Raw genomic sequence first — 72,089 nt, forward strand, 5'->3', positions numbered from 1 at the left:
TATAATACAGTGCAGGTGCTGTACAGTATATAATACAGTGCAGTTCGTATGCAGTATATAATACAGCACAGTCACAGTACAGTATATAATACAGTTCAGTTGGTGTACATAGTATATAATACAGTGTGTACAGTATATAATACATTGCAGTCGGTATACAGTCTATAATACAGTGCAGTTGGTGTACAGTATATAATACAGTGCAGGTGGTGTACACAGTATATAATGCAGTGCAGGTGGTGTACACAGTGTATAATAAATGTGTACAGTATATATTACATTTCAGTAGGTGTACAGTATTTAATACAGTGCAGCCAGTGTACAGTATTATATACTGTATACACTGTATTATTTATTGTGTACACTGACTGAACTGTTGTCATGGTTATGCAATAGAGTTTGTCTGCTTACCTCTCTCCATGTGTTCATTTCTAGAGACCAGCCGACCCTCACCTGACTGCTTTTATAATCCATCCTCTGGCATGGCTCCACCCTAGCTCCTATCAGAGAACACTATATTAACCTGTGCACTGCTAGCCAACCCTGCTGATCAACCTTTGTGTGTTAGCTTCCTGTTATCTGCCGTGTGCTCTTCTATTGTTTTACCGTTACCGACTTTGGCGTGTGCTTGACTATCCCTGTTTGCCTGTGATCCTGACCTTTTGGCGTGTCCCCGACTTTTCCTGTCTGCTTGTGGCCCCGACCTTGGCTTTGTCCCTCACCATCCTTATCCTCCTGTTTGCCTACTGTGGGTGTGAGCTGAGGGACCCTGGGGGTCGCGACCTGGAGCCAGTTGCAGCCAAGTCCATCCTCACCACTTGAGGCTCTGGTGAACACCCGCTGGCTCTTAGACTCTGCGCCCCAGGGAATCTTACGCTCTAACCCCAGTGGGATCCATCTTGGTGTTCTGGCGGCCCTGCCTTCCTATCACCTTGACCCCCGTCCGCAGCAGTCAGCCGTAGGGTCCACAACCTTGCGGTACACTCCTAATCCCTACGGGGTGCATCTGTCACCTGGTATCAAGGTGACCTGACAACTGTATTATATACTGTACATCACCTGCACTGTATTATATACTGTATACCAACTGAACTGTATTATACACTGTACACTGACTGCACTGTATTATATACTTACACTGACTGCAATGTCCCTGACAAAATGGGAAATGCTATATCCCTGATGAAATGGGAAAGGCTATGTCCCTGACGAAGTGGGCAAGGCTATGTCCATGATGAAATGTTTTGGCTTTGTGTACAGTTTTCCAACAAATTTTATAGTATAATAAACTTGTATCTGGATAGTAATATCACACTATGACACTTCAATTTTAGATCCACTTACAGCAATAAAACCTGAGAGGGGTTATAACAACTTTCCACTCCATCTAAAACAAAGCTCTGGGTCTTATACTAAATTGAGAACCGGGAGGCCTGGTTCCCAATAACCTGATCTCTGGGATAGACTCATTGACTTATATAGTGATCAATCACTGTACAGCTTGCCCCTGTGCTATTTTCTTCTCCTGGATAGAGAAAAATAAACTATTTTTTTTTCTTCTTGCTAGGAGAGAAAATTGTAAACAAAGAAAAATGGTTGTAAAAAAAATAAAAATAATAACAAAATATAGATAAAAAAGCTAGATCAGGGTTTTGATGCCAGGTCAGTGTGAGGATTAGCATTAAGGTTGAGGTTAAGGTGAAAATTCATAGCTAGGGCCAAATTCTAGGGTCAAAGGTCAAGGTCAGTGTATTTTAGAAATCTTTTTTATTTAGTATCAATGTCAGTTATTGTCAATGGGGTTGATTTACTAAAACCGAAAAGTGCAATTCTGGTGCAGTTCTGCATAGAAACCAATCAGCTTCCAAAATTTTTATTTTGTTAAAACTTGAATTAAGCAAACTGAAGTTAGAAGCTGATTGACTACCATACATAGCTGCACCAGATTTTGCACTCTTCAGTTTTAGTAAATCAACTCCAGTGTTTTTTTCGGAGGTTTAAAAAATATCAAAATGTGCACTTTTGTTTCTGGTCCTTACTATTGTTTCAAACAACAAATAACATACATATACTGTATGTTGTATGAATTTATTTTTGGTAAAATCAAGAAATATACAACTACATTTAAAAAAAAAAGTTTTTTTGTTTTTTTTTTTATACTATTTTGTGCCAGTTTTCCATTAATAATAATAATATTAAAAGTAGAATATCTCCATGTCCATTTACCACCAAATGAAAGCCCAGATTATACTGAAAATAAGGAAAACGAGGTATGATTTACCTAGACTAACGAAAATTTTAATGCACAGTTTTACTAACACATAACACGTGTCAAAGTTGCAAAACTGTGTTCAGTGATTGCCCCCTTCCTGACCAGAGCATGTTTTGCGATTCGGCACTCCGTCGCTTTAATTTTGAAAAAAAAAGCAATTTTTTAACTTTTTGCTATAATAAATATCCCAAAAAATGTATAAAAAACATTTTTTTCCCTCAGTTTAGGCCGATGCGTATTCTTCTACATATTTTTGGTAAAAAAATCGCAATAAGCATTTATTGATTGGTTTTCGCAAAAGTTATAGCGTCTACAAAATAGGGAATAGTTTTATGGCATTTTTATTAATAATTTTTTTCTACTAGTAATGGCATCGATTTTTATTGTGAATGCAACATTATGGCAGACAGATCGGACACTTTTGGTGCTATTTTGGGAACATTTACATTTATACAGCGATCAGTGCGCTGATTACTGTGTAAATTTGACTGGCGGTGAAGGGGTTAACACTAGGTGGCGCTGTAGGGGTTAAGTGTGTCCTAGGGAGTGATTCTAACTGTGGGGGGGTGAGCTATGTGTGACAGGACACTGATCACCACTCCCGATTACAGGGTCAGTGTCACTAGGCAGAACAGGGAAATGCTTGTTTACATCAGCATTTCCCCGTTCTTCCTCTCCGTGAGATGACAGCGGTTATCCCTGCGGACATCGAATCCGCGGGACCAGCGGTCGGACTCACGGAGCTGGTGGCGGGCTGGCAGGCACGCGAGCGGGTGAATTATCCTGACCTTGCGAGATCACGTACAGCTACGTGATTTCGCTCAGCGGAACCAACCTGGTGCAGTATAACTGTGGCGGCTGGTCCGCAAGCGGATAAGTAACAATATACTTCTCAATGCAGTTCTCAATTCATTTTCTACCACTATGGGGCACTGCAGGGGAAAGGCTCCAGTTTAGTTTGCTTGGGTGCTTCCTCTTGTACGTCCCACAGTTGGGTGATTGTTAGGATACAGTAGATGATAGTTTCTGTCCTCTCAGGCCTTAATTGACAGGTAAGAGGGTAAATGTGTCTGACTGTGCCTGATGTGTCTGAATTTGTTTATTTTTATCATCTTTAAATTATTCCTATTAATGTCCTCCACCATCACAGCATATTTACCTATAGTCTGGTCAGTAAATTGTTTTTCCTTTTCCTCGTCTCAGTAAAATGTTGAGACCAACATCTAGAGTTTGAAAACATTTCCACGGGGCAATTTCTGCTAAGAGCAAAGCTGAAATTCTCCAGCAGCATCTTCATGTAAGGAAATGTTACAAACAACGGCCTCCCAAAGATACATAATCCCTTCATTTATAGAGTAAATGACACCTGAAAATCGAGAGAACATTTATCAAGCTCTTGCAAAAGCAATATACTGTATGCTTCTGAATCAGCATTGTCAATCACTGAAAATGCATATTGGCAGGAAGCTTTTAAATTATTATGAGGGGGGGTACCTGTTCTCATGTATAGTTGAAATATTCTTATCATATACAGTCCTTGCTATTCCATTTGTAATACAAAAAAAAAATTGTAAAAAGCAAGTTTAGTTAATTTACTGAATAAGCTGTTATATATTTTTTTTCAAGCATAATACTTTTATATACACTGCATTTGACCTTCCAAGTGTAAGAAAATTACCTTCAATTTGTGAAACTACTCCGCACTGATTTTTTTTTTTCAATTTTTCCAAAATTTCCATTTATCTGGAAAAAAATGTTTTTTTTCCCCATGGCTTAAAAATTTATGGAAATTTTACATCTGTAGCTGGAAGGGACCAGAAGGATGAACTTCAGGGTATTTACGGACCAAACTTTGAACAGGCTGGTGCTGTGACTTTAAACCAGATAGAGCTATAATACTGAAGCCTGTTAATAGATTGCCTGACTATTCTCTCGTCTTCTGCCACCTTTATTGTTGACCTGGACTGTCTTACTACCATCTTCTTGTTGGCTGCTAAGACCCCTGCCTGAACTCGATTATGTTCTCATCTCCAGCCAAGTATACAGCCTACTCATTGCTGACCTGGAATGCCTGACTACACTCTTCCTGGTGCTTTTAAAGACCCCTACTGATCACAACTGTGCTCTGGTCTACTGTCTCCACACCATAGCCCTCCTGTACCTGCTACCCCCTAGTATAGCAATTCCAGAGGATGGAACCTGGTGCCAGTTGCAGCAAAGATTTTCAAGAACCGCTAGGGCTTCCTGCCTATCTTCACCATTGAGAGTTCTTATAAAGATCAAGTGGTACTTAGTTTCCACTCCCTGGGAGAGCCCCTGCACCCTGCCATGGGGTATTGTAACAGCAGCTGTTTAAAGTTTTGACTAGTGTCAAAGCTTTTCGCATATTCCTACTAGAAAGTGAGGGAACCGAAGGGCACGACCCAACTCTTGATTATCAGGCATAGTAAAGCACCCTGGAATTTGAGGGAACTTATTGTAGCCATGCCCCCATAGGGGTTGCTGAATATTGTGGTTCACCTGTTGCCCTGCCCAGCCCGGCATTCATCTCTCAGGCACTCAGAGACATAGAACAGTCCATAAGCTTTGTTTTAAAGCCAATGGGACCCGAACGTGAAAAATCAAAAGTGCCCATTTTGTAGGCTTATATGCAAGTAATTGAGCATGCAATAGTTATAGGGGTTCTGGGTCCTGCCTTGGGGGACATGTATCAATAAAAAAAAAAGTTTGTGAAAACATAATTTTTAAATGAGCAGTGATTTTTTTTATTTTTAAAGTGAAAGCCTAAGAATGAAAAATTCCTTCCAATATAGGCCTAAGAACGAAAAATTCCTTCCAATATAGTGTCTGGGGTGTCCCCTTAGTCTACCTGTAAAGTGGCAGATCTGTACCATGTCTAGAACCTGCTGCAGCAATAATTGCATTTATAAAACTTACAAAAAAAAGACATTTTCCCTGCAGGCTGCCTTTATTTTGCTCAGCAACAGCTAGGGAGCCAGTGTGTATGATAAAGCCACAATTTAGTGAGCTGGGAACAAGATTAGAGATTTTTTGGATACATTCTGGTGTCACTTTGACTTTGTATAGAAGTAACAGGTACATAAAAATTGGTCTTTGGGTGTCGGGGGCACCTTCCCACCATAACACTACTCTTAATGAAAGCAAGAATTGACCTTGCTGTAAAAATTGCAATGATATGCACCTGTCAATAGGTGCAGAAAAATTACTCTTTGGGTGTTGGGGGCGCCTTCCCACCATAACCCTATAGATGTGCTCTTAGTGAAGGCACAAAAAATTGCAATGATATGCATATGGTTAGTGTTTTTGCCACATGTGATGTGCCTGAGACACAGTTTGCAGATAGCAACAGTGCGATCTGCTGCAGATGGGCTGAAAAAGGCCCAGACAGCTGAGCTTGTAGGAGTGGGCCGGGAGATAATAGCTGCAGAATGTGATGGAATAGGGTGGCTGCTCTCTACTCTTTCTTGATAACAGCCTCCTTGGGGTTGTGCTGCTTCACCTTCAGTTTCCTCCTATGCTCTATGTGGCAACCAATGTCACATCAGTGACCTCATCATCATCATTATCATCTCCATTTTCTCCATCTTCATCATTACCACGGGAGACAACTTGGCAATACGCTGCGGCTTGGGGAACATGAATGCCAATTTGCCTACCAGTGTTCCTGTCATCCTCAACCTTAGAACCAACATCTAAATCCAGTAATGGCTGAGCATCATCAAGGAGCAACTGGCTGATGCTGTGGTCCAATAATTCAGCTGACTCCTCAATGGCCGATGTTGGGGCTATGGCAGGAATAGAAGTGGACAAGGAGACAGGTTTATCCACTCTGGCAACTGCAGGGGGCTGCACACTTGTCTTTGCTTGCTTGACAGAGGAGGAGGAAGGTTTAGTAAGCCAGTCCACCCCCTCCTCTGCATGCTGTGGCTGAATAGCATGGGCAAACTCACTAAACAGAGGAATAATGCCCTGCCTGAGGACTGACCACCACGTCCACCTTTGCCCGTGGACACATTTGTTGCTGGCCCTCTTACAGTGCCAAGGGAACATCTGCCTCTCCTTGTTGACCTCACAGACATTATTGGGAGGGAGGGGGTGTTGCTTATATGCAAATGTAAGGAAGAAGTTGAAATCTGTACGTAGATGCACTTTAGTTTATGTAAAGAGGTGTTTGGTGCACTTTAATTTGAGTACTCACACTACACAGACACACTCCAGGGATACACTACAATAAACTGCAATATAATTCACCAAACGTACAGTGACACACACTATATGGCGTTAAACTGGCAGTAACGCACACAGAACTATATGGCATTAAATTGGCAGTAACGCACGCAAAACTATATGGCATTAAACTGACAGTAACGCAAACAGAAGTAAATAGCATTAAACTGGCAGTAATGCACACAGAACTATATGGTGTTAAACTATCAGTAACGCACGCAAAACTATATGGCGTTAAACTGCCAGTAACGCACACAGAACTATATTGAGTTAAATTGTCAGTAACGCACGCAAATCGATATGGCGTTAAACTGGCAGTAACGCACACAGAACTATAGGGCGTTAAACTGGCAGTAAAACACAAAACTATATGGGGTTAAACTAGCAGTAACGCACTCAGAAGTAAATGGCATTAAACTGGCAGCAACGCAATCAAATAGACGGTTTTCAACCATCACTACACTGACGCGATCTGAACTGTCCCTACTCCAGCTATACACTAATGTAAAGATTAATGACACGGACTCACTACACTACACTGAAATTATCTGAGCTGTCCCTACTCTACACTAATGTATGTATGAATGACACGGTCTCACTACACTACAGTGAAACTATCTGAGCTCTCCCTACTTCAGCTGCACACTATGCAAAGCTGACTGATGATCCTCCTCTCTACACACACACTATCCCTAGACTGACACTAATCAAATGTTCTACACTGACAATTGAAGCAAAATAGCAGAGTATAGCACACTAACTAATAACACTGAACAGAGCCCTGTTCTATCTCCATGCCAAAATCACACTGAAAATGGCTGCTATTGAAAGAATACTTTTATAATGTAGGGCAGGAATGAGCCATGATTGGATAAAGTCACAATGACAGTGTCCAGTCATGACTCTGACAGTGCTCTGTGCCCTGATTGTCTGAAGCTTTCACTACTTCAGCCAATCAGGGCTTGCAATGCACTGTTCAGCGCTGCAATGTATTGTGGTCAGGGTGGGGGGCTGAACAGACAGTCAAACGACCCGTTTGTTCGGCTGTTCATCGAATGTCCAAACAGCGAAAGTTTGGCCCGAACCTATGCTTGGGCCGAACCGTTCGCCTATCCCTACTCCCCAGTCCTTCCGACTGTGCTTCACTCACCAGCCCTCCTGGCTGCCATCAGTTGTCCTGGAGTCTCTTAGCAGTGTTCTCTCCCTCTGTCCTCTCCTTGCTCTCTCATGTGTCTCTCTCCCAGGATTTCTTCTCTCCTCCTGGATGCACCCGAGCCCAGGCCCAAGCTCCCTATGGGCCATGACAGCCTCCAAACTCTCTCACTCCAGCTCTCCCCACCCAACAACTCCTCCCCAGCTGGGCTGGCCTAGGTATTTAGAGAGGCCTGCCCCCTGCCAATCCAGGTTGGGGATAGGTCAGGGCGGTCCAAAACACTCCAGACAGCTCCACTTCTCCTCTCCTCCTCTCTTTCCAGATCTTTCTAACAGACTCTGGAAAGAAGGAGGTCCCAGCGACGCTGCCTGTGATTCAACAGCTGCTACCCTGAGCCACTCCCAGCCTAGATCAAAATAAACAGGCCTGGCTGGCAGCCAAGCCTGTCTAAATTTACCTACCCTCCAAAAAATCCTAACTCTAGCACCTACATACCTAGAGGTGCTACATTAAGAAGTATTATCTCTCAAGACGCACCCGCTCATCCACACTTCCCTGCTAGCTTTCAAGAAAGCGGTAGCCTCTCATCAGATCACCTCCCATTTGGGCCCATTGACACCTCTGAGGGGGAACCCAGACTTCCTACCCGGAGAATCGACAACATTTCTTTCACGGGAATGGCCACATGATGATGTTCTAGCACAGCACTTCTTTCATAAAGGACGACTTCAATCCTATGACGCCCTTAAATCCATGTCTCGCACAGAGGAGTTTCCTTTCTGGACCTACAGACAATTGATGCATTTCTTCACTTCCAAGAACCACACCGACATTTGGACAAGACGACTTACTCCATTCGAATCCCTCCCTGCCCAGACCACACCACAAAGACACCTCATATCCCTACTCTACTCTATCCTACAAGACAAAACACGCTCCTCACAGACAGAGTCCTCAAGAGCATCATGGGGTAGAGACCTGCATATACCATTTACAGAGGAAGACTGGAGTGCCATCGCCACGTATTCACACAAAGGGTCAATGAACGTTGCCATTCAAGAAAATGGCTACAAGATAATTACAAAATGGTACAGGACCCCATCCCGCCTACATAAATTCTCTCCCTCAGTCCCAAACGTTTGTTGAAGATGTAACAATGAAGAGGGCTCTATGCTCCACATATGGTGGGATTGCGCCAAGCTCCAACCATTCTGGAAAGAGGTACATTCCATAATAGCACAAGTCACCACTTACACACTAGATTTCAATGCTGGCCAGTATCTCCTCCACCACACCTCTCTGCCCAGGCGAACATATCACAAGTCCCTGGCCATGCACATGGTTAATGCAGCAAGATTATGCATCCCTGCGCTTTGGCGCTCCACCCAGATCCCTACTATCAGAGATTGGCTGACAATAGTCGCTAAAATTGAGGAGATAGAAGAGCTGATTTCTATTTCTCAGGACCGCACGCAGAAATTCTCCGCCACGTGGGCCTGCTGGACGCACTTTAAGTCCACTGTCAGATACAAGTCTTGCTTTCCACATGAATCACCCAAGTTGAACCCTGGTATAGCCTGTGTGATGAGTTGGGGCTGGGGAGAGGAGCGACCCCCCCTTATCCCCTCAATTCCCCCCCTGATTCTTCACCAACCCCCCCCATAGCCCTACTTTGGCCCCTCTTGGCCCTCCCTTCCCCTCTGTATCCCCCCCCCCTCCACCTTCACCTTTTCTTTACTCCTTCTTTATACCCCTCATAAGTATACCCTATCCCATTGGCACACTACCCAACACCGAGGCCCCCCACCTCCGTGTAACAAAGATACTGGGAGGCATTTAATGTTTTTACTCCTTAATACTCCTGTGGGCAAGTCCCTTGACCCTTTCCAGACCATGAGAGGACCTGCTGAGGGTGGTCCCGATGATCATTGCTTACTATACACTTACTGCTACTGACCCAAATCCTCTTAAGACTACATAACTGTTGGTAATACATATACTAGTTTTCTCTGTTTACTGACTACTTAGGCTCAGTACATTCTGTATTCTATTTGTTCTTGCCTAATTAGTCGCGTATAACTGTATGTATACTCTATCAATGCACCACAAAGTCATGGAAGCTGCTTTTGTCTACCCATGTACTATGACGTGTATCTGTTTATGTTATGTAAGAATAAAAACTTTTTTGAGGAAAAAAAAAAAAAAAGAAGTATTATCTCTTTTTTTTCACACCAAATTTTTTTTACAAACCTGTAAATCCTCCTCTTTTTTTGTCTTTTTTATTTCCTTTTTAAATGTACTTTTGTCTTTTGTATTCAATTTTCAGCATTGATGTTTCTCAAGATATATATATTTTTTTTTTTTTCAAATATACTACAGTCTTTCATATTATTTTCTAGAAGCTAAGTTTTTCTTTAGAGTCATGTTTCTATAATACACATTTGACCATAATCTCTTTCTTTTATCAGCAGCTTGTTATTTTGTGTGGGATGTTGCTTATATTTTCTAATGTGCATTCTATATCTTTTAGAATATTTTATTTGTTTAGTAACACATGAAATTTTGATGATTTCTTTACTGTTTCTGCCTAATGCCTTGTACACACGGTCGGAGAATCTGTCGGAATGAGTCTTATCGGACCGTGTCGTCGGATAATCTGACTGTGTGTGGTATGCATCGGACTGATTCCGTCCGAATCTCCGTCCGACCCAATTTTCCATGTTGGAAATATTTCCCGACCAACTGGGCCGGACGGACCTAATCCGATCATGTGTAGAGCATTTTCATCGGACCAAGTGCCACGCATGCTCAGATCAAATTCCTACATCAAAGCTATTGGCTACTAGCCTGAATGTAGTCCCATCGTAACGAAATTATGTCATCACGTTCTGAAAGATCGGATTTTTCGCCAACTTGGCCCGACCGTGTGTATGCAACAGTTTCGGACACAATCCGTCGGACTAAATCCGACGGGCAAAATCCGATGGATTTGGTTGGCAAAATCTCCGACCGTGTGTACGTGGGCTTACACATCCACCCTCCACTATATCCCAATTAACCCTAGCTTTTTGCCACTCTATTGCTTAAATATCATGCTTACATTTTCTATCATCAATCCACCTCCTCCCAAATCCTAGTTTGAAAAACATTTTACATTTTACAATGCGTCTGTTATGATTATTATCTTATGTGCTCCAATTTAGTTTCACTTGGTTACCAAAGCCCTGTTTTTTTTACTTCTGGTCTAAGCACCAAAAATACCGCTTTAAATAAGCTCTGCTCTATCTATCGCCACTCCAACACACTGCAAAAGCTTCCTATGTGAAGGAACAGCTGCTTTTTGTGTCCATTCAGACATGGAGCCGTGGCTTGGCCCCATCCTTTCTTTCTCTCCTCATGGGCTCACTGACTTTGATTGAGAGCAGCAGGAACCAATGGTGCCCCGCTGCTGTCTCAGCCAATGAGGAGGGAGAGTCCTGGACAGCCGAGACTCTTGTGCAACATCGCTGGATCGAGATGGGGCTCAGGTAAGTATTAGGGGGGCTGAGGGGGGAGCTGCTCACAAAAGCTTTTTTATCTTAATGCATAGAAAGCATTAACATAAAAAAACACTTTAATGGTTATAAAAGTGCTCTACTTGAACAGAGGAAATGCAGTTGGTCAAGTCTTAGCTCAGAGCCCAAGAAAGTCACATCGCAAACAAAAAAGTAAACTAAATTAGACAGAAATACTTAGAAAAGTTTCACATTTATCTCCACATTTTTAACGATCACCCTTCTATGCTTTTTTCCCCCTAACTTTGTCACTGTCAGATAAAAGTATCAGATTGCCATCTACTGATCCACTAGTAATTAAAAATGGATGATATGTGGTCGAATCCAGATCGATTGAGAATGTAAATATATGGCATCAACATCCCTTAGGTATATAGTAGGAAAAGGAGAGAAGAGTTTTGTGACTTTATAGGTGCAATCTATATACAATCGTGAGACAACAGTTAAAAGGAAAAAAACTGTTATTTTTACACATAGATTAAAAAAAAGTAATAATTTTTAGTGTATAAAAACATGAGATACAGTGCAATAGTGTCTGTCCATTAGACATACAGGACACTATTTTCTGATGTAATTTGGACATTTTCATGCCTTTCAACATGTTTCACCAAAAGGCGTCTTCAAGAAATGGTATGATATCATAGCTACTGAACAGATAAAGAAGCACATGTCAAAGATAATTGTTCACAAAGCTTGATTGCATACAAGTTATAACCATGTTTATCATAAAATAGCAAACATCACAAATGCATCCCCCCATACGGACAAAAGGTTCCCCCCTATAGCCGCTTCCTACCTCAATTGATGAAGAGGTGAAGCCACTAAGCAGCAAAGTAAAAGCAAAGGAGTCCAAACATGATGGCCCAGCATGTCCAGTCAGTCACATATTAATGGTCCGTATGAGCCAAAAGTTCCCCAAAGAGGGATATATGGTGATAAAGCATGTATTCAAGAAAGAAGAGACACCTATGCATCAATAAAACACATTATAGTAAACCCTCACTTTTAGGGGAAAATCCTCTACAAACAAAAAATAAGAGGCAAAACTCATCATTGTAGAGGCTAGCTTACTTCCTTTTAGCTCACAACTGAACATGTAGGGAGCCTGGATATCTACTAGATGGTGTCAAATGCTTAATACTTCACATTAAAATTCACTGAAAACAAACAGTGAAAAAGATTTTAACAAATACAAAATGATTACAAAAATAATTTTCACTGTTCAGTAGCCATTTCCAGAAGAAGCCTTTTGGCGAAACATCAAAACGGCCAAAAACATCAGAAAATAGTGTCCTGTATGTCTAATGGACACTATTGTACTGTATGTTATGTTTTTATATACAAAAAATGATTACCTTTTTTTATCTATGTGTATAAATAAACATTTGTTTCCTTTTACTGATGTTGTCTAACGGATGTGTATAGATTGTGCCGATGAAGTCCCAAAACTCTTCTCTCTTTTTCCTAGTAATTAAAAATGCTGCTTAAAAAAACAATTTGTATAGTCTCCTCACTATAAAAATATATTTGCAGAGCACCAGAAACATAAACTGTATGGCCATGGATGGATGGTTCTAAACATGCTGCAGGCCTCCTATGCTGATACTAGGCAATAAAATGGACATCCCTCTTCATGGTACTAACCTAGTTCTTTCACGCCATAAATACTACCAAAAGAACAACAATGGCATGGCAATTTGCCATGATTCCAAAATTCCAGGGTTGAGATCAGATTCTTGGTGTAGAACGATTTAGTAGCATGCTAGCAGCTGCACTCTAAACAAGATAGAGAGCCGCTTGATGGTTTTCAAGGACCCAGCATGGGGCAGTAAGCAAAGCAGAACCCTGTTCTATTTATTAATTATATGTAAACCCAGTCACTAAAACCTAATTTAGTTTAAAGTGGTATTAAACCCAAGTGTAATATATTGCAGATTACCAAGCCTTAGATGTGGTGGCTGAATTCATTTTTGTTTCTTATGCCGCGTACACACGACCAGACTTTTCAAGGGAACTAGGTCCGACAGTCTTTCCGACTGACGTTTGGTGGAGTTCCGACGGACTTTCTGAATGAAAGGACTTGGCCACACACAATCACACCAAAGTCTGACGGATTTGAACGTGATGACGTATGACTGGACTAGAATAAGGAAGTTCATAGCCAGTAGCCAATAGCTGCCCTAGCGTCAGTTTTTGTCCGTCGGACTAGCATACACACGAACGGATTTCTCGGTCCTGCGGAGTTTCAGTGGAAAAATGTAAAACATGTTCTATTTCTAAAGTCCGCCAGATTTTTGGTAAGCAAAGGTCCCATGGAGCCCACACAAGATCGAGTTGTCCGACGGACTCGTTCCGTCGGACCTTTGCTGTCAAAAAGTCAGGTCGTGTGTACGTGGCATAAGTCTTTCTTATGCCGCGTACACACAATCGGATTTTCCAATGGGAAATGTTGGATGTGAGCTTGTTGTTGGAAAGTGCGACCGGGTGTATGCTCCATCGGACATTTGCTGTCAGACTTTCTGCCCACAAATGTATGATAGCAGGTTCTCAAATTTTTGGCCAACAAAACTTTGTTTTTGGAAAGTCCGATCATATGTACACAAGTCCGCACACAGAAGTTCATGAAGCCTCGGAATCAAGTAGGAGACGGAAGTGTGCAGTCTTGTAAAACTAGCGTTCGTAATGGAGATAGCACATTCGTCATGGGGCACATTTTGAAATCTCTCAATGCAGCACATTCTCTTCTTCTTTATAATGCTATAATAACCACTTAAGGACCGCCTCACGCTGATATACGTCGGCAGAATGGCACGGCTGGGCACAAACATGTACCGGTACGTGATTCTTTAAGTGCCCAGCCATGGGTCGGGAGCGCGCCGGCGGCGGGGCGCTCCCGACCCAGTCCTGTGCTCCGTGACCGTGGCCGCGGGACCAGCGGACCCGATCGCAGAGCTGAAGAACAAGGAGAGGTCTGTGTAAACAAACCTCTCCCGTGCTTCCCTGTGTGGCTGTCACCGATCGTCTGTTCCCTTTTATAGGGAAGGACGATCAGTGACGTCACAAGCCAGGCCACGCCACCTACAATAAAAAAAACACATCACGTCATACATAACCCCTACATTGCCCCCTAGTGGTTAACTCCTTCACTGCCAGTGTCATTTACACAGGAATCAGTGCATTTAAATAGCACTGATTGCTGTATAAATGACAATGGTCCCAAAAATGTGTCAAAAATGTCCGATGTGTCCGCCATAATGTTGCAGTCCCAATAAAAATTGCTGATCGCCGCCATTACTAGTAAAAAAAAAAAATTATAAAAATGCTATAAAACTATCCCCTAATTTGTAAGCGCTATAACTTTTGCGCAAACCAATCAATAATCACTAATTGAGATTTTTTTTTACCAAAAATATGTAGAAGAATATGTATCGGCCTAAACTGAGGAAAAAAATGTTTTTTATATATATATTTTTGGGGGATATTTACTATAGCAAAAAGTAAAAAATATTGCATTTTTTTCAAAATTGTCCCTCTATTTTTGTTTATAGCGCAAAAAATAAAAACTGCAGAGGTGATCAAATACCACCAAAAGAAAGCTCTATTTGTGGGAAAAAAAGGACGCCAATTTTGTTTGGGAGCCACGTCGCACGACTGCGCAATTGTCAGTTAAATCGATGCAGTGCCGAATTGCAAAAGGGGGCCTGGTCCTTTAGCTGCAAATTGGTCCGGGGCTTAAGTGGTAAATGTATTTGTGTTGCTGCTGATATTCACAGAGTTCTGACAAACTGATTTTTTTATTACTTCTCGTGATCTCATTAATAATATTTGTTTTGTTTTTTGTTCTGTTTTTCTCGTGATCTCCAGAAGAATATATATATTTTTTTTAATTGATCTCCCTATATTTTTTTTTTCTCGTGATCTCCAGAATATATATTTTTTTTTTCTAGTGATCCTCATAATATTTTTTGTTGTTTTGTGTGTCAAGTTACCACAACACCATTATTATCTTGTATTTTTTAACGTCTTATGCCCTGTACACACGGTCGGACTTTCCGATGGAAAATGTGTGATCGGATCTTGTTGTCGGAAAATACAATCGTGTGTGGGCTCCATCGGACTTTTTCCATCTGAATTTTTGACACACAAAGTTTGAGAGCAGGATCTAAAATTTTCCGACAACAAAATCCGATCGTTTAAATTCCGATTGTGTGTAGATGGACAAAGTGCCACGCATGCTCAGAATAAATTACGAGACAAAAGCTATTGGCTACCTCCCTCTTTATAGTCCCATTGTATGTGTTCTACGTTACCACGTTCTAAACTATCGGATTTTCCGACAACTTTGTGTGGCCGTGTGTATGCAAGACAAGCTTGGACCAAAATCCATCTGAAAAACCTTGGAATGTCCGACCATGTGTACAGGGCAAAAGAAATACAACTATGTTGGTGTCCCTTGTTAATTTGACATTGTATTTTTAAAATGTACCTGCCTACTCACAAACAAATTGTCCTTTTTGAAGTAAAACACATAGCCAACTATTTGTCAACCAAACCAACAACCAACAACCAAAATTATAAATTTTAATAGGGGTCATAACAAAAAAAAGAGGAAGGCAGTGATGTAGAAACAGTTAGAATTTGTGAAGCCTTTGTACCCCAGGGCAGATATCAATTATTTGAGTGTCAAAATTGGTAACGTGTGGAGTCTATTTAATAGGGAGCACAATATGGTCCAGGACTCAGAGAGAGTGAGAGCAGCAGCAAATTACATATATGTCCCGAGGCTGTGGTCTTACAACAGCCTGCGTCTTTTAGAAAAAAAGGGTTAGATACTGCGCTAAAAACTAAATAAATAAATCACAAAAAATATAGCTGCAGCTCAAATTTGTAAGATATCCACAAAAAAACATAACCAAAACATAGAATATAGTTGTGCATAAAGTTAACGTAAAATAATGTTATAATATATGACAATAAATGACACCAAAAAAATCACCATAATAAATATAAAATCATACTCTTGAATGAACATGTGATTAAATAAATGTGTAATACGTGATAAATATGTGATAACGATAATAAATCCTAAAATAAAATAAATAATTATATCAAAAGTCCAGTGAATGAAGTGAAAATGGTGACTTAATCAAATTCTTCTGTGCAAACAGAAACACCAGTGCTTGTGAACCTCCACCACACAACATATGCGCTTACCAGAGGGTAAGCGATACATGGCCTGTAGTATTAAATCTGTGGTGTCAAATCAACCTCCAGACATCCATGGCAGGAATCAGCTGTGGTTAAAATGAGGACAAGCCAAACGATCCAAACTCAAAGGGCAGACCAGTAAGCAGCAATCGCGATTCCAATGAAAAAGGAAAACTCCCCATAGTGTAAGTCCATAAAACACAGTTTATTTTATAAGCAAAAATATTGCACTTACATTTGTAGAAATATTAAAAGCTCGTAAAGAAATGCCGGCCGGCTGGCACACACCCATCCTAGACAGCGATGATGTCAGCACGCCACCCTCCCGACGCCGGTTTCGTCAAAGAGTGACTTAGTCATGTTCATTCATGAGTATGATTTTATATTTATTGTGGTGATTTTTTGGTGTAATTTATTGTCATATATTATTACATTATCTTAGCTTAACTTTATGCGCAGCTATATTCTATGTTTTAACCTGCGTCTTTTGCCACACCACACCAAACCCAGGCCCTCGCTCTAAACACTTCCTTACATGCTTTCTCCCAGGCTGCTCTAGTGGGTTGGGGGGCTGTGGTATTGGTGGTGTTGCTGGAGGTGGTGGAGGAGTAGTATGGTCCAACTTACACAGGTGGCTTCTATTTGTGAGTTGGCCCCTCATTCCCTTGTTTAGGGCCTGAAGAATGATCTCCTCACAGATGAGGCGTTGGCCCTCCTCCATGCATTCCAGTTTACTGTCACACCTCCAAATGATTCGGGGCCACCAGGGGTCATTGTAAGTACCACAGTAACCTGGCAAATTAAAGCAGTTGCTGACTCCTCCAGGTTCCTCACCTTCCTGGTCCTTTTGGTTGGAGGATGGAGGGGAGGAACCTGGGATTCTCTCAGGCTGCTTGCCACAGCCTCCTCCTGGCTGAGACTTTCCTGTGGTTTCCACCAGCAGGCATCTCCCAGCAGATGGACGTTCTAATGATCAAGCTACACCTGATGTGGAACTTCTGGGAGTATATAAGCCCGCCCTTCACTGAGGTTCAGGGCTTCAGAATTCCTCCCTGCAAGCCTTGTCCCTGCCTGATCTGATCCGTTGCCTGAAACCCGTTCCTAATCCGCTTCCTGCCCTGTCCTGGACTCTGTTTCCTGTACCTGGTTCCTCTGACTTGTCCCCTGATACCTGCTTCCAGCTCCCCCTTGCTTCTGCTTCCTCTATCTGGCCTCTTGTTCCCCTTGGCTCTCCTCCCTGCTTTTTTGTTGTATATGTGTTCCCTTTCCTTGTGGGTGTATATATTTATATATGTGTTTGGGGTTGCTGTGTATTAATTGAATTCTTGCTTGTTCATGGTTTGCTGTGTTTGGTTTTGCACATGTGCATCTTTAATGAATATATATATTTTCACTTACCTTTGTGCCTGATTCCTTTAGTGCAGCCCATTGATCTGTTTATTCCGTGCTGGATGCCTGTGTTAGGCATCTCTCCCATGACAGGCAGTCACCGGCTTCACCAATTCCAACAGTTTCTCCAGCGCTGCCTTCCTCTTTAGCTTGTTAGAGTAGTCCCTGTTTTGGACTTGCCAGAGACATGGCAGCTCCTTGTAAATGTCAATGAAGTTTGGCAGGATATCTGGGTCAGTAAATGTATCCACAATTTTATCTGCAAGACACAACACAAGACAAACCCTAATGTGAGGCTAAACTCTCCTAATCTTGTCCCTATATAGGTCTCATTCTATAAGCAGTATAGGCCACTTACCACCGATGCCCCCAAGTTAAAATTGTACCTTCATTTGCAGGATCAGCACTTTACGATCCTCCGTCCTCCACTCACACATCGTACATACGACTCTCACATGTTATGCTTTATATACACTGCGCATGCGTGAAACTCTGCCTCATCCTTCTTTTTAGTGTATTCCCCGCCTCTTCTCTTTCGGGGCAGTGGGAGAGCAAATGGCGGAGATACAGCAGGTGCGTGCAGAGAGCAGCAACAACAAGGAAAGCCCAGAGCAAGGCAGTTCCACATGCAGGATGAGATATAAGGCCTCAAATATGTCCTTAGTAGAGATCGTGGAGATGGTGGACATCTTGAAGAGGGCAGAATATGATGGGAGGTATGGACCGTACAGCAACCCAAATGTGAAAAAGGCAAAGATCATGACTAAAGTTGGATAAGTCTACACAGGTATTTTGGGGTACGGCGATCCAAAGAGCAATTGAGGAAACGCTGGTCAGACCTGAAATTGAGGGAGCAGGATCAGTATAGAAGGATCAGGAAAGTGCTTCTAAAAAGTAAGTATTTGTCGTGTGTTCCTATTTTTATTATTACTTTCATGCTGGCCCATGTGCTTTTCTTTACTGTTGTAGTTTAAAATGCCAAGTTTGAGGTTCGTGGACACAGTAACGTTCGTAGTAAACATCGTTTGTTCAACCACTAATACAATGTTTTTGACAGATGCAGATTAACTACATTTGTTCATGCCTATTTGTATTAAAAGATGTTTATTACATTGTTGTCTAGATGTGTTTGTAACTATAATAAAATGCAAACTTGATTCAGTGTAAGGAGAGGACACGCAGCGGCTGTGCACACATCTGGACGCAGGAGCACTAGTGTGGGACACCAGAACAACCTTTTTATGGCGTCCCACGCAGGTTCTCCAGTGGATACTAGGGGTAGGGGTCTCTCCATGTGTGAAACTTTAACAAAACAGGTAAGTATTCCAGCTTTTGAAAGGGAAAAACTCATGTCTTCAGCTTGGAACTCTGCCAAAACAGACAATTTGATGGCACTTCCAAGCAATGTTTCATATTACTATTTATCGCCTCAAATATCTGTCTGCTAAGTATACCTTTTTTTTATTCATATAGGGGAGAAAAGAATCTGGACATATGAGGAGTGGACATAAGGAACCCAACACCTCCTAAAGAAGGGGAACAACTCAGCACACAACCTGAGGATGTGGATTCTGAGGTTCAGGAAGTGGTCGAAATGGTGACCACAACAGGTCAGCGTCTGAGACCACAGCTTCAGGTAATAGATGTATGCCTGCATATTTATAATACATGGTGTGTTTTTTTTTTTTTTTAGGTGATGTAGATGGTGTGGAAGAAGAAACTCACTTCAACAGTGCCAGTGCACAAGTCCTCATCAGTGAAATAATGGTGTGTAATTGGGATTTAAAGACGGTAAAGCAAAACATCAATGCCTGCGGCCCCTCCTGGAGAAATTAAATGAACAGAGGATACCCTACAAGTGGGGTCACCCGTTCCACCTCATAGTACGCAAGAATGGCAGGCCCGTTACACTACGTCAACCCTCTGAAGTTCCATCTTTCTTGGATACGCTGGGTCTACCACCGATCGCTATTCCTGATTGGTTGGCGTTTGTTGTCCCGCAAAGCACTCCAGCAGGCGAATTCGACCCTCAGGCCAGGCCGCAGAGATCGAGAAGAAACCGCCGACCCCACCGCCGGAGAGCGCAAGCACCTCAAGACCATGAGCCATGAGTGAGTAGTGCTTTCCCTCATAGTTTGATGTCTGGAGAACATTGGGGGGGGGGGGGGGGTTTCTCCCTTTTTTCCCTTTTTTTTTTAATTCTTTTTTCTTTTTGTGGTTTGTGACTTTAATTGAGAGCTACCCGGTCCAGTCCTTGCCGGAGTTCCCCACGGTTGATCCCGGGAGGGGGAGGGGGGTGAAACATAGGGGTCCCGACCGGACTGGCGCTTGGACACGGGCTTGGCCTAGAACCGGCTGCCCATGCCTATGACCTTTGTGTAGTGCTTAGTTTCTGGGCCCTCTAGGACACCATCAGTGGGTCGGCAACCTTTGTTGAAACGTTGCCCGTATTGACTGAACACCTTTGGGATACCCCCCCTCACCCCCTCACCCCCTCCCCCCCTACTTTTTCCCTTGCCGCCTGATGAACTGGATGCCCCAGACTGATCGTCCGCCTGGGAATCTTGGAAAGAAGCGGTCTAACACCCGAGACAGTTGTGGGATCTGGTCACCTGGCTGAGTAGGGGCACCCCCCCCCCCCCACTCCCCCCCCCCCTTTTTTTCCCCCCCTCACCTGAGGGCGGGAAGGGGGTTGGGGGAGGGGGCGGGAACCTGAGTGATATTGGGACTGGTATACACTGTAATGTTTACTGTATTTGGATGCTCTTACTTTTTCTCCCACTGTTCTCCATGATTTACCGCAGACTGTTGTGAAGATATGTTAATATCCGTTATTTTTGTTAAATGCTGTTGCGTTGCCGTAAGGTTGAGGTTGTTAACACCTGCAGGCCTCTTTGGGGCTGCAGGGACCATGGGCTACGGGAGGGGTACTGCGCTGGGGGTTCCTCCCTCCGCAGTGCCTTACCCCTACCCCCAATAGGCCTTTCTGCCTTAGCCGGCAGGCTTTCTCCGATAGGAGCTTTAGAATTTCCCCGTTCCATCCTTACCTCCACCCCTGTCCCTTCCCTTTCTAAGTCAGATCTACTCCTAGTCTCCCCCTGACCGTCCTCCTTGTCCCGCCATTCCTTTAACCTTTGAACCTCCCCCTACTTTTGGACCCTGGTGGTGAGCCCAAGACCGGTACAGCGGCTGCCATGGCCTTGAAGCTGGTCTCCTGGAATATTAAGGGGTTAAACATACCAGAAAAAAAGGTCCAGCTGCCTCGCGGAGCTGTGGCTGTTGAGGCCTCAAGTGGCTTTTCTACAAGAGACCCATTTCAGGACTGACCAAATACCGCGGCTGTACAGTAAACATTTCCCTATAGCCTATCATAGAACCTCTTCTATATCAAAATCGAAGGGAGTGTGTATCCTCCTAGCTAAAAACTTGCCTTGGAAGCTGTTAGACATCCAGGCCGATAGTGAAGGGAGATACCTCTTTCTCAAGGGTACGTTGTACTCGCAAACCTTCACGCTTGCCAACCTATACATGCCAAATGTCGGCCAGCTGCCTGCTCTGGAAGCGTGCCTATCTGCCCTGGCTGCGTTCTCGGAGGGTACCTTGATTGTCGGAGGTGATTTTAACCTTACATTAGACCCCCACAGAGACTCGTCGACGGGCACCTCTGCCCTATCTGTACGTACCCGCTCCCAAATAAAAGATCTCATTCACTCTCACCGATTGATAGACGTCTGGCGCACTCTCCACCCACAGGACAGGGACTACTCTTTTTTTTCTGCTGCTCATGGCTCTTATTCACGCATAGACCTGTTCTTGGTAGCCCATAGCGCCCTGCCACTGGTTTCTGATGCCCAGATTGGACACATTGCTTTGTCCGATCATGCGCCGGTTTTCTTTGCACTGAAGCTTCAACCAGAATCGAGGGGCCAGTCATGGTGGCGACTGAACGAGTCGCTCCTGAAGGACACAGACACCCACTCGGATGTGCTCCGAGAATTACAGGGCTTCTTTGAGAACAATCAGGACTCCGTCCCCAACCCTCTTACGGTCTGGGCAGCCCATAAATGTTACATTAGGGGCATTCTTATTAAGCATGGGCACAGACTTAAGGTTGCCAGAGCCAAGGCTCTCTCTGATCTTATCTCTAGACTACACGCGTGTGAACGGCAGCACAAGTCTCTGCTGACGGCCGCGCTGGATGCAGAAGTGAAAGACCTTCGGGAGCAAATTAGAGAATTCTCTCTCTTTCAAGCGAAAAATAGACTTATGTGGGTACGTAGAACATACTATGAGTATGGGGAAAAATGCAGTAGGTCCTTGGCGAACGCCCTACGAGCTCAACGGAACTCGTCTTTCATCCCGGCCATATCCTCTCCCACGGGCACCAAAATTCATGATTCCAAGGCCATAGCGGAATGCTTCCGATCTTTCTATGAGGCCCTTTACAACTTACACCCCCAGGTGCCAGCGAACACCACACAGGCCCGATCCACAGCTATAGACGCATATCTGACCTCGGCGAACCTACCTACCCTTACACCGGAGGAGATGGAGACACTCTCTCATCCAATATCACCGGAGGAACTGGCGGCCGCACTGAGGGACTCTCCCAAGGGCAAGGCGCCTGGCCCGGATGGGTTCACAACGGCTTACTATAAGACATTTCTCCCCTTGTTGACTGCACCCTTTGTCTCGGCCTTTAATGCCATATTAGAGGGCCAGCCTATCCCACCGGAGCTTTTGCAGGCCAGCATTTCAGTCATACCTAAGCCAGAGAAGGACACTCTTCTCTGTGCTAGTTACAGACCTATCTCCCTCCTGAATTGTGACCTGAAGTTGTTCACGAAGATTCTGGCGGAGAGACTGGCACCTATTCTTCAACGCCTGATACCGCTAGACCAGGTGGGGCTTATTCGCAACAGGGAGGCCAGGGACAACACCACCAGGACTGTGAACGTTGTGGAACGGGCCAGGCGCCTTAAAGTTCCACTTATGCTACTATCGGTTGACGCAGAAAAGGCGTTTGATAGGGTGAGCTGGCCCTTTTTGCTGGCCACCCTACAACGCCTGGGGGTCCCTCCCCCTATGATCTCCTGGATAACGGCTCTATATTCCTCTCCGACAGCAGTAGTCAGGATTAATGGGATTGCTTCGTCTCGCTTTTCTATTGGCAATGGGACGAGGCAGGAATGTCCCTTGTCCCCCCTCCTATTCATACTCTCCCTTGAGCCCCTACTCCAACACGTCAGACTTAACGCTGATATCAAGGGGTTGGACACCCCGACATGTCACCATAAAGTCGCTGCCTTTGCTGATGACCTCCTCTTTTATATCTCAGAGCCACACACCACCTTACCGAATCTGCTCTCGGAGATAAGGCGGTATGGAACTTTCTCAGACTTCAAAATCAATTTGCAGAAATCAGAGGCACTTAACGTTTCCATACCCCGCACCGTTCAGACGTCTATGAGCAAAAACGTCCCCTTTCGCTGGGCATCTAAGGCCATACAATACTTGGGGACTAAGATACCCCCAGACCCGCAGCTGGTTTTCCAAATGAATTTCCAGCCCCTCCTGAAAACCATTACCTCGGACCTGGAGAGATGGTCCCATTTGGCGACCTCCTGGTTCGGAAGGTGTAATGTGCTCAAAATGAATATAATGCCGCGGATCCTGTACCTTATGCAGGCCCTGCCAGTACGAATTCCCCAGTCATTCTTCAAGACTCTACAATCCATCTTTATTAGATACGTTTGGCAAGGCAAACCCCCAAGGCTCAGTCGAACTTTACTACTTAGACCGAAACACAGGGGAGGGATTGGACTTCCTGACCCAGCTTGGTACTATACAGCAGTCCATATGAACCGGACGGTTGACTGGTGTAGGCACTTGGAGGATAAGCTGTGGGTTCGTCTTGAACGAGAGTCCATGTCCTTCCCGATTGAAGGACTACCCTGGGTTGGGCCTATCTCTTCGGGGGTGACGCTGGCACACCCCCATGTTGAGTCCACGCTACGAGAGGTGGCCAGATACTTTTCACTGGTGGGGGCGCCCAGCTTTCCCTCACCAATGACTCCAATTATTGGACACCCGCAATTTGCTCCGGGCATGGTAGACCGGTCCTTTCGCCTCATTCCAGACCAGGATCTGATCAGAGCTTCCCACTTCTTGGGCTCGAGGGCATGGAAGAGTGTCCTGACTATTTATGAGCAGTTGGGGCACACTGCCCTGGGCAGGTGGAAACTGGCCCAACTCTCTCACTTTTTGAAGTCCTTGCCCAACAGTGAGAGCTTTCGCAGACCGTTAACTCAGTTCGAAGACCTGTGCTTGGGTGAGGGGCCGATCCGTGGGTCTCTTTCCCAATCGTATGGGATCTTAATGGACCTTCTATCTCGGGGAGACCCGATGTTTATAGGAAAGTGGGAGAGGGACCTTGATGTCAGGTTCTCGACAGAACAAAAGGCTCGAGTGCTGCTGTTTGCACACAAGTCATCCCTGTGCAGCAAGTATCAGGAAATCACATATAAGATCTTGACCCGCTGGTACAGGACTCCCACAGTCCTAGCAGTCATGTTCCCGGGACATAGCCCTGGGTGTTGGAGATGCAGTGCACATGCAGGTACTCTGCTCCATATATTTTGGGAATGCCCGCAATTGTCCCATTTCTGGGGGCAAGTTCTCAAGATTATACTTGATCTCACAGCTGTCGATCTTAGGAATGACCCAGCGGCAATCTTTCTTAACCTGACTCCACTTTCTGGTAAGAGGTTTCGTAAGTCACTTTTAAAACACCTTTTGAACGCAGCCAGGGCATGCATACCTAGTATGTGAAAGCAGCAGGCCGCCCCGACGGTGTCTCAAAGGTTTGCGAGAGTTTGCAACATCTATCGAATGGAACAGCTTACAGCGTCCCTGCATGATAGAGAGGAGGAACACACCGCTCGATGGATGCCTTGGAGCCTGTTTAGGTATTCTGATGCATACAGAACTTACTTGTGATACTTGGCATGGGAATAGAAAGACAGTTCCGGTATGGGCTCACCACCGGGATCACCACAGTCTGTACCTCCACCTGACGACCGTTAGGGTCCACACCACCCCCCCTTATTCCCCTTCTACCTTTTAACCCAATTTACCCCCCCCTCTTTTCTTCCTGTTCCTTAGCCTCCCCGCCCCCCACCCCCCTTCCATTCCCTCTTCCACTCCCCACAATCCCGATAAAAATAACTAGTGATTGCGAGGGCTTTATCACGCTATTTACCCAGTTTTCTTTCTAAATGGCTGCTGGCCGTGGGAGTGGCCCCGACTGGGCTTCCCATTCTGCGAGTGACCCCAAGCTATTAACGAAGACCCCTCGGGGTCGGCCTAGAAGGGACCACCCCATGTGCCGCATTGCTATAAAAGAAAGTACCGAGCGGGAGACTCAAAGAACCCAGTAAGGGTTGGGGCCTTGGCTACTCTAGGTCTGATACAGATGTACTGTGATAAACTATCAAATGCTCCCCACCATGTACTGAATGTATTATTTGATGTAATGAGACGACTGGGCGTCTATTGTTTCTTTTACAGTTTGCTTCTGTATTACCTGCAATCCATAAATAAAGAATAAAAAAAAAAAAAAAAGCAAAACATCAATGATTGGAAAAAGACTGACCAACATCATTGATGTTTTAAGCAAAATCTAAAAACAAAAAAAATGGATATGTTTTTGTTATTGTTTATCTTTTTATAAAAATGTTAAAGTAATTGCAAAGCCAAATTTTGAAGATGCACACAGTGTGTCAACATGTGCTATCTGCCTTCATGGGATATCAATGTACACATTTTGTGAGTGCAACCCTTTTCTTGCAACTAAAGTAGGTGAGAGGAAGGGGTTGCACCCCCGAAACACTTCAATTGATCCACCATGATGGGATCTAGCATATGTTGATACACTGTGTCCTATTTCAAAAAAGTAAAACCACTTTGCACTACAAGTGCACTGCAAGTGCACTTTCAAGTGCATTTGTAGTGCAAAGTGGAGTTGCCTTTAGTAAATAACCCCCAATGTGCTGTCAAATTTGCCAAAATCAGGCCATTTTAGGGACTACAAGAAATTAATTCATGGAGTTTAAAAGAATGATTATTTTTATCATTAATGCATTACATACTTTAACAACAAAAACATTGTGTGTGTGTGTGTAGCAGACCCACAGCACAATAGAACATAATAATTAGCTGAAGAAGAGATTGTTACCTCATGTATCAAATAATGTACATTTGCGCTATTGATGAAAATGACCAAAAATAAAAGGCGATTGGAGAACCTAGGAGACAGATAAGAAACACAAGCAGTAAATCAAATATAATATGAGTTCAGTTTTTCCCCAAAATTTTATTTTAAAGAGCTTTTAAAGATTATCTGGCATATCAATTGCCCCCTACCCGCGAAGTACTCCACATAGCTTTGCCGTACTTTGTGGGCACTTTGGGGGGGGTAAGCCAGGATGTCCAGCTTCAAGAGCCATCATGATTTGTTCAGGTGAGCCGGCCCCAGTAACAACTGAGACCAGATAGTTAGCTGCATTTTTTCCTCATAAAATTGTGAAAACTGCAGCAGCATAAAATAATATAGTTCAATTTGTATTCGGCCATATTTATGGGTGTTAGGAATATCCGGAACAGGCTGGCATTTTCCATCACTCTTACAGCTCTGGTCGGCTGGTAGTTAAAAACCCTCTGATCCGGAGTGAGGGTCCTCATTGGGAACGGCCGTATCAAATGGTCCCCCAGCACAAATTCCTCATCTGCCACAAACACAAATGGGAGGCCTGCCATGTTGTCTGCTGAAGGTGGCAAGCCCAAGCTGCCATTCTGGAGCCGTCTGTATAATTCAGTCTGGGCCATTATTCCACCATCCGGCATATGGCAATTCTTCCCCACGTCCACATAGAGAAACTTGTAAGTCGCCAACACCACTGCCAATAACACAGTACTACTATACCTCTTATAGTTGTAGTAGTGCAACCCCGAGTTGAGGGGTGGGAAGATGCGGACATATTTCCCATCTATTGCACCACCGCAGTTGGGATAAACCCACTGCTGTGCAAATTGGGGGGCCACAGTCTGCCATTCCTGTGGGTTGGAAAGAAACTGTGGAGTCAAACAAGAAAAAAAAATAGTACTTTTGCACATAACACTGCAAGCAGATTAGACACAAACATTCTTGGCCAATATAAGTATAACATTTATTAAAATTTGTATTTAAAGACAAAAGTACAAGGTCCAGTTATCAGATTCCTCACCCCCTCTGATGGCCCGTTGTAAAAATTTATGGTGGGGGGGAGATGTTTTGGACAGGTAACCCTCTCCACTTCATTGAGAGCTGAATGCATAAATAATGTGTTAGTTTGGCCAGCCCCTCCTTACTTACACTATTGGCAGCCCATTGGACAAGTAAGAAGTGTCATAATCCAAAAATATGAATACACACTGTCCAAATTGAAGCACACTTTTACATTCTGCAATTAACTATCAAGATAATGGTAGAACAAAACTTTAAACAGTACCATTTGAAAGTATTCAGGCAGGCACTTGCACTACATGCTTTGGTGAATTCATCCATAAATATGAACACAAAAGAGGTAGGTATAGTGTGTTTGGGTTTGGCAAAGTCAGCAGATAGAGTATTGGTATCGGTTGATTTAGCAGTTGGGGAGGAGGGTTCCAAATGAGTTTTGGCCCCAGAAAAAAGCCTCTTGCAGTCTGAATGAATTTAAGGACAACAATAACATTTGTACACATTTTAGGGGGTGTTTAGGGTAAGCACTACAATGGAGCTGACAAAATACATTGTCAAGTGACTAGGCTATGTGTTTATGGGCCCAGGATAGCATTCTGGGGAGGTTATTGAAGGAAAATATGCATGAAGGACAAAAAAGGTGCATTAACCACTTACAGAACGGACCATTTTGCTGGTCAAAGACCAGACCACTTTTTGTGATTCGGCACTGGGTCGCTTTAACTGACAATTGCGCGGTCGTGCGACGTGGCTCCCAAACAAAATTGACGTCCTTTTTTTCCCACAAATAGAGCTTTCTTTTGGTGGTATTTGATCACCCCTGCGGTTTTTATTTTTTGCGTTATAAACAGAAATAGAGCGTCAATTTTGAAAAAAACTCATTATTTTTTACTTTTTGTTATAATAAATATCCCCCAAAAATATATAAAAAAAAAAATGTTCCCTCAGTTTAGGCTGATACGTATTGTTCTACATATTTTTGGTAAAAAAAAATCGCAATAAGCGATTATTGATTGGTTTGCGCAAAAGTTATAGCGTTTACAAAATAGGGATAGTTTTATGGCATTTTTATTAATAATTTTTTATTATTATTTTTTTTACTAGTAATGGCGGAGATCAGCGATTTTTATTGTTACTGCGACATTATGGCGGACACATCAGACATTTTTGACACATTTTTGGGACCATTGTCAGTTATACAGCAATCACTGCTATATAAATGCAGTGATTCCTGTGTAAATGACACTGGCAGTGAAGGGGTTAACCAGTGGGTGGCAGTGTAAGGGTTAAGTGTTCCTAGGGGTGTGTTACTAACTGTGGGGGGTTGGGCTTTCATTTAGTGAACACTGATCTCTGCTCCAATCACATGGAGCAGAGATCAGCGTCACTAGTTGCTAGGCAGAATGGAGAAATGTTGTTTACAACGGTACTTCTCCATTCAGTCGTCCCATGAGACGATCGCGGGTATGCCCACGGCGATCGAGTCCGCGGGACCCGCGACTGGACTCACGGGGGTCTCGAACCAGCACGGCGCGCTCGCGATGGCAGGGCGGCATTGAAGACTGGACATACCTGTACGCCAATATGCCTGCCCGTGCCATTCTTCCGACGTACATCGGCGTGCGCTGTTATGGAACTGGTTAAAAGCTTACAGCATGCATGAGGACAAAGAGGACATTCACAGCATATTACAATCATGGTAATTATGAAATGATGAAAGGAATACAATACATTAGCAAACATTAAATACATAGAATGTGATGTTAAAGGATAAAACTTACCTTAATATTGTCCTTCTGCAGGATCTGAATTATGGCAGAACAGGTCTCTGGAATAATTATTCCCAGAGCCTGGGGGGAGATCCCAGTTATAAACTTAATATCCTGGAGACTTCTCCTCATCGCCAAGTACCACAAGGTGGCGACGAGCCTTTGCTCAGGAGTGATGGCTTGCCGCATGCAGGTGTCCTACTTTGTGATATAGGTGTAAGCAAAGTCAACAGATGGTCAAAAACGGGGGCCGTCATCCGGAGATAATTCCTGAAATCGTCAGGATTATTCTCCTGGAGCTCCCGCAACAAAGGCATGTGATGGAAATGGTCACGATTAAGTAACCAATTCTTGGTCTATGAACTCCTCCTCCCCCTGTTCATGGCCTGGACTTGGGTCAAAGCAAGAACTCCAACACCAAGCCCAACAACAGCATGAACTCTTAGCCTTTGTACACACGGTCGGACATTCCGATGGAAAATGTGTGGGCTCCATCGGACTGTTTCCGTCGGAATATCCGACCGAAAAAGTTTTAGAGCTGGGCTATAAAATTTTCCGATGGGATAAAAAAGTCCGATGGGACTTTGTCCTATCGTTTGTAGAGAATTCCGATCGGACAAAGTGCCACACGTGCTCAGATCAAATTCCTAGACCAAAGCTATTGGCTACTAGCCTGAACGTAGTCCCGTCGTAACGAAATAACGTCACCACGTTCTGAACAATCGGATTTTCCGACAACTTTGTCCGACCGTGTGTATGCAACACAAGTTTCGGACAAAATCCGTCGGACAAAATCCAACGGATTTTGTTGTCGGAATGTCCAACCATGTGTACAAGGGCTAAGACAAGTACATAAACGCAACATGGCTAGAAAACGTTCGGCTGCTCAGAACGTACTGACAGAATGCACTGAAAATCAGAAAGGACCTGAGAAGAACAAGCTGAAAATCAGAAACAAGCAGACAAGAACGCATTGAAAAAAAGAAGCAAACTATAAATGGAACGCACTAAAAGAGAGAAATGAACTGACAACACGCACTGAAGAACAGATACGAACTGACAAGCACAAACTGAAAAGCAGAAACGAACTGAAAAGCTCGAGGCTGAAAAGTGCAAATCGTCTCTCACAAACTTCTACTAAAACGAGATAAACACGAGATTAGTGGAAGGAGCCCAAAGGGTGGCGCACTGGCTATTGAACTTCCTTTTTATTTGCTCATCGTACGTGTTGTATGTCACCGCGTTCTCACGCTTGGAATTGTTGGCCTACATTTGTGTGACCGTGTGTATGCAAGACAAGTTTGAGCCAACAACCTTCGAACAAAAATCCATGCTTTTGTTGTCGGACAATTCAATTGTGTATACGCGCCATTAGTCTTTTTCCCTGGGTTTACCTGATGATCTGGCAAGTTACACACCTCCTGTATTAGAGTGCCCCCATTCTGATGAAGGGGCACAGCAGACAGCAGCATTGTTAATCTGGGGGATGTTAGATTCATATACGTTAACAAATTAAAATCATACTCCAGCTCATACTGCAGTTACATGAGCAGTTACAGCAACAGTTTTTTTCTTTTCATTTGAGATGAAGGGTTTACATGAATAAATAAAAGCTGACCATTGTAAACACCCCTGCCAGTGGTAAATGGTTTGTCTCAACACTCTTAACTGATACATTTGCAGGAAAGCTTGTTCTGTTCACCAAGTGGCCAGATCACCAAGTGAAAATAAAGGAAAAAAGAAATTAATACAACCTTCACATAGAAGAACTGGTAAGCTAAAATATAATAAATGTTTGCTTTTTTTAGTGCGTTTTCAGTTCTGCAGAAACACACTACAGTCCATTTAACATGGTTTCCTATGGCTCATGTTCACATCTGTGCATTTTATGGAAAGGGTCAGAGACTTTTTTCTGGTTTTCGGTTTCTAAGACTTCAATGAATGAAAAAACGTGTATTAAAAAATGCAAAATGCACCTGGGATATGCAAACTGCAACCTGCATAGGTGTGAATCAGGCCTTAAGCTTGGTTCATTGTGATTCGTGTGATGCTACGTGAGTAACACAGAATCGCATGACAATGGAAATTCCATTGTTTTCAATATTGACGGTTCACATTAACCACTAGGCGTCCACGCTATAGCCGAAAGAGCGGACGCCAATTGACGGGAGGCCATCCCTGGATGTCCTCCTGTTTACTTCCGCAATGCACGCTCCTGCAAGCACGCATCGGGGAAGTTCTGTGCTGGCCGTGTCCCTTGGACACAGCCAGTCACAGATCACTGTAAATGGCCAATCACAGCGGCCATTTACAGCGTGATCGGCGTTTCCAATAAGAGATGATTTCATATGTAAACATATGAGATCATCTCTCATCGCCGGCTCTCCCTCCTCACACAGAGACAGCGTGTGAAGTGGGAGAGATGAACAGCTGCAGTGGCCGTGAGTAAAAAAAAAAACGGAAAATAAAGTGACCCAAGTAAATGTCAGTGCCATCTGTCCCCAGTGCCACCTGTGCCCAGTGCCACCTGTCAGTGCCACCTGTCTCCAGTGCCAACTTCAGTGCCATTTGTCCCCAGTGCCACCTGTCAGTGCCATCTGTCCCCAGTGCCATGTATAAGTGCCATCTGTCATCAGTGCCATGTATAAGTGCCATCTGTCATCAGTGCCATATCAGTGCCACGTGTCATCAGTGCAACATATTAGTGCCATCTGTCATCAGTGCCACGTATCAGTGCCATCTGTCACCAGTGGCACTGTCAGTGTGTCAGAGTGTCACAAATCTGTTAAAATAAAAAATACAAATCTGTTAGAATACAAAAACAAATCAAAAAAGTGGTAATGATAAAAATAGTCTGGTCAGTCCATAAAATAAATATCGGCTGAAAGAGTCTATTTAGGAATGGTGATGTTATATAATCAGCTGACAAATTGGGGGGGATTGTTATACAAAATAAAAATGATTACATTGAAGATACTAGGAGGTTACTTTCTGATGTTACACATACAAAAAAATCAGTAAGGACCCCAATTTGGAATTTGCCAAAGAAATCTATATTCTGGTCTCTATGGCCTTCCAAAATAATATTTTGAATAAATCTGAGAAGTCCTTTCTTCTTAAGGACTTCTATCAAATTCCCTATTTTTACCATTTTCCCAAAGTGCATAAAAACCTTGACAATCCTCCAGGCAGACCAATTGTAGCTGCCATGGATAGTGTCACCACGGGTTTAAGGTTGGATTCACACCTATGCAGTTTTAGTACTTTTTGCATTTTGCAGATACAGTCCATTTAACATGGATTCCTATGGAACACGTTCCGTAGTGCAAATCTGCAAAATGCAAAAAGCACTAAAACTGCATAGGTGTGAATCCAGCCTAAGTTTGTATATCGATCAATTTCTTCAACCCATTGTCCACTTACTTGAACTCTTTCTGCATACAATTGGAAGCCAAACTATGTTTGGCTCTCATTTGATGTCAATATATTATATACATCCATTCCTCACTCCTTCGGACTATTGGCTTTGGAACATTTCCTAGCCTAGGATCCTTGCATAAACCCCTGCCAGGCATCCTTCATTTTGGATGCTACGTCTTTTTGTTTGATGCATAATTATTTCAATTTTGACTGTGACATTTTTGTGCAGATACAAGGAACTGCTATGGACGCTAATTTTGCAAACCTATCTATAGGTTTTTGGGAGAATCTATATATTTTCCAAAATAGCCCCTTTGCACAAAATATTATTTTTTTCAGTCGCTACATCGACGATATAATCATAATCTGGGATGGTTCTGTTGATGCGATTGACCTTTTTGTGGAATACTGTAATAAGAATCAATACGGGCTGTCTTTCATGTTTGTCACCAACCCAACACTACCGCTTCTTGACCTTGACTTAGGTCACGATGAGGTCAGCTCCACCATAGTCTCAAAAAACTATATAAAACCTACTGCAGTTAATTCTTGCCTGCATTACAACAGTTGTCATTCTCCTAAGTGGATCAACACAATATTCCGAAGGGTCAGTTCTGTCAGTTGCGACAGAACTGTACGAGAGAGAGCGACTATGTTGATCAGAGCTTGTTACTGAAAAAGAAGTTTAAAGATAAAGATTATCCTGAAGCTCACGTAGATCAAGCCTTCCAATACTATCTAAAAGGAAAACTTCCTAAAGTGTCCCGTGAACCAGATAATTATGCTGTATAGTTTATTGTAACTTTCATTGTAACTTCAAAAAAATTGAAAACAGTTTGAACAGATATTGGATCATCCTATTGCAGGATCCATTATTTAAACCCTTCATTCCAGAGAGACCAAGGATTACGTACCGTAGGGCACCTAATCTGAAAACAAAAATAGCTCTAGTAAAATTAAATCTAGATGCAACCCCTCTGAAAAGCCTGTTCTTATCCCATTGTTTGGGATATTTCAGTGCCGTAAGCCCCTGTGCAGAACGTGCAAATATGTCCAGCATGGTCAAAAGTCCTTTACCAGGAAAACGCATGAATTGAAGGACTTTTAAAATTGCTTTTCAGATTTTGTTGTTTATGGGCCCAGCTGTCCATGCGGCCTAGTTTACGTAGGCCGGACTATTCAAGCCCTCATGGTTAGATTCGGAGAACATAGGAGAGCGATTGAAGGTGGTACTGACCCGCATAGTGTCCCCAGACACTTTTTTCAAGCTCATCAACAGTCTACGGTTGGCCTGCAGGTCTGGGTGATTGAGCAAATCTCTAACTCTCTCCCAGCAGCAGAACGTTTTAAAAAGCTGTGTGCAAGAGAAACGGTCTGGATTTATAATTTAGACATTCTCTCGCCTAGCTGAATTAACAAAGGAATCAAAATTTCTACCGTTTTATAAAAATATAAAACAATTTGTTATATTCCTTTGTATTAGCTTTTACTTTTTTGGCATTATCTCAAGCTACTATTTGGTTGTTTTTAATAGTATTTACTACACCTAGTCTCATTGTTCTTAAATATGATTATTTTTTAGATTTTAGCTTATGTTTTCATTATTACTTTTTTTTTTTTTCAAGTCACTCCTGCCATGTGTAGCACTAACCCCCGAAGGAGGTTTTGGTTATTTTTGGGCTTACCGTTACATTTTGTTCTCCTTGTTTCACGTCTAGGGGATGTCCTGTGGTAGATGGCCCAGTAACTTGAGACTGACAATAGATCCACTTGAATGGATTTTATTTGCAAAAACTCAAACCATTGAACAGATCAGATGGTTGGAAAGGAAAGTTCAGGTACTCTCAATGTCAAAGTCCAAAAACGTTAAAGAACTTGCTTACTTTGACTGCATCCAGAGAATAGCCATTCACAGCTGGATGAACACTCAGATTGGACAGTCCCTCTCTCACAAGGCCTAGCAGCCAACCAGGTGTTTACTCAGGAACAAAGTCTTTATCACCGACGTTGTTGCAGAACATGTAGGGAAACTAAGCTGTAGAACACTTGTAGGATACCTGGATCTTTCAGCCTGCTTGGTGATATCCACAAGACCGGATTCTCTCAATTACTTCAGCCCTTCCAGGCTCTTGTTAAGTAAACTAACCCGTACGTGATGTTCTTCTAAAGAGTCCTCCCTTGGAATGCTCAAAGTTCAATGGGTCTCTCCCGAACTGGAGACAGCACCCATCCACCTTGGAATCCTTCCTTAGTTCCCTTGCCTTGGGCTAGCCAGCCCAGAGGCATTAAAGTCGGGTGGATCCGCACCCCAGGCCATAGCCTTCCTGGGGGCTGGTCAGGAGGACCAGGACCATGTAATCAGAACAGCATACTGGACCGGAACCCCGAACCACATGGCGTCCGCATCTTAAATACCATCTCCCAGAGGGCACAGCAAGAGGGTCACTCCCACTGACCTGACTCAGAGAGAGAGTAAATTAAACACCCGACCAGACCATAGTTCCATGCCTGCCACCAGAGACAGCACCCCCCTGTGGCCAGTCTGAACATCTCACAGCACAGTCAGACTGACACAGAAGTCAAATTTAGGCAAATAGACCCAAACCAAACTGTACTTTGGGTAAAGTTACATTTTGAAAACACATAGCACGTGCTCTTCAGGAGCCCACCGCTACACATGTGTTTACTTTTTTCTTTTTTTCACATCACCCCGTCATGTGTTTACTTTTTTCTCATGTTAACCCTGCCATGTGTTTACTTTTTTTGCCATTCCAATGGTAATATTATATTACGTATGATCTTTTTTTATGCCATTCCAATGCTAACTTTATATTACATATGATCTTTGTCCAGAACTGCTTATATGATTGATTGTTTTTTAATTGCCCTGTATTTTATAATCGCTTAGTTTTTAGCCTCATATTGTGTTGTTTGTTTTATATACACGCCCCTTATATCTTGCTTGTTACAGGACCCCACCCACGTTCTCATGTCAGCCCTCTATAAAGTCTAGTCATGGTATTTCTATTTGAATCTGTTCACAAAAGAACGTGACTTGCTTACATCGCCAAGTGCGTGCGCTATCAAAGCGCATCCAGCTTTGATGACATCATCCGTCCGCAGCATGCTGTCCTGTGCGTTCCATGCCTCGCTCTGAGGACACTCTCCAGAGCCGGCGTCCTCCATCTGCCGGAAGATCTCACAGTTGTCAGCAAGGAAACCATACTGCTTAGGACTGCGTCACTGTATTATTACCATGCCTGTTTATTCCTACAAAATGCGAGTTGATCTACATCTATTATTAAAAGCGTTATTTCTAAACTACTGCACCCAGAGGCGCCTCTCTGTTGTGTTTTAAATCCTTGATCCTCCTGAAAAGTAGTAGTAGCACAAAAATGCACAGCCATAAAATCGCTAATAGCTTGAAAATTGCAAAGAAGTTGCACTACATAAAGTAGAATTAGATCAAAATCTCATTTCACTATTGTGAACCAGGCCTTAAAGGGGTTTTACGGGCAGAATGTTTTTTACTTTAATGCAACCTCAGCTTAACCACTTCCCGTCCAGCCTATTGTTAAATGAAAGTTGGGGCGATACTTTTGTCAATCCGGGTGGATGTCATATGATATCCTCCCGCAACAGGCCTCGCTGTGGTGCAATCTGTCACCGACCGTTTTTTGGGAGACCTTGAAGTCTATGTGCTATTTTTTTCTTCTAATAAAAGAGCAACAGGGAGTTGTACTTTGCAGGCAATGTAAAACCCTGTTTCCCCTGTGTTAAAAATAATCACTACTCATGGCTTTATGGAATAAAGAATAAAAATAAATTCAGTGGTACATGTTCCCCAGTCCCCCACCTCCTATGCTATTTTTTTGACAACCCCTTGCCTATTATCCCAGAAAATGGGCATTTTATTTTTATTTTTATTTATTTTTTCAGCTCCCATTGATTTTAATTGGGTTCAGGTTTGGTTTAGTGAACCACTGTCAAACCAAACCTGGGGCAGTCTGGCTCATCGCCATCTACAATCACTCTGTCCAGTAACTGCTGCTTATCATTTCTCAAGGTGTGTTTCCTGATGGTGACAACATGTATTGTATGCAATGTGTGTCTGCATGGCCACTTCTATTATCTGCTGGGAAAGTTTGTCGCAAGGTGACAGCTGGGAAAAAGGAACAGAGCGCTGACACCTTCTATAACAGTGCCTGCACAAAGATATTCATGGCAGGATCACTTAGTATTATTTCAATGAAAGCTGCCGATTTAAATATATTGAAAATAACTTTTGAAACGAATATTAACATGTTGTGCTTTAAACAAAATTTTATCTTACTGATTCGGTTTACATATACTTCATTATATATATATCATTAGAAAAAATAAATAGATTGAGGATTTGCTTGGTTTTCTGCCCCATACTGAATCCTTGAAACCCCCCAACAAGTTTTTTCGAAAAGCCGTTCTTCTTGTTTTAGACCCCTTTCACGCTTTCACTTAAAAAAAAAAAAAGCTCACAAGAAAACTATTTCCATTCAAATCAATAAATGCTTTCACACTGGGGCAGTGCGCTGGCAGGGCAGTGAAAAAATGCCCCTCTCCATTGAAATGAATGGAAAGCTCTTCAAAAGCGCCTGAAAAGCTCTTCAAAAGTGCTCAGTGTTTTACTGGCAGTTAAGAAGCGCCTCAGTGTGAAAGACGTTTCACACTGAGAGGCCTAATGCCACGTACAAACGAGCGGAATGTCCAACAGAAAAAGTCAGACGGAAGCCTTTCATCGTATATTTTCCGATCGCGTGTATGTCTCATCTGAGTTTTTTTTAACTAAAATTCTGACGGACCTAGAAATAGAACATGTTTTAAATATTTCCAACGGAAACCAATACTTATAGGGAAAAGCGCTTGTCTATATGCTGTTCCGACGGACTAAAAATGAGTGCTCGGTGTGGTAAAACTAGTGTTCCTATTGGAGCTAGCACATTCTTCACGCTGCTAATTCTGTGATCTTTTAATGCAGCGCATTCTTATCTTCTTTAGAATGCTGGAAGAATAAAGTTGTTTTTCTGCTCATATTCTCACAAACTGATTTCTTCATTATTTATCCTCATCTCATGAATAATATTCTATTTTTTAAAAGCCCGATCTCCACAAATAACATTTACAATTATTTTTTATACTCATATTTTTTATTTAACCACTTGAGATTCGCGCTATAGCCAAATGACGGCTACAGCGCGGATCTCCTTTTCCGGGACTACGTCTATTGACGTCGTCCTGTGCACGAGCGGCCTGCGCGCCCCATCAGTGCCCAGCAGTGCCACCTATCAGAGCCACCTATCAGTGCCAGCTATCAGTGCCCATCAGTCCCATCTATCAGTGGTACCTATCAGTGCCCATCCGTGCCACCCATCCGTGCCACCCATCCGTGCCATCTTATCTGTGCCCATCTTTGCCCATCAGTGCCACCTTATCTGTGCCCATCGGTGCCGCCTTATCTGTGCCTATTAGTGCCACCTTAACTATGCCTATCAGTGCCCACCAGTGCAGCCTATCAGTGCCCACCAATGCAGCCTATCAGTGCCCACCAATGCAGCCCATCAGTGCCCACCAGTGCAGCCTATCAGTGCCGCCTAATCAGCGCACTTCAATGAAGGAGAAAAATGACCCGTTTCCAAATTTTTATAACAAACTATTAAAACATGATTTTTTTTTTTTTTGCATCTTTTTTTGTTTGTTTAGCAAAAAATAAAACTCCGAGCTGTAACTAAATACCACCAAAAGAAAGCTCTATTTGTGGGAAAAAAATGATAAAAATTTCATTTGGGTACAGTGTTGTATGCCCGCGCAATTGTCATTCAAAGTGCATCAGCGCTGAAAGCTGAAAATTGGTCTGGGACTGAGGGGGGTTTAAGTGCCCAGTAAGCAAGTGGTTAAACAAGATTTATTTTACGATTACTTTAAAATTATTTTCTAGTGATCTACATATAATTTGATTTTTTGGAGTGTCAAGTTAACACAATAACATTATTATCTTATATTTTTTATTAACCTCAAGGAGGTTGGTGTCCCTTGTTAATTTGACATTGTCTTTTTTTTAAATGTACCTGCCTACTCACAAACTGTCCCTTTTGAATAAAAACACATAGGAAAGTATTTTGTGAAAATAAAATATCCATTTATTCTGGGTAACAAAATAAAGAGGAAGTCAACGCTGGACAAACTTTTGTAATTTGCGAAGCCTTTCGACCCTCATGGCACACATTAACAAATCTGTGGAAAAGAAAATTGTAAGCTTGAGGAGTCCATATAATAGGGAGAACAATCTGGTCCAGGATTCCCAGAGATCAGGACCAGCAGCTGGTGACATATCTGCTCCCAGGCTGTGGTATTACGACAGCCTGCGTCTTCTGTCAGACCAGACTGAACCCAGGCCATCACTTTCTTATCTTCCTTGCAACCTTTCCTGCAGCCTTCTTTGGAGGCTGTGGCTCTGGTGGACTTGTGGCAGGAGGAGGATAGGCTTGCTCATATATGTGGCTGTTCTCAGTCAGCTGGCCCCTCAACCCCTTCTGAAGGGCATCATAAAAAATTCCCTCACAGAGGAGGTGTTGGCCCTTCTCCAAATCCAGCAACCTGGTGGCTAGATAGCAGCCATAGGCCTCTTCAGCATTGGGGGGGGGGGGGCTCCTGAGGAAATTGCTGGCTTCCCTAATGAGGCCCAGTGCTGATTCTTCTGTCATTGTCCCCTTCCTGGGCCTTTTGATGGTAAGGCAGAGGGGAGGCACCTGGGATTGAGTGAGGCTTCTACTGGGCCCAGCCACCTCCTGGCTGACACTGGGCATGGGCACCTCCTGGCTGACACTGGGCACGGCCTCCTCTTGGCTGCCACTGGGCACAGCCTCCACTTGGCTGATGCTTTCCAGACCCTCCTCCTGGCTGAGCTTATCCTGTGTATTAAAAAGGGACATTTGTACTTTTTGCCTCATCGATCACACACAATTTTCAGGTCATGACTTGCAAATCGAATGTTAATAAATAGAAAAGACTATCATTGTGACCCCAGCATTTTTCAAGCGGGTCCCAAACATTTTTGGCCACTACTGTCTAGTGATATGTATACATAATTTTTGGGATAAAATCATTGATTTGTAATAAATTATAACCTCTAGTTAACATCATTAATATTAGGACAATAAATATGTCAAAAAGTATTATACTTGGCTCCAGCTGGGCGCATCCACTTCTTCCAGGATGGAAGGCCCAGGTTGTTCCTCGTCTTCCTCTGCTGGGGTTGAGGGAATGGCGGAGGGATGGCTGCAGGGAAAGATTTCCCTGGCTTCAGTCTGGTCATCCAGAAACCTCAGTTTGTTGAAGTACCAAAGCCTGGGGACATAAACATTCTCTGCTGATGCTCCTGATCAGAGTGATTTCTGGATCTTATTATGCTCCTTCTTCTATACATGTTCCTCAAGATCCCAATTTTATTTTCCAAAAACGTCATGTTTGCTTTGGGGACCCGAGTCTTCACAAATTCCAGAAGTTTCCCCAGCGATGATCTCCTAGCTTGTTTATTATAATATAAGCTGTGTTTCACCTCCCACAAATTCCTCACCTCCCTGTATCTGTCTATGAAACTGCCCATGAATTGTGGGTCTTTAACCACTTGCCGACCGCCGCACGACGATATACGTCGGCAGAATGGCACGGGCAGGCATATGGGCGTATATATAAGTCCCTGCCTGCCCGCGGGTGGGGGGCCCGATCGGGCCCCCCCCGGTGCCTGCGGCGGTCGGCATTCCTTCGAGAGCGATCCGGGATGAGGGGGCGGCCATTCATTCATGGCCACCCCCTCGCGATCGCTCTCGACGAATGGAAATCCTCCGTGACATCACTTCCTCTCCTGTAATGTAAACACAGGAGAGGAAGTGATGTATTCTCTCCTCCGTGTCGGTATTTTTCGTTCCGGCACCGAGGAGAGAGGTTCGGTGAGTTGCACCAACACACCACACATACAGTAGAACATGCCAGGCACACTCACACCCCCCCTTTACCCCCCGATCACCCCCCCAATTACCCCTGCCCCCCCAGTCACAGTGACACCAATTGTTTTTTTTTTTTTTTTGCATTGGTGTCATTTGTGACTGTAATAACTGTTAGGGCAGTTAGGGTTAGCCCCCTTTAGTTCTAAGGTACCCCCCTAAGCCCCCCAATAAAGGTTTAACCCCGTGATCACCCCCCGTCGCCAGTGTCACTAAGGCTGGGTTCACATTGCAGCGCTTTGAGAACGGATGTGATTCGCACCGCACTGCAGTGCAAATCACATCCGATCTCTGTGCGATTCGAGTTCAGCCATACAGATAGTATGGCTGAATTCGTGTCGCACCCGCCGCACCCGCCGCAAACTCGCACGGGACCCTTTTTTTGGTCCGCAGCAGAATCGGATCGCATGGGTGTTCACACCATGCGATCCGAGTTTGCAGATCGCACTGCGATATGCGAACTGATCTGGGGGTGTCATTAACATTTCACTGACACTCCCAGCAGTTCGCATAGGGCAGTGTGAACTGCCGCCGGGAGGCATGCGATGCGGGAACCCGCCGCGGATTCGTGGCGTTCCCGCATCGCTCCAGTGTGAACCCAGCCTAATAAGCGATCATTTTTCTGATCGCTGTATTAGTGTCACAGGTGACGCTAGTTAGGCAGGTAGGTATTTAGGTTCGCCGCAACTTTTTATAGCGCCAGGGACCCCCATATACTACCGCATAAAGCCCCCTGATTGCCCCCTAGTTAACCCTTTCACCAGTGATCACCATATAACTGTTACAGGTGACGCTGGTTGGTTAGTTATTTTTTTATAGTTTCAGGGCACCCGCCATTTATTACCTAATAAAGGTTTAACCCCTGATCACCCGGCGGGTGTCATTTGTGACTGTAATAACTGTTAGGGCAGTTAGGGTTAGCCCCCTTTAGTTCTAAGGTACCCCCCTAACCCCCCCAATAAAGGTTTAACCCAGTGATCACCCCCCGTCGCCAGTGTCACTAAGGCTGGGTTCACATTGCAGCGGTTTATGAGAACGGATGTGATTCGCACCGCACTGCAGTGCAAATCACATCCGATCTCTGTGCGATTCGAGTTCAGCCATACAGATAGTATGGCTGAATTCGTGTCGCACCCGCCGCAAACTCGCACGGGACCCTTTTTTTGGTCCGCAGCAGAATCGGATCGCATGGGTGTTCACACCATGCGATCTGAGTTTGCAGATCGCACTGCGATATGCGAACTGATCTGGGGGTGTCATTAACATTTCACTGACACTCCCAGCAGTTCGCATAGGGCAGTGTGAACTGCCGCCTGGAGGCATGTGATGCGGGAACCCGCCGCGCATTCGTGGCGTTCCCACATCGCTCCAGTGTGAACCCAGCCTAATAAGCGATCGTTTTTCTGATCACTGTATTAGTGTCACAGGTGACGCTAGTTAGGCAGGTAGGTATTTAGGTTCGCCGCAGCTTTTTATAGCGCCAGGGACCCCCATATACTACCGCATAAAGCCCCCTGATTGCCCCCTAGTTAACCCTTTCACCAGTGATCACCATATAACTGTTACAGGTGACGCTGGTTGGTTAGTTATTTTTTTTATAGTTTCAGGGCACCCGCCATTTATTACCTAGTCTCACTAGTGTACCCCTAAATTTAGGGGTGTCTACTTTCCAAAATGGGGTCATTTGGGGGGGGGTTTGTGCCATCTTGGCATTTTATGGCCTTCAAAACTGTAACGCCCTTAGAAAGCCTGAAGGCGGTGCTTGGTGTTCGGGGCCCCGTACGCGGCTAGGCTCCCAAAAAGTCCCACATATGTGGTATCCCCGTACTCAGGAGAAGCAGCAGAATTTATTTTGGGGTGTCATTTCACATATGCCCATGGCATGCGTGAGCAATATATCATTTAGTGACAACTTTGTGAAAAAAAAAAAAAAGTTTGTAATTTTCCCGCAACTTGTGGCAAAATATAAAATATTCCATGGACTCAACATGCCTCTCAGCAAATAGCTTGGGGTGTCTACTTTCTAAAATGGGGTCATTTGTGGGGGTTTTGAGCCATCTTGGCATTTTATGGCCTTCAAAACTGTAATAGGTAGTGAGGAGTGAAGTCAAATATTTACGCCCTTAGAAAACCTGAAGGCGGTTCTTGGTTTTCGGGGCCCCGTACGTGGCTAGGCTCCCAAAAAATCCCACATATGTGGTATCCCCGTACTCAGGAGAAGCAGCAGAATTTATTTTGGGGTGTCATTTCACATATGCCCATAGCATGTGTGAGCAATATATCATTTAGTGACAACTTTGTGAAAAAAAAAAAAAAAAAAAATTAAAGTTTGTAATTTTCCCGCAACTTGTGGCAAAATATAAAATATTCCAGGGACTCAAAATGCCTCTCAGCAAATAGCTTGGGGTGTCTACTTTCTAAAATGGGGTCATTTGTGGGGGTTTTGTGCCATCTTGGCATTTTATGGCCTTCAAAACTGTAATAGGTAGTGAGGAGTGAAGTCAAATATTTACGCCCTTAGAAAACCTGATGGCGGTGCTTGGTTTTCGGGGCCCCGTACGCGGCTAGGCTCCCAAAAAGTCCCACATATGTGGTATCCCCGTACTCAGGAGAAGCAGCAGAATTTATTTTGGGGTGTCATTTCACATATGCCCATAGCATGTGTGAGCAATATATCATTTAGTGACAACTTTGTGTAAAAAAAAAAAAAAATTATTTTTTTGTCATTATTCAATCGCTTGAGGCAAAAAAATAAAATATTCGATGGGCTCAACATGCCACTTATCAATTTCCTTAGGGGGTCTACTTTCCAAAATGGGGTCATTTGGGGGGGTTTTGTACTGCCCTGCCATTTTAGCACCTCAAGAACTGAGATAGGCAGTCGTAAACTAAAAGCTGCGTAAATTCCAGAAAACGTACCTTAGTTTGTAGATGTGACAACTTTTGCGCAAACCAATAAATATACAGTTATTGACTTTTTTTTTACCAAAGACATGTGGCTGAATACATTTTGGCCTAAATGTATGACTAAAATTGAATTTATTGGATTTTTCTAATAACAAAAAGTAGAAAATATCATTTTTTTTCAAAATTTGCGGTCTTTTTCCATTTATATCGCAAAAAATAAAAATCGCAGAGGCAATCAAATACCATCAAAAGAAAGCTCTATTTGTGGGAAGAAAAGGACGCAAATTTTGTTTGGGTACAACATTGCATGACCGCGCAATTACCAGTTAAAGCAGCGCAGTGCCAAATTGTAAAAAGACCTCTGGTCATTTACCAGCAAAATGGTCCGGTCTGAAAGTGGTTAAACTGATTCATCTTTGCTGTAAGACAATACTCAAGACAAAAACACTAATGTCAGCCTAAACTCTCATTATCTTATCCCAATATAGGCCTCAATCTTGAAGCAGTATAGGCCACTGTGATGGGCCAAGTTCAAATTTTACCTTTGTTTAGCATGCTCCACACTTCCGTTGTCCTTCCTCCACACACAGATCGTACATACGACACATGCATGTTAGCTTTATATATCCTGCGCATGCGTGAAGCTCTGCTCGCGTCGCCTGCCCCTGACGTTCTTTTTCACGAATATTTAGGACATTGTTGTCTAGTAACTAGAATTTCTAGACATTGTTGTCTAGAAACTAGAATAAATAGTAAACTTAATTCAGTGGAATGTAAGGAGAGGACACTCAGCAGCTGTTTACACATCTAGACTCAGGAATTAAACTAAACAAAATAGGAAAATATTGCGCTAATCAAAAATGTGAAAAAAAGCAGCTACATACGAACATAACCAAATTAATAAATAAAAATAAACAATAAATGTAGCGCTATGGAAGTGCTCTGAACACACGTGACAAGTATTAAAAAGAAAATCAATAAAGTCCTAATAACAAGTGAATACAAAGAGTCTTTAGAGTCCACATAGGACGTGAAATATAATGTTTCACACAACGTAAAAGCTGCAAAGTGATCTTGAGGACATCTCAAAGCAGTGAATTCTAGGTAAAGAAGAACATGATGGGTACTCTTACCAAAACCATGAGGTCATACGGGCATAAAGAAATGGACGTATCCCCACAATATTAACAGCCGTTGAAATTACTGTAGGTCTTTCAGTCGAAGGAGGTCTGTATCATCCACAGGATTCCAATTTCTCTAGAGTTCCAGTAGAATGGACGGAAAAAATTCAACTTCAACCAAAAGCCAGGATAATAAGCAAGGCCAAACTCATATAGAGGATCAAATGAGGGACAAAAAAGAAAAACAGCTTCCCATAGTGTAGATGAAAAATAACAAGATGGCTGTTTATTGGCATAAAATCAGCGAATACAGGATAAAAAACGTATATTCCTTTAAAATAAAAACGTGATCACATAAAAGAAGGCAATACAGGGAATATGACTACCACGCCCTACGCGTTTTGTCCCATAGGACTTCTACAGGGGCATCTAACTGTTCCCCTGTATTGCACACAAATAAATAGACTAGTAAATAAAATACAACTTCAATAGCAAATTAGGTTATATAATAAATAATAATACCTATGCTGATAGGACAGATTACTCACATGATGTGACAGAGTCAACCCATATCTGTGAGGAACGAATCAGCAATCATAAAACTGATCCCCAGAGAAAACGTACTATAATTCCCAGCCTATCATAGAGACTAAGAGATTATACCTCACATGAAAAAAACCGCGAAAAACTGGCAAAAACCAGCGAAAAAAGGTTAAAATGTCATGTCAGAAACTCAGCCAATCAGCATCAAGCGTGTAAAAACGCTCAAGGTCTAGTTGGCCAATCGGAGGGAGGCTAGAATGTGCTGGATTATGAAAGGGAGATCTGGCTGTACTCAAACCAGGCCTCACCTTCAACTCTAAATAGGATTGGATGAGAATAAAAAACGAAACCCGGAAATCATGTAATGTCCCTGTGTTTTTTAAAAACGAGGCTTGGTTCCGTCTACTTCCGGTTTATAAAGACGTCTTCTTAAGTAACTTTCGCCCTAACTACCTAGCCCCTCCTTCTACAGATAAAATTTGAAAGCGAGGCTTGACCGCATAAGCGCCAAGCCACTTCCGGAATGCAGGGATGCAAAATGAGGGGGAGGATTACAAGCATCCACATGACCTCTCCCTCCTTCCGCATATTTAGAACGAGGCTTGGCAATACCTTAGCCAAGCCTCTCCTCCGGACAGGACCTGGAAACCCAACTCATGTGGAATGCACGTATATAATGCAGATACATCTGCTGTAACTAGTAATGTACCTTCAACATACTCAAAGGATTGTAGCAACCGAATGGTGTCACCCGTGTCCTTCAAAAATGAGGGCACGCGACGCACCAGTGGTTGAAGGTGAAAATCAACATATTTGCCAATACGAGATGTAACCGAATCAATCCCACTGACTATCGGTCCTCCAGGAGGGTCAGTGGGATTCTTGTGGACTTTGGGAAGATAATATATGTCTGGAATACGGGGTGCAAGTGGAACCAAAAAACGTTGTTCTTTTTTGTCTAATATCCCCAAAGAATAACCTTCATTGACCTTTGACCATTGTCTAATGCAGGCCATGCACGGTCGAATTTCGAACGTATTTTCTTTTCAAAATCAGAAAATTCGTTTTTTTTGTGATCCGATGATGCCACCATTGATTTTCGAAATTCGGCCGACCAAGCCTTCAATTTCACCTCATGTTGCTACAGAAAATAATTTTCTTGGCTGGGAATCTTCTTTTCTCTCCGTACATTTTCTTTTATCTCCGTACATTTTCTTTTATCTCCATACATTTTCTTTTCTTATTACGTTTCTCGCACGATTCTCCCATCATTGATTAGAAAATCGTTTGTTTTTCAAAAAATTTCCAACATGTCCGATTCCTCAAATTTTATTTCCGCACGAAAATCGGCTGTTGCTGCAGCCCACTAATGGTGCGAAATTCATACGAAAATTCTTAGATACGATTTTCGAAAGAAAATTCTTTTGAAATTCGAACCGTGTATGGCCGGCATTAGATATATCTTCGATGTGAGATTCCACGTTTTTTGAGGATACATGGTCTCGTCTCTGAAATGGTAGGCTTTTCGATGAAAGTTCTACATGCCTAATTGGAAACCCTCCCTCGGTATTTGCATAAAAATAAATTCTGATTTTTATTTCTATTTTATTAATATTCAATATATTTCTCTTTATTTATTTATACCATTCATTCTGATAGGGCTTTGACTTACATCTAACCAGTCCCCATGTTTTATTGGGTTTTACCCCCCTTTTTTTTGAGTGCAGTTTTATTTACTAATATTTAGCCTTATTTTTGCCCTTCAGATTAGGTATTCGGTTTTCTAATTAGACTGAGTAAGGTTAGAGCCATGCCTCTCCCCTGTTTGTGTGTATAGGTCTTTTATTTCTGCCCTGTGGTTCCGTCTGGAGGAGAGGCTTGGTTGTGTTGGAACGCAAGTTGAGCCTTTTTTTATCACTTCCTCCATGCGAGGGTGTTGGGGGAGGAGGCTTGTCCCAGCCTGAGCGCAGGCTATGCCCATTTATCTTAGACTTCTATGCGCAATCCTGTCAGGAGGAGAGGCTTGGCTAAGGTATTGCCAAGCCTCGATCTAAATATGCGGAAGGAGGGAGGAGTGCTTGTAATCCTCCCCCTCATTTTGCATCCCTGCATTCCGGAAACGGCTTGGCGCTTATGCGGTCAAGCCTCGCTTTCAAATTTTATCTGTAGAAGGAGGGGCTAGGTAGTTAGGGCGAAAGATACTTAAGAACACGTCTTTATAAACTGGAAGTGGATGGAACCAAGCCTCATTTTAAAAAAACACAGGGACATTACATGATTTCCGGGTTTTGTTTTTTATTCTCATCCAATCCTATTTAGAGTTGAAGGTGAGGCCTGGTTTGAGTACAGCCAGACCTCCCTTTCATAATTCATCACATTCTAGCCTCTCTCCGATTGGCCAACTAGACCTTGAGCGTTTTTAAACGCTTGATGCTGATTGGCTGAGTTTCTGACATGACATTTTAACCTTTTTTCGCTGGCTTTTTGCCGTTTTTCGCGTTTTTTTTTTCGTGTGAGGTATGGTCTCCTAGTCTCTATGATAGGCTGGGAGTTATAGTATGTTTTCTCTGGGGTTCAGTTTTATGAATGCTGATTCGTTCCTCACAGATATGGGTTGACTCTGTCATATCATGTGAGTAATCTGTCCTATCAGCATAGGTATTATTATTGATTGTGTAACCTAATTTGGTATTGGAGTTGTATTTTATTTACTAGTCTATTTATTTGTGTGCAATACAGGGGAACAGTTAGATGCACCCATTGAAGTCCTATGGGACGAAACGCGTAGGACGTGGTAGTTCCCTGTATTGCCTTCTTTTCTGTGATCACGTTTTTATTTTAAAGGAATATAATTTTTTTTATCCTGTATTCGCTGATTTTATGCCAATAAACAGCCATCTTGTTATTTTTCATCTACACTATGGGAAGCTGTTTTTCTTTTTTGTCCCTCATTTGATCCTCTAAATGAGTTTGGACTCAGGAACACTAGTGTGGGACACCAGAGCACATTTTTTAGGGTGACCCACACAGGTGCTGCAGTGGATACTTGGGGTGCCTCCATCTGTGAAACTTGGCCAAAAAAGGTAAGTATTCCAGCCTGGTTAAAAGGGAATTAATCATGTCTTCAACTTGAATCTCTGTCCAAACAGACAATTGTACACCTTCCAAGCAATGTTTCATATTCCTATTTCTGGACTCAAATATCTGTGTGCTAAGTATACCTTTTGTTTCAGTGAGAGAAGACTCGGAGGACACCACTCAGAGGACACCAGAGACCCCACACATCTCCAACAAGATTGGCAAATCAGCCCAAGCCCCCCTGAGGATTTAGAGGAAGGAAAGGTGGAGGAAGTGGGCGAGAGTGTCTCACACCCAAGCTTCAGGTAATCTATGTATGCCTATGTATGCCTGCATATTTCTAAATACATGTTGTTTAACTTCCCTGGTGGTATGATTATTTCAGATTTTAGGTTATGAAAGCGGTACCATTATTTTGCATGGAAATTTTGCGTTTTATATTGTAGGCCTGTAATTCTTAGAAATAATTCACTTAAATGCATCCAAACAAGAGTCTAATAGACATCCCGGGTATGATAAAGTTTGAAATATGAAATTATAATATTATTATTCAATAATGTAATCAAATCAAAAACACTGAAATGTGCTTAGTTGCAAAATTGTCGCTGTCCTTACTTTTAGTGTTTGATGATGAATTTCCCCACAAATTACTACCGCTCAATTCTGCAAGTGATTCTAATTTATTATCGCTGTTTTCTAGCTGGTCTAAAGGCCCTTTTGATGTAAACGGACATTTTTTGGTTGCTATGGACAACTTCCAAAATATATTTATGATATAAAACTGCATGCAGGACACTGGACAAACCACTAGGGACAAAAGGGACGTGTAATTATTTGATACAGTACTGTAATCTGTAAGATTACAGTATACTGTATCTATACTGTGTTTTTTACTTTTTGAATTTGGCGCCGAACTCCATCCCTCGTGCATCGCAACGCTCACAGGGAACAGAGCCCAGCACTGTGACAGATCGAGCAAGACATGGCGGCTCGCTGATCACAATGGGGAGACATCGCTGGATCCAGGGGACAAGGCAAGAAAACCCCTACATGGATCCTGCGATGGGATCCCAAGTCTGGCTCGGGAATGAAATCTCACACCGAGCCAGACTCGGGAATACCGCCAGGGAGGTTAACCAATTTTTAGGTGATGTGCTAGTTGTGGAAAAGGAAGCGGAACCTTTCACTAGGGCCAGCGCCCAAAGGCTCATCCATGACATCATGCAGTGGAATGGGGAAATCGACCACATTCGAAATAGACTGAATATTATGGAACAGCAAATGAAGAACATGATAGATGTGTTGGGGAGAATCTAATTTTTTAGATAATCACATCCAGTTTTTGTTTTGTTGGACTCCCAAAATAAAATGTTTTTTGTACATTTTAAAAGCTCATATTTTGAAGATGCACACAGTGTGTCAACATGTGCTATCTGCCATCAGGGGATCGCAATGTACGCGTTTTGTGAGTGCAACACCTTCCTCGTAACTCTAGTAGGTGAGAGGAAGGGGTTGCACCCAGGGGTCAAGTCCTGGGGAAAAAAGTGTGTGTATAAAGCTTAACTGTTAGTACATAAAAAAAGACAATCCTCAATAAACATAAATACGGTAATTCTTTGAATAAACAGCATTCAATCAATTGTGCTTCCATGCAAATGTGAACATCATGTTCTGATATTTATTGGGGAATGTTATTTTGTATATAGAGTGTTTATGTGGTGAGTTTACACTTTTCATTGAACAGAGTTTGGATAACACAGGGTTAAATGGAAAGGTCATAAATTAACAGCACATTATCTGGACAGAATGCTTGGGGAGATAGTGATGTGTTCCTGCTTAGGAGATGTATGTTAGCTTGGGGGGCTGCAAACTCTGCAGGGCTCCAACACACACTCATTGCTATTCCAACCCTTCACATATTTCCACATAAACTTCCCTCCTGGCATTAAACTTTGCCAGGTATTGTGCTCAGCTTACCACCCAAAACTGATGTTCCTCCCTCAGCTCACCTCTCTCCCTGCATGTCCTGTGAGCAGCATAGCTGTGCTCCTCCTCTGGGTTCTTTCTTCATATGGCACTGAAGATAGAGGAGGGGGGATTCAGCGGGACACACAGAGCAAGTATGCAGGAGACTGGGGGGGGGGGGGGAGATGAGGAGGCAGAAAATCATGAGGGGCCGGCGGGGAGGAGTGCATTACGAGAGTTCTGACTAAATACAATCTCTTAGCAGAGGGACCTGATCTACCCGTCAGCTAGCTGTGATTGACAGGTAGATCGAAGCGGAAGCTGTCATGGGGCCCCCTACTGGCAATGTCTGAATGGTCAGTTGTGCGGCACTTACTATTGTGAGCTGTGTCAGCAGCTGCTGGTGTAGCACCTGCCACACAGCTTGCATACTTCAAAGTCTTGCAGGACATGGCTGCTAAAGGGAATTGAGTTCCTGTTGTGGAAAAAGTACAGGAACTCTGTTCCCATGCGTTCCCGCAGGACTTGATCCCTGGTTGCACCCCCAAAACACGTCCATTGATCCCCCATGATGGGAGATAGCACATGCTGACATTACCCATTTGGACTGCCAGTTTGTGTGCATCTTCAAAATTTGGCTTTTACAGGGTGACATCACCCCATCTGATGAAGGCAATATCAATACATTTTTGACACTATAATGTCTGATATTGCCTTCAGTTTTTATACGTTGAACTTTGTAAGTTCCAGAGTTGTGTGTGTTATGTTTTAAAACATGCCTGTTTGAGGAAAAAAAAAATTACATTTTCTAAACGCACATGTGAATGTAAACAGAGTAAAAATTTTGAAAAACAACAATGTGTGGCTTCTTCAATTCTCAATACCAGAGTTTCTAAGTAATTTTGTGTTTACAGTGACAATGGGGCTTATTTACTAGAGTAAAATCCACTTGGCACTACAAGTGCACTAAAACTCCATCTTGGGAAAGACTACTCCATCCGTCATCCACCCATTCTTCCCACCGTCCACATAGAGGAACTCAGTGTGCCGACACCATCGCCATTAACATTACACTATTAAACCACTCGAATGGGGTGGTGGCACAATGTGGACATGCTTCCAATCTATAGACCCTCCACAGTTGGGAAGGTCCCAATGGTCAGCAAAATGGGAGGCCACAGTCTGCCCTTCTTGTTGCATTGAAGGAAGCTGTGGAGTCAAACAAGAAAAAAATATAAGTACTTTTGCACATAACATTGCAAGCAGATTACACAAAAAACATTCTTGCACAACATCAGTATAACATTTATTTTAAGAAGTGTTTAAAGACAAAAATATAAGGCTCACTTATCAGATTCCTCACCCCCTCTGATGGCCCATTGATAAAATTGTATGGGGGGGAGGGCTTGAGGTGACTTTGGGAGCCAAAAAAAAGCCTCCAGCACTCTGCCTGAATTTAAGGACATAACATTTGGACACATTTTAGGGTGTGTTTCGGGGAAAGCAGTACAATGGAGCTGACAATATACATTGTTTAGGGGACTAGGCTATAGGTGTATATGGGCCCAGGATAGCATGCTGGGGATGTTAGTGAAATGAAATATGCATGTAGGCCAAACAAGGAGCATTAAAAGCTTCCAGCATGCATGAGGATAAAGGGGACATTCACAGCATATTCCAGTCATGGTAATTAGGGAATGATGAAATAAATACAATACATTAGCAAACATTAAATACATATAATATGATGTTGAAGGAGAAAACCTACCTTAATATAGGCCTTCTGCAGGACCTGAATGATGGCAGAACAGGTCAGTGGAATAATGATCCCCAGAGCCTGGGGGGAGATGCCTGTCGAGAACTTGAGGTCCTGCAGACTTCTCCCAGTCGCCAAGCACCACAATGTGGCGACTAGCCTCTGCTCCAGAGTGATGGCTTGCCTTATGCAGGTATCCTGCCTGCTGATATAAGGGGTCAGCAAAGCCAAGATACAGTGAAAAACGGGGTCCGTCATCCTGAGATAATTCCTGAAATCATGAGGAATATTCTCCTGGATCTCACAAAGCAAAGGCATGTGCGAGAATTGGTTAAGTCCTGTTGTACGTGCTTTAGTTCACTGCGTTCTTGACGATCGGACTTTGGTGTGATCGTGTGTACGCACGACAGTTTCAGAGGAACTCCGTCAGAAAAACCTTCAGAGTTTATTCCGATGGGAATAATGGTTGTGTGTACGCAGCATTGGGTTAAGCTTTAAAGTGATTGTAAAGGTAACATTTGTTTTTATTTTTTTAATAATAAACATGTCATATTTACCTGCTTTGTGCAATGGTTTTGCACGGAGCAGCCCTGAACCTCCACAGCTTGCTTAAAACCATTGATAGCTGAGATAGTGGTGACATCATAATCTAAATATGGTTGTGTGGCCATATTAAGGCAGTAATATAACCCACTCCCTTCCCCGTCCATTTGCTTATTTATCTGGGGATTCCTGGCCATCTAAATGATTGGGCTGGGTGACATCAGTGGCTGCTAAAGATGGAGTGGCTGCAAGCATCTGCTGCTTCCTTAGCAACCATTCACAGCCAGTAGCTGTCATCCACACTGAATGCCCTACCTAAACCTTTACCATTCAGAATAATATCTGAACAGCCAGTGTTCAATTTGAACTAACGTTTGGACCGAACACTAAAAGCCCCATACACACTGTCAGATTTTCTGCTGATTTTTGTCTTCAGATTTACCAAAACCATATAATATGAGGTCAAACCTTCGGAGTTTCAATGTGTATGCAATCAAGCAGGCCCTTGCACTACATGGTTTTGGCAAATCTGAAGACAAAAATCAGCAGACAATCTGGTGTTTGTATGGGGCTTAGGCCCCTTTCACACATGCGGACGATATGTCCGTATTTCATCCATCCGTTTGCGGATGAAATACGGACATACATTCATCCCTATGGGATAGCGGGTGTCTGCGGATGAGCATCCGCAGACACCCGATTTCATCCGCCTCCGCAACAGTCCGATTCTGCAGACGGAGGAAAATCCTATTTTTCTATCCGTCTGCAGAGCGGATCGGACGAACACGGACAGACAGTCCGTGCTCGTCCGATCCCCATAGAGGAGAGCGGAGATCTGACAGGGCGGTCCCTGCACAGTGTGCGGAGACCCCTGTCCGCAGCCGGCTCAGCGGGGACAAGGGAGCGATCCCCGCTGAGCGAGCGGATCATCACGGGGCGGATCATTACTGATCCGCCCCGTGTGAAAGAGGCCTTAAGCTAATGCTTCAACATTTTGTAAACAGCAGAAAGAGCGTTACAAGAATATTAATACTGATTTGCAATAAAGATAAAAAAAAAAAAAAAAAGATTTTATTTTTCAAAAATAGCAATTTCTCACATGATATCTGTTTTTTTTATACCCTCTGTACTGTGTGAAGACTGGGCTGCAGGGCAGTATTCCAACATGAAAACGACCCCAAACACACCTCTGAGACAACCACTGCCTTGCTAAAGAAGCTGAGGGTAAAGGTGATGGAATGGCCAAGCATATCTCCAGACCTAAACCTTATTGGGCATCTGTGGGGCATCCTCAAATGGAAGGTGGAGGAGCGCAAGGTCTCCAACATCCACCAGCTCTGTGATGTCATCTGGAGGAGTGGCAACCTGTGAAGCTCAAGAGGGTTAAGGCAGCGCTGGAAAATATTGACACTTTGGGCCCAACTTGGACATTTTTACTTAGGGCTGTATTCACTTTTGTTGCAAGAGGTTTAGACATTATTTGCTGTATGTTGAGTTATTTTGAGGGACAGCAAATTTACACTGTTATACAAGCTGTAATTTCTTCAGTATTGTCACAAGAAAAGATATAATAAAATATTTATAAAAATGAGTGGGGTGTACTCACTTCTGTGAGACACTGGGGGTTATTTACTAAAGGCAAATCCACTTTGCACTACAAGTGCACTGCAATTTCATGTGGAAGTGCACTTGCAGTGCACTTGGAAGTGCAGTCGCTGTAGATCTGAGGGGGACATGCAAGGAAAATAAAAAACAGCATTTTAGCTTGCACATGATTGGATGATAAAATCAGCATAGCTTCCCCTCATTTCGGATCTTCCCCTCAGATCTACAGCTACTGCACTTTCAAATGCACTTGTCGTGCAAAGTGGAGTTGCCTTTAGTAAATAACCCCCATAGTATGACTGAAGACTTCAAATTTTTAAAGTGGATCCCCTAAAGCATGGTACACACTTTCATCTTTCTTTCTTTCAATCCAGCGTGCTGAACAACAAAAAATGAGGAGCTTGCTGTACTAATTATATTCCATATAGTATGGAAAAAATGTCAGCCAATCAGAATTCACAGAGGAAGTCACGAGATTGTGATGAAACTGGTAGGAGGAGCTTGATTGGCTAACGAGAGAGGTATCAGAAAGTGTTGCAGAGCTGACATAGGACAGGAGAAACGCCGTGAAATCGGGGCTGCAGAACCTAACCACAGGTGACTATCACCCTTCAGCACTGAAGCACTTTAAAGGCAATTTTTATTTATTTGAAATGTGAGTTGTATGTATGTGGAGTTCTGTTTGCAATTAAAATGTTTTAAACGTTATTACGCTATTGCATGCCTCTGTCATTTTCCGCATTTGATGTGTATGAGGAGAGTCTCTGAACATACCAGGAGAAAATAGTGGCCTCTGAGCTGGGTTATTATCATGAGGAGCAAGTGTCCATAAACCTGCATAGGATAAAGGAAGCAAAGGAGGATCTCTGCAGGCTATTGCTATCAATTACAGGCTTATTTTTTAAGCCCCTAAGGTGAGAGTACACCCAGTGGGGGTTGCGTGCACACCGCATGAAGACACAATTTTCATGTGGTTGAAGTTAATATGGACTCTTGCCATTTAGTTTAAATACCTCATCAAGGACTGATGCAGCGTACACACGACCGGACTTTTCGAGGGACTAGGGCCGACAGACTTTCGACGGAGTTCTGACAGAGTTCTGACGGACTTTCCGAATGAACGGACTTGGCCATACACAATCACACCAAAGTCCGACGGATTCGAACGTGATGACGTACGACCGGACTAGAATAAGGAAGTTCATAGCCAGTAGCCAATAGCTGCCCTCGCGTCGGTTTTTGTCCATCGGACTAGCATACACACTAACGGATTTCTCGGTAGGAAATGGGTCCGGCGGAGTTCCGGCGGAAAAATTTGAAACATGTTCCATTTCTAAAGTCTGTCGGATTTTTGAAAATCAAAAGTCCACTGCAGCCCACACACGATCGAATGGTCTGCCGGAATTGTTCTGTCGGACCTTTGATGTTGAAAAGTCCGGTCGTGTGTACGCGGCATAAGTGTAATTCATGGAGCACAAGCACTTTATTTTTATATATATGGACTTTTTCCATTTCGTTTAAAAACCTCATTGAGGACTGAGTGCAATTCACGGAGCACAAGCAGTTTGTTTATATATTCCTTTTATATGTTGTTACATTTTACACATGTATGCTATATACTGTATAGTCGTTTACTGGATTTATATATTTGTATTAGCATTGTTTTAACTTTATACATATTAGCGCTGCACAGTGTGTCATATATATTGGAAATTATTGGTGGCCACACAAAATATTGACAAGTTGGGCCCAATTTGGACATTTTCACTTAAGGGTGCACTCACTTTTGTTGCCAGCAGTTTAGACATTAATGGCTGTGTGTTGAGTTGTTTTTAGGGGACAGGAAATGTAAACTGTTTACAAGCTGTACAATCACTACTTTACATTGTAGCAAAGTGTAATTTCTTCAGTGTTGTCACATGAAAACATATAATAAAATATTTACAAAAATGTGAGGGGTGTACTCACTTTTGTGGGATACTGTATATTATTTACTTGTACTATTTTGCTTTGCACCATACTCCTTGAAATTTTCCACAGTTTGTCATGTTACAACCAAAAACATAAATGTATTTTATTGGGATTTTGTGTAATAGACCGACACAAAGTGGCACATAATTGTGAACTGGAAGAAAAATCCTGAATTTTTTTACAAATAAATATCTGAAAAGTGTGGTGTGCATTTAAATTCAGCTTCCCTTACTCTGATACCCCTAACTAAAATCTAGTGGAACCAATTGCATTCAGAAGTCACCTAATTAGTAAATAGAGTCCAGCCGTGTGTAATTGAATCTCAGAATAAATACAGCTGTTCTGTGAAGCCCTCATAGGTTTGTTAGAGAACCTTAGTGAACAAACAACATTTTGAAGGTCAAGGAACACACCAGGCTGGTCAGGAATAAAGTTGTGCAGAAGTTTTAAGCAGGGTTAGGTTTAAAAAAAAAAAAAAAAAAAAACAAGCTATGAACATCTCACAGAGCACTGTTCTTCCGAACGAACGGACTTGCCCACACGCAAACGGACTAAGTCCGTTCAAAAGTCCATTGGTTTTGGACGTGAGACGGGACTAAAAAAGGAAGGTCAATAGACACTAGCCAATAACTTCCCTTGCGTTAAATTTGGTCCGTCTGGCCAGCATACAGACGAATGGTTTTCCCGATAGGAATTGAGTCCGTCGGACAGATTTGAAACATGTTCTCTTTCTAGGTCCATCAGATTTTTTATTTTTATGAAAAACAATCAGATTAGCCCACACATGATCAGATTGTCCAACGGACTGTTTCCGTCGGACCTAGTCTGCCAGAAAGTCCAGTTGTGTGTATGCGGCATTAGAAGAAAACCTGTTAGAGTCTGCAAAAGACTTGAGACTGTGGCAGAGGTTCATGTTCCAGCAGCACAATGACCCTAAACAGACAGCCAGAGCTACAATGGAATGGTTTAGATCAAAGCATATTCATGTGTTAGAATGGCCTAGTCAAAGTTCAGACCTAAATCCAATTGAGAATCTGTGGTATGAAAATTGCTTGAAAAGGAAGTAGGAAAGTATGAGTAAATGGGATAATTGCGCACTATAAATTAAAAACTGTATGTTTAAAATCTCCTCCTCTGGGGAAGTGGGTGTGCAATGGCTGGAAGGGTAATTCTTTTAGTGTCTGTATGTATATAAAAAACATTTAAATAAAGAATATTTAATAAAAAAAAAAATTGTTGTTCACAGACACTCTCCATCCAATTTGACAGAGCTTGAGCTATTTTGCAAAGAAGAATGGGCAGAAATGTCACTCTCTAGTTGTGCAAAGCAGGTAGTGGCATCCCCAAAATGACTTGCAGCTGTAATTGCAGTGAAAGGTGGTTCTATAAAGTATTGACTCAGGACAGCTGAAGACAAATGCACACCATACTTCAAAAATTGAAAACCATTGATAATTTTCCTTCCACTTCACAATTATGGGCTATTTTGTGTTGGTCTATAACATAAAATCCCAATAAAATACATTTACTTTTTTGGTTGTAACATGACATAATGTGGAACATTTCGAGGGATATGAATACTTTTTCAAGGTACTGTACATGTTTAAGCTCATGCACATGCTCATAATTTTGAGCAAAGGCTCACTGCAAAATGGTCATTAGTATGCACATGCAAACACATTTACATGCAAAACAGAATGTGAATATGTGCACATGCACGTGCATGCCCATATGTAACATATGTTTACATATGCTTGCGCGACTTACATATGCATTCACTTCTACAGGGGAGCATGTAAGGATGGGGTGCTTACATTTTTTTTTTCACTGTCCCTTCATTTTTTTTTTCTCACTTTTATTCACTTCATTCACTTTTATTCCTATTACATTTATTTATTTTTTTATTTTTACAATGTCCCTTTATTCATACATTTTTTATCGCTTTTATTCCAATTACAAGGAATTTAAACATTCCTTGTGATAGAAATAAGGATGACAAGTCCTCTTTATTGAGAGACCTGGGGTCAAAAAGACCCCAGATCTCTTCTACCTTTAAAAGCAAAAGCTAAAAAAAAATGATTTACTATGGCCTGGGAACTAGAAGTGACATCAGACATCACTCCGGTCCTCCAAGGGCAGAGAGGCAAGTGGTGGCCATCTTGGCCTCATTCTTTTCCATACCCTCTAATGGCAACATCAGATCACTCCCGGGCTTTACCGATCTGTTAGGATCCCGTGGCGAATCCGCCCATGGGACCACTTTTATCGAAAAGAGGATCGGCCATAGTAAAGAAAAAATACCAAGGTTATGGCAGCTAGCTGCTGCCATAAACCTGGTATTTAATGTGAAACTAATTTTAGTATTTTTACTATGGACCAGTCGGCAATATATCTGCAGAGACACAATCAGCACCGTGATAAGACAACCGCAAATATGCTTCCAGAGACGGATGATAAGCACCATACTGAAAAACCATAAACAGGTCTGCAGAGACACAATCATTACCATAACAACACATCCAGAAACATGTCTGCATATATAATGACACAGTTGGTATTATACTGGCACAACCATTACTGACCACAGTCAGTACCATTCTAACACAACCAGAATGTCTGCAAATACACAAACAGTACTGTACTGACAAAACCAGAAACATAATTGCAGAGACACAAACAATACCATCCTGACACAAGCAGAAACCTGTATGCAGAAAAACAGCTTGCATTGGCAAAGCACAGGTCCACTCTTAAATGATAAACAGAGCCTTGGCAATCGCACAGTAAAACTTAGGGAGTCTCAAATGGTAAAATTAAGTGTGCAAGAGAAGACATTCCACAAGCATCCACAAACACTGCAGCTGACAACTTCCAATTCTTACATAGTTACCTAGGTTGAAAAAAGACACAAGTCCATCTAGTTCAACCAATAAAAGGAAAAGAAAATATCATACAATCCCATATACACAATCCTATAGCCACAGTTGATCCAGAGGAAGGTGAAAAACCCCAGCAAAGCATGACTTAATTTGCTTCGGCAGGGGAAAATATCCTTTCTAAACCCCGAGAGGCAACCGGCTATTCCCTAGATCAACTTTACCTATATAATTCTCTTTACCTCCTAGTCCCAGATGGCACAACAGACCACCTCCCTCAATCACTTATCTCCATGTACACCGGATACCCAACCCAAGACTAGCTCTAGTTTTGTGCCATCACATTATGCATATGGAAGGCGCATATTGTAGGATTACATTATTGTGTGTTAGACAATGGCACAATTACCCTGGATTACTCGTGCTCTAAACAATTGTACCAGTCAGAGAATTTTCTGGTTCTTGTGTCTTGCTGAACCCTATGTTAAAATAGTGCTGTAGCAAAAAGTATGGTCATGGTTACCAGGCTTCATAAGAGTTGTTTGGGCCCAAAGCAGTCATGAGGCTGGCACATATTTACACATTTAGATATCATGTTTTTTTTTTTATAAAAGTGTTGGAAAGTATGTGTGTAAAAATCACATCTAGAAATTAAAGTGGTTGTAAAGGCACAAGGTTTTTTTTATCTTAATGCATTCTATGCATTAAGCTAAAAAGCCTTCTGTGTGCAGCAGCTCCCCTCAGCACCTCTAATATTTACCTGAGGTCCATCTAGATCCAGTGATGCTGTGTCTCGGCTGCCCGGGACTCCCCTCCTAATTGGCTGACACACAGCAGCGGGAGCCATTTGCTCCCGCCTCTGTCACTCAAAGTCAGTCAGCCAATGAGGAGAGAAAGGGGACAGGTCCGGTGCATGGCTCAGTGTCTAATTGGACACAGGGAGCTGTGGCTCGGCCCGAGTGCCCCCATAGCAAGTTACTTGCTGTGGGGGCACTCAGCAGGAGGGAGGGGCTAGGAGCACCAGCAAGGGACACGGAAAGAGGAGGATCTAGGCTGCTCTGTGCAAAACCATTGTACAGAGCAGGTAAGTATAACATCTTTATTATTTTTAACTAAAAAAAACAAGGACTTTAGTATCACTTTAAATCCTTGTCCAGTTGACATCTGCTTTTAATGTGGCAAAAAAAGGTTTGGGCACTCCTTGTCTGAAATGTTTGTATATCATAGAAACATATTTGTATATTCTATTTCCCTGGAATCATACTGACAAAAATCTGATCATGAAGCAGAATCCCCTATGGTCATTAAGTAATAAAAAGGTTAACGAGAGACCGGTACACTGTACGAATAAAGTAAACAGCGGAATCCCTCTGGACTAATCACATAATTGCTTTCTACATTAGCGTCTATTCTCTACAATTCAAACCTGTTAATATTCTCTGACTGCACCCTATTGCCAATGCTTTCAAAATTGTTTTTGACAGAAACATTACAATATTAATGTAAAATACCCCGGAGCACACACATAATTGGAAAGCACACTGATATTACAAATTTGAGAATGACATTTTAGCTTATTCCTGCAATGAGACAAAGAAAGTTGTCCAATGCAAATGGTAAAATATATGAGAAAATATATGGTGAAGTTTTAGAAAATATCTGTCTTAATCGTTCATAAAAAGTGATCAGGTTTTTCTTTAAGTGATAAGTGAAAATAAGTAAAAGTAAAGATAGTCTAAATGAGCTAACACACAACATTTTATAATGCATATTTATCTAACAAATTATTTTAATTATCCATTCTCAGACACAGTTATATTACATGAGTGTAGGAAGATGGTTCCAAATTACCTTCTTGTAAAGTTTTTGTGACATGCTTGGCTGGTTAGTTATGTTTCTACAAGTTGACAGCACCCCTGAGGGCATAAAAAAAAATGCTGGTGCACTGCAAGAAAAAAAGGGAGTGTAGGAGAACCCATCATCAGGGTGAGCAGAAGAATAGCAAAAACACAGAAAGAGAACAAGGAGCCCAAGAAAATCAGAGTAAACTGGCCATTATTCACTTCCCTTCTGACCCGCTAGGTCCCTGGCTTGGCACCCACTGATGCTCCGCAAATGTCACCTCTGCTGTCCCGCTGGGTCCCTGGCTTGGTACGCTCTGAAGTTTTCCCACTTTTTCATTGGCTGGCAAGAAGACTGCTCTGGTACTGGCTTCAGCTTAGTCACAGTGGTCTCCGGTACCAAGGTGGATGGTCCCTTAGTGACGACAGCTTCCCCTCTACCTCTGACCACAGCTGGTTCCCCGTCTGCCTTAACCACTACTTCTGGTTGGAATACAAGCCAGTAGTCCCAACCCTACACTGCTTCTCCTGCTCCTGGATAGGACTCAGGCAGCCTAGCAGCCAGGTGTCCCTGGGATAGGTAAGAGAGGAGGTAAGCGATTTTAAAAAAGTCTAACCCCAGTAGGAGCAGGGATTTTTAATTTAAGTGGTGTATTCTTGGATGAGAATGAGATGAAAGTTTTAGACAGAGGTTAAAGTTTGCCCCTATCCATAATTTAAATAAATTCCAGACTTATATTAGCCTACAGAAGTACGTCATGAATTTAAATGTTAAAAAATACTATTTATCGAACACTACAGTTCGGACGGAATCCAATAAAGGAATAGTCAGTATTTAACCCTCCTAATTCTGACACAAAACATATAGAAGTCTTTAAAAATATGGTGAGTAAGGACCTTGAATCATTAAAGATCCGTAAAGTCAATGATCAGGATTATATCAAGAAAGGTATCAAATCCTTATCTAAGAGGAAAGATCTGGTAATACGTCCTGCTGATAAGGGAGGAGGTCTTGTGGTGTTAAGCAAGTCATATTATAATAATGAGATAGAGAATTTGCTTCAGGATTATAATACATATGTAAAGCTTAATAGTGATCCCATGATGCTATTTATAAGTGAATTGCATTCCTTGGTGGCTCGAGGGAAACATATTGGTGTTCTGAGCTAGAAAGAGGCACCCTATCTAGACGCAATTGCACTTACGAATCTGATTATCTTATGCAGGCCCAAGTGTTGTCAGCCCGTTTCACACAAAAAGGATATGAAGCATCAAAAATGATATCGAAGTGGTCCAAAAAATGGATAGGACCTTATTAGTATCAGATGGTCCCAGAAATAAAACCAATACCTCTGGAGATATTCGTATGGTCCTTGATTACAATGTACAATACAAACAATTCGAAAGAATTGTACGTAAACCCTTGGCCCGTTTTAAAACAGGATAAACTATTAGGACCAGTACTTTCTGAAGTTCCCCAATTTGTTTATAAAAAAGCCCCTTCCCTTAGGGATAGATTAGCTCCCAGAGTAATGGATCCACCTATTCTACATGAAAATAGGATATTTAATTTCCTAACTGGCTTTCATGCATGCGGTCAATGCCCACCCTGCAGAAAAGCCAGATATAATATGAAGAAAAGGAAAGAGTTTATAGCGAATGCCACGAAAAAAGTTTATCAGACCAAAGATCTGATTACTTGCTCCACGCCTGGAGTGGCTTATATGATGGAATGTGAGTGTGGTCGGAAGAACATCACGACCTTTGCACGTTCATATTGGAGAACACATCCATCAACAACATTAAAAATGGCGTTGTAACACATAATGTCTCTAAACATTTCAGGTTGTTCCATGATATGAATCCGGCCAAACTAACATTTTGGGGTATTGAGAAGGTTACCCAACATTGGAGGGGGGGCAACTTTTTTCGACAGTTGAGCCGTCGGGAATCCTTCTGGGTTTATGAGACCCAGGTGGGAGTTCCTACGGGACTGAACGTCAAATTTGATTTAAATTGTTTTATTTCTGACCGTTAATGTTTTACTTTTGATTGCTAATATATGTCTAATTTTATTAGTATTGTACAGGGTGGTTTCAGTGACACCAGGTTCTGATTTAAATATTTGGGTCTTCTAAATGTTAAAATTATACTTCAATATATTATTATTTTAAATGAATGTGACCTGGTCCGGCTTCTTGAGTTGGTTTCCAACTCTTTTTCACCGGAGGCCACTTCACACACCAATTTTTTTAGAATACTTTGGGAGTGATCCCTGGTAAAGTTGATGGGTTTTATTATAATCCCCTTTTGGATTCTATATTGTAATCTCCTTTTCTCCCACTAGATGGCGTTGTATAGCACAATGTATGGGCACCTTTTACTGCAGTGGAGAATGATTATTGTTTAGGGTGATGACAGCGTATGCCCTGCCCTCTCCTCTTTATCTGTAGTAATGTTTAGGTGCTCTCGGCGATTGAGAAGGAGGCTTGGTTAACAGTACAGGAAGTGCTCAATGTAAGGGCGAAAATACACTCCACTGTGGACTCAGAAAACAATACTTAAGATGGCTCTGCCTAACCCCTGGAAACAAGTTTTTTAAAGTTTCTTTAAACAGTACTATGCAATTTGGGCTGGATTACAGTGGCTATAGTCTGATAATGACTTATTATAATGGACTAAATGAAAACAAGCATCAGAGTGGGAGTGTTTACTTCCTCTTTAATAGCGGCTTTACTGTCATGACTATGTTCAGCGATTAAGTGCAATTGTATAGTGCCTCTGTTTTTGTGCTTAGGACTATGCCTGCCAAAAAAGACACCACAAAGACCAAAAAGGTACCAAAGGTTTCACCTCCAGGCGCTAGGATCTCGAGTCTCATTTCCACGCTGTCATCCTTGCCTAAATTACCAATTATGGCAAGCCAGGGTGAGCCATTGGAACAAGTTGATGGTGCAACTGCTTCTCACATTTCAGCCCCTACATACATGACTAAAGATGTCCTTTTCTCCACCCTGCAGGTTCTGGAAGATTAATTGCATCCTCCATTCAAATGTATTGGAAGTGTGCTAGATCCCCCTCCCCACTCCAGACCCTTTGCAAGGGGAACAGTGGGCACAGGATGAGGTGTTACCCTCAGGTGATCAGGAGGAAAGACAAACCGATGATCCCTCTGCGGAGGAAACAACGGTAGATGACCTTTTTCAGCCTCTCAATCTGAGAAATTGCTGATACAATCTCTTACGGAGATGGTTCCTTCTACTTTCATGCTACCCCTAACGGAGTCTCCTGAAAGCTTGATTTCATTCTTGGGTTCCTTAAAACCCTTACAGCCTTTGCATACCTTTTATGTGTATGCATTACTAGAACAGTTTATTTTTTTCCGAAATTAGATCACCCAGATAAGAATTTTCTCCCTCCAAAGAGATTTTCAGTTCTCTATCCCATGGAGGAGAAATTCACCAAGAAATGGAAAGTACCAGCAGTTGATGCTGCGATTTCCAGCGTGAATAAAAGCCTAACTTATCCAGTAGACAATGCACAAATTATTAAAGTGGAGGTTCACACAAAAATCGAACCTCCGCATTTTAGAACTCTCCCCTCCTCCGGTGTCACATTTGGCACCTTTTAGGGGGTAGGGGGACAGGTAAGTGTCCATTTATTCAAAGTCAGCAGCTGCAGTATTTGTAGCTGCTGGCTTTTAATATTTTGTTTTTTAGGTGGACCTCCTCTTTAAGGATCCAAAAGATAAAAGGTTGGAATTCCTGTTAAAATTTACTTTTTCCGTGGCAGGTGCCATTACTCAGCCTTCAGTCGCTACAATAGGCATCTGTCAATCCCTAAAGGACCAATTTAAACAGGCCCTTAAAGAGGTTCCTGCACAACAAGCCCGGGAATTGGCTGAACTACCAAAAGCATTATGCTTTGCCATAGATGCCATTAAAGTTTTCATTCACCAGGCATCAAGCCTTCCGCATAGTACATATACATAGAATCCTGTGGTTAAAAAATTGGTCAGCCAAAATACCATGTAAAAACCTCCTAACTGTGTTCCCCTTTCATGGAGAGTGGCTATTTGGGGAAGATTTGGACAAATATATCCAAACAATTTCTAGTGGGCAAAGTACAGTTTTGCCAGTCAAAAGACAGTATAAATGCCCTTCATTTAAACGGGCTCTTTCACCTGCGCCAGGGGCTTCCTCCTTTAGGCAGTGGCGGCGGCCTCTGCTGTCACACTCTAGGGGAAAACCTTAGGGTCAGGCCCAGACTCAAAAGAAGTCCTGGGGCCAGAAACCTGCAAAGCAGGATCCCAAAGCCTCATCATGAAGAGAAAACCCCCCACACCAAGGTGGGGATAAGACAAGTGGCAAGGGGAAATTCTCAAAGATACAGAGAAAAGACAATCTCTGTTTCAGGCACTAGACCAATTAATATCTCAAGGGAGTCTGATCATAGACACAGCCCAGGAAAATATGTTCTTGCCTCAGGCAGATATCAACTCCATAAGAGAGCTGATGTGGATGGTCAGGTCAAAAGGCGATCCCTCCATTCGCCTTTGCATGAAGTTGCTAGGAACCATGGTGGCTTCATTCAGAGTGGTTCCCTATGCCCAGGTCCATTCAAGACTGTTGCAAAACAGTGTCCTGTCTACTTGGAACAAAACAATTCAAGCTTTAGACTTGCCAATGCGGCTCTCCCCAAGTGCCCCAAAGCCTCACTTGGTGGTTACTAACCCAGAATCTACTGAAAGGAAAATCCTTCAGACCAGTTATCTGGAAAGTGGTAACAACAGATGCCAGCCTTTCAGGCTGGGGAGCAGTACTAGAAAAGAAAACTGTCCAGGGACAGTGGTCAAGAGCCGAAAGAACTTGCTCATCAATATCCTAGAGATTCGGGCAGTGCGTCTGGCTCTGAAGGCCTGGACTTCCAGGTTACGGGATTGTCCTGTCAGGATCCAATTCGAAAATGCCAGTATCAGTAGTGGCCTGTATCAATCACTAAGGGAGCCCCAAGAGTCTTTCAGACCAGGGAGAGGTTAACTTGGACAGAAAGGAATGTTCCATGCCTATCGGCAGTCTTCATTCTGCCAGTAGAGAATTGGCAGGTGGACTACTTGAGTCGACAGCAGTTATTCCCGGGGGGGGGGATGGGGAATGGTCTCTTCACCCAGACATATTTCGGGCTGTTTGCCAAAGATGGGGGACTCCGGACATAGATCTTCTAGCGTCCAGGTTCAACATGAAGTTGGTTAACTTTCTGGCCAGAACAAGGGATCCACCCCATGTGTTCTCACTGATCTGTGCATTTCCCTCTATTCAGTTTTTGCCTCAACTTCTTTGCAGGATAAAGCTGGAAAGAAAGCCGGTAATTCTGGTAACACCAGCATGGCCCAGAAGGTCATGTTATGCAGAAATCGTAAAGATGGCAGTGGTCCCTCCCACTACGACCAGATCTGCTCTCACAGGGACCGATATCCCATCCTACCTTACGGTCTCTAAATTTAACGACTTGGCTATTGAAACCCACGTTCTGTGCTTTTCAGGTCGGTTATCTCTACCCTGATTAATGCAAGGAAGCCAGCTTCCAAAACTATATATTATAGGGTCTGGAGGGCTTATGTTTCCTGGTGTGAATCCAAGGGTTGACACCCTCAGAGATATATCATAGGCAGAATTCTTGCCTTTCTACAATTAGGGGTAAAAATGAAGTTGGCCTTGAGTACTATTAAAGGCCAAGTCTCAGCTTTATCGGTCTTATTTCAAAGACTGCTTGCTACACATTCTTTAGTCTGGGGTTTTATGCAAGGGGTGATGCAGCTTAATCCACCAGTCAAACCTCCTTTGAACTCTTGGGACTTAAACGTAGTTTTGTCTGTGTTACAAAAACAGCAATTTGAACCGATACAACATATTAGTGCTTCTGACAAGGAAGTTAGTATTCTTGGTTGCTATATGCTCAGCATAAAGAGCCATATTTGATTATTCATGAGGACAGAATGGTGTTACAACCTCGTCCAGACTTTTGCCAAAAGTGGTCTCAGGTTTTCACCTGAACCAAGATATTGTCCTGCCATCATTTTTTCAAAAACTATCTAGGGAAGAGAAGTCGCTACATTGTCTTCATGTGGTGAGAGCAGTGAAAATCTATTTAAAGACAACTGCTCAGATTAGAAAGACTGATGTCTTATTTATTCTGCCAGAGGGTCCTAAGAAAGGACAGACAGCATCGAACTCCACTGTCATTAAGTGGATTCCGCAAGTTATAATTCAAACTTTAAGGGATAAGATTCCCCTTTTTTCAAGTTAAGGTACACTCTACCAGGGCAGTTAGTGCATCTTTCGGCAGTGCGTCACCAGGCCTCCATGGTTCAGATCTGTAAGGCCGCAACTTGGTCTTCAGTACATAAATTCACTAAATTTTATCAAGTGGCGGTAAGGAGGTATGAGGCTATTGCCTTTGGGCACAGTGTGCTGCAGGCAGCAGTATAAGTCCTCAGGCCTGGGGGTACCCTCCAGGTTGTGTCTCCCTCCCCTCAAGTAGCATTGCTATGGGACGTCCCATAAAGTAATTACTTAAGGCTCTGTGTCCCATGATGTTTGATAAAGAAAATAGGATTTTTATAACAGCTTACCTGTAAAATCCTTTTCTTGGAGTACATCATGGGACACAGAAGTCTCTCCCCTCTTTTGGGATTAAAGTATATTGCTTTGCTACAAAAACTGATGTGCTGATGGAAGGAGGAGAGGTTATATAGGGAGTGAACTTCCTGGATTCGGTACCAGTGTCTATCACCTGAAGGTGGTCTATAACCCATTAAGTAATTACTTAAAGAGGAAGTAAACCCTGATGAGTTTTACATCCTCTTTGTTTCCCTGCAAAGGTAAAGCATAATGGGCTACCATGCATCACTTACCTGACACAGGAGCCAGCGATGTCACCGCTGTGCCCTCTTCCACTAAGTGTCCATCTTCCTTCCAGGTATCACGGCACTGGCGCTGTGTTTTGCCGGAGCCACAATGATGTCACTCAAGCGCATGCGTGCAGGAGCCGCTGCTAACGGCATGATCAGCTTCTTGCACCTACAGGTAAGCCTTAATCTAGGCTTACCTGTAGGTCAAAGTGGTCTGTAAGGGTTTATAATCACTTTAAGGCACTGTGTCCCACAATGTACTTCAAGAAAAGGATTTTACAGTTAAGCTGTTATAAAAATCCTATTATTCGATGTTGAAACACCGATCCTCAATCCAGCCAATCACAAGCGGGGGTGAGACATGTTTTTCAATTGGCCTAAAAGAGAAGACACCCGATCGGCCGTCACCAAGCAGGGGGAAGTCGCCGGTGATGGGTAAGTGCTCTTGACGGACTGACCCGGGAGGGTAGCATACTGTTTGCTGCCCCTCCCCCCAAAACATTTTTGCCCACTAGCCTCCACTGCCCATCAGCATTATTGACGCACTGCATTTTGGATATTCATAGTCATGTATACTTTACCATTTAATAGATGCATTTTTAAGGAGATAGGATGCCTCTGCTGTATTTTCAAATACTGATTTTAAAGAGGAAAAAGGTTGCAAACAGATTATATGTTAAATCTTTCATCTCCCTTGGTTATACCTGCTTGTAACTGAGTAGTGACCGCCCATAGTCCCAAGTGCATTTTATATTACAAAGTGTTATCTACTGTCAACATTCAACCCTGCAAGCTATCTACAATTTGATGGTAAATCCAACAATTTCTCTTTTATGGAAATTAAATGTGCTCAACAAACAGAAATAAAATCAACAAGCAGAACACTGTTATATTAAAAGCACTGAAGGTTTATATGCACTAGAATTACTCATAGCAAAAGTTAGAAAAGACCCAACAATAGATGAGACATTTGCATGTTCTGTGAACATCTGATATTATGATATTTGAAAATTCTACTACAAGAGAGAACTGTAAAAAGTAGATTTTTTTTCTTCATACTTATCTGTAAAAGCCATAGGACACAGAGCAGCCATATACATTACTACCTGGGTTTTGAGCCACCTATAAGCGAATGGACACTGGTAGAATAACCAATAACAGGAAGTAATCCCCTATATAACCCATCACATACAAATCTGCGCCACTGACGCCTGATGGTAAAAAGCCAAGGAGGTTCCATCACCCCTGATAGAATGAGCTCTAACCCTCAAGGGGAATGTTCTGCTGCAATGCCCTGGAATGGAACTGGGCATAAGGATTTGCCCGAATGAGGAAACCACCCTTCCCAGAAGACTCATACAGAGCCTGACAGAGGGACGTCTCTTTCGGCGTACCTGCTGAACCTGATCATTTAGGGCCTCAACCCCTCTTAAAGGCAAGAACACTCTTGCCTGGGCTGTGTTCATGATAAGTCCTAAGTATTTTAAACTTTGAACCAGGTTTAGGGATGATTTCTAAGAATTTATGATCCAGCCGAGATGTTCCACGTATTGGACCATAAAGGTAACCTTCCTTATCAAAACTTGCAGCAATTGATCTCTGAGTAGGAGATCATCTAAGTAGCCTGAATTCAAGATTCCTCAAGATCTTAGAAGACCCACTATGGGTGCTAGGATTTTTGTGAAGACCCGGGGGGCAGTTGCGAGCCCATAGGGCAGAGCCACAAACTGAAAATGTTGCTCCTCTATGACAAAGCACAAAAGCCTTTGATGATGTTGAAAAATTGGCATGTGCAGGTATGCATCCCTGTTATCAAATGGATGCCAGAAAATCTCCTTTTGGAGAGAGGTCATGACTAGGGATGAGCTTCGTGATCGAGTCGAACCCATGTCCAACTCAAACATCGGCTGTTCGCCTGTTCGGCGAATTCCGAACATTATGGTCCATTCGTGCCAAATTCGAGTGGTGCGTCACGGCCCATAATTCACTGCGGCATCGCAGTGCATTGCTGGCTGATGATTGGCCAAGCATGCACTATGACCGGCACGCTTTAGCCAATCACACTGGAGAAAAAACGGAGAGTCATGATTGGCCAAAGCCAGAGTGGCTTTGGCCAATTATGGCTCAGGGGGTTTAGTACACGCCCCACACTATATAAGGCCACCTGCGCAGCGGCCTTGCGTAGTGTGTTGCGTCGGCAGAGAGAGAGAGAGATGGAGAGACAGTGTCTTTGAATTTCATTTGAAGCTGTTGCAATTACAGTCGGTGCATTGTGCAATTGCTGGTGTTCTTCTGATCCTATACCACAGGCAGCTGCTGCAGCAATTACAGTCAGTGTATTGGGTGACCTGCACAGTGTACGCCTAAAGCTACCCCAATTGCTGGTGTTCTGCTGATCCTATCCGCAGGCAGCTGTAGCAATTACAATTGGTGTACTGTGTCATCTGCACAGTGTGCACCCAAAGCTACCCAAATTGCTGGTGTTCTTCTGATCCTATACCACAGGCAGCTCCAGTAATTACAGTTGGTGTATTGTGTCATCTGCACAGTGTGCACCTAAAGCTACCCCAATTGCTGGTGTTCTTCAGATCCTATACCACAGGCAGGCAGCTGCAGTAATTACAGTTGGTGTATTGTGTCATCTGCACAGTGTGCACCTAAAGCTACCCCAATTGCTGGTGTTCTGCTGATCCTATCTGCAGGCAGCTGTAGCAATTACAGTCAGTGTACTGTGTCATCTGCACAGTTTGCACTTAAAGATACCCAAATTGCTAGTGTTCTGCTGATCCTATACCACAGGCAGCTCCAGTAATTAAAGTTGGTGTATTGTGTCATCTGCACAGTGTGCACCTAAAGCTACTCCAATTGCTGGTGTTCTTCAGATCATATACCACAGGCAGGCAGCTGCAGTAATTACAGTCGGTGTGTTGTGTCATTTGCACAGTGTGCACCTAAAGCTACCCCAATTGCTGGTGTTCTTCTGATTCTATACCACAGGCAGGCAGCTACAGTAATTACAGTCAGTGTATTGTGTCATCTGCACAGTGTGCACCTAAAGCTACCCCAATTGCTGGTGTTTTTCAAATCCTATACCACAGGCAGCTGCAGTAATTACAGTCGGTGTACTGTGTCATCTGTACAGTTTGCACCTAAAACTACCCCAATTGCTGGTGTTCTGCTGATCCTATACCACAGGCAGGCAGCTGCAGTAATTACAGTCGGTGTACTGTGTCATCTGCACAGTGTGCACTTAAAGCTACCCCAATTGCTGGTGTTATCATAGTAATAATACTACAGGCAGACAGTTGATTCTGCTAGCTGCATGACATGTGAAGGACTTATCCCCCCAGTCTCTTCCTTCTCCCTAATAAAATCTCAAATCCCTCCCCACAAAAAACGTAACAAGGTATTGGAGTAAATGGGTTTGCCGGCCTTTTATTAACAAATTAACATAAACATAAATAAATAACATTTTTAAAATAAACTTTTATAATAACCTTCTCTGTACTTTTTATGGGTGTTGGAGGGGAACACACACCACTGGTCACTGCGACAAACTTCGTATCAACTTTAGGTCTCCAGTCGCAACCCCCTGACTGTAAGACGGTACCCAACCTTCGCAGTGACCTACCTTTTCCACCCCTCCCTGGTTAACCCCTTGTAACCGGAAGGTACCTGATACCCCAGCTGGGTAACAACCATGTTATATCTCCATATAACATACATCTCCTCCTCCTCCTCACAGACCCAAACCACTGCCACAGCACGCAAGGAGTAAGACCTTACTATTGCGAGCACCTCCACACCCTCAAAGAACGTTGTACACCCTCCTGCAAGCTAAGAGCCCAAAGATCGGTTCCAAATTCATTAAGGTGTACCCCTGTCGCTTCTAAGGTACCTCAATGTGTCCACCTACAACTCTCTATGCCGTATGGTCACCCCCCCATTCCGAACAATGAACCTGCCAACCTCTTTGTTAACTTTAACTCTGGCCCTATCAACTTTTTAGCAGACCAAGCCCACCGCCAGGACGTCCTGCCCACCATATCTGACCATACGATGACCATACCCGGGAATGCTGCCTGTAGCCGCAAATAATCACATTTTATGTCCCTTATCAACTGTCTCATAGACCTGGCTCCCATGTCATTCCCCCCCACGTGTAGCACCAAAACATCCGGTGCCCTATCTAAGCGGGCGAACCTGTTGACCTCTGACTTCACCCTGCTCCAAAGCATGCCCGGAACCCCGATCCATCTGACCTGAGCCTCGTGTCTGGGGATACCATACTGCCTACCATTCGGCCGAACATCAGCTCGCCTGGCACCCCAGTAAACGAAGGAGTGGCCCAAGATCCAAACCAGACCCACTTCCATACCTGTGAATAAAAGATGACAAACACAAAATAATGAGTTCCCCCTCCCCCAAACAACCATACGAATACCAACAACTACTGCTTAACAAGTCTGTAACAAATGTGGCCGAATGTAAAGCTTGAATCTGTCTGAATCCCACCTCCCGATACGCTTCACCACCTCTTGGCTAAGCCCGGCCCTAGCCGCCTCCGTTGCTGCGCCTATGCGGAAAGAATGGGATGCATAGGTCGTAGGATCGTAACCAGCAGCGGCTAAACATTTTTTGAAC

This window comes from Lithobates pipiens, unplaced genomic scaffold, assembly GCF_037356315.1.
Source record: "Lithobates pipiens isolate NorthernLeopardFrog02 unplaced genomic scaffold, aLitPip1_a1.2 Scaffold_27, whole genome shotgun sequence".
Lineage (NCBI taxonomy): Eukaryota > Metazoa > Chordata > Amphibia > Anura > Ranidae > Lithobates > Lithobates pipiens.